This window comes from Vanellus vanellus, assembly GCF_965231255.1.
Source record: "Vanellus vanellus genome assembly, chromosome: 10".
Classification (NCBI taxonomy): Eukaryota; Metazoa; Chordata; class Aves; order Charadriiformes; family Charadriidae; genus Vanellus; species Vanellus vanellus.
Genome location: NC_138915.1, coordinates 21976443 through 22047284, shown reverse-complemented (window position 1 = coordinate 22047284; position 70842 = coordinate 21976443). Strand labels below are relative to the sequence as shown.

The window sequence follows — 70842 nt, the reverse complement described above, 5'->3', positions numbered from 1 at the left end:
AAGAACAGGATCTTGCACTTAGAAGGGACCAGGAACCTCCAGAGCAGGCTGTGCTACCAACTCTGCCTCTAATAATATCTGCCAACTTTGTGAGCATTGTACATTGTTTAAAGAACCTAATCAAGTTATATATTCCTTTTGAAGTCAGACAGCTTTGATTTAACAATGGCTTCAGAGCTTTGAAACCCCCAAAGCTTTTCTAGTTTGTCTTCCATGATGGTTCCTTACCTGTCTCCCATCATTGAATAAATCATTATAAACATAAACCAGATGCCTGATGCTAACAATAACTTTAGAGAGCCCTGCTTCCCCTAAGACGTATGGGCAATGACTAACACACTTTTAGCCTCAAGACTTAATTTAAAGCATTCTGAAATTGTGCACTGGTGAGACGAAGGCTGCCCGAGACAATAACTTTTACATTAAAAATAATCTTCGTCTTTAGCAACCGCAAAGTCGAGCTTGTCCTCCTTCATCCCTGGTGTCTCAGCCTGCCACGGGCGCTCTGCACGCCCTGGGTTGGGCTTACATGAATTCATGCCTGAAGACGTTGGAAAAGGAAGACGTTGGAAAAGGAAGACGTTGGAAAAGGAAGACGTTGGAAAAGGAAGACGTTGGAAAAGGAAGACGTTGGAAAAGGAAGACGTTGGAAAAGGAAGACGTTGGAAAAGGAAGACGTTGGAAAAGGAAGACGTTGGAAAAGGAAGACGTTGGAAAAGGAAGACGTTGGAAAAGGAAGACGTTGGAAAAGGAAGACGTTGGAAAAGGAAGACGTTGGAAAAGGAAGACGTTGCACAACCTTAAAAAGATAAAGGTGTCTGTGTCCAAATGCATGGGAGCAGTGGCTTATGGCAGCTCGGGGTGAGCGTGCAGCAGCCAAGCGTAGAGATCCTCGCTGCAAAGCCAGCATTATTTTTGGCTGAGATGCGACGTGGGGCAGCGCTGAGCCTCCAGACACGATGGCTCTCTCCTGCAGGAGCAGCGAGCGGTTGACCTGACCTCAGCCTGTGCATCCCCACCTGAGCTAACAGCGCTTTGAAACCCGGCACTCGCCCTGCCTGAAGACAGGTCACCGACGTGTGGAGCAGTTCAGGGGGACGCGCTGGTGGAAGATGGAGCGTTGCTGACCCAGAGACCTGCGCCTGTAGCTAACAGCTGCTCCAGAGCCGCTCCGGAGGGAGTATATTGCCTAACAGAGGAACACGCTTAAATGCATTACTAGTACAGCTAAATTAGTGTCTGGAGATCGATCTCTGGCAAAGAAACAAAGTTTTGAAAGCTCCGCTCAATATTCTTGCGCTTTCCTATGCCTGCCCACACTGAGCCCACAGTTGGGTTAATCTTGCCATTTTATTTGCATATTTTTGTCATCCCTTATTTACGAGGTTTGCTGTCTTATCCATTTGAAGCAATAACCAAAAAGGAGAGAGAAGAAGGAAGGGTGAGAGGGAATCTTGGGATCTGCCGGAGTTAGGGAAATTCACACTAGGTAAACTCTTCCACGCAGAGGTGCTTTGCCCTCGTGATGTACCGGCACAGCGGGAAGCTCAGTGCAGAATTTCCTGCCACAGAATGAACTAAAAAGGGTCACCGCTACAAACATACCAGCAGGGAGGCTCACGGGGAGCTCAGGAGGGATCATTTCTCCTCCCTGAACTTCCTGGCAGCACCTCTGTGATGTTAAGAGACCTTTGTGCGACAGCTTCCCAAGCAACTGGGTCACAGGTAAGCCCAGCGCTGTGTTCGAAGCCACTGCAAAGACACCGTGTGAGAAATAAAACCACATCAAGACAACCAGGGGGAGATTTTCCAGGAGCTCACCCTTGGTGTGAAGCTTGTGTTACCTTGGCATCACAGCCTGGCTTCTCCTCACCTCCAGCTGCCCGGTGAAGCTTCAGCACTGGACTTTTTTTCTTTTTCATTCTGATTTTCAAATGAAAACTCACCGAATTACTCGACGCAAAGCACAGAGTGGCTTGAGGGCAGTAAGGACAGACTCGGGACCCGACCTCTCCTGGGAAGCTTTTGCCACCTGCTGCACCTCCGTCCTCTTGTAGGACAACAGGAGAACTCCTTGCCAAGCCAGACCCCGCCGGCTATCCAGCCACGCTCACGGCAGCGCCAAATCCATCGCCAGAGAAAGTTACCAGAGCACTAGAATATAGAAGACCATAATTTATGCATTTTAAGCCATGTTTTTGATTACGTCGAAGGGCGAGCAAAACCTGAAAAGCATCTTTTATCGAAAACGTTAATTCTGTATGAGGTTTTTTCCTTATAAAGAATGATTTACCTGCCTCTGGGGTTGTGGTCTTTGTACAACAGAGCGCACGTCTGTTCTGGTTCTGAGATACAGATCCCAGGCAAACAGCTGTCCCACGGCATTGTGGGCTTTTCATGACAAATGGGAATCCTTTACAGGCAGCTTTCATTTTTTCATCTGAAAGCCTCAATGCATTAGCAGTTGCCAGAGTCCTGTGAACTTTCATATCTATTATGCCATCACCGCTACAAACGCTTTCAAATTAACAACCAGCCAGATTTCCTTTCTGTGACCAAGCAGGAAAATAAAGAGAAAAGACAGAAATGACTACGTTACAGAATACCTTCTCTTCCGTCCCACTCAGCAATCGCTTTGTAAAGTGATATGAAAGGTTATTTACATTGGGATACCTCTAAAGGGATGAATAGGAGCAAACGCTCCAAAAAGGGATCCCAGCTGTTTCCTTTCTTGCCCTTGCCTGTCTCCGCCGCTGAGCTATCACCCACGCGCCGGCGAGCGAGCCGGGGCCGCCGCGCTCCGGGCCGTGCTCAGACGGGATCCTGACACAGTCCAGTAAAGACTGGTGAGAAATAAGCATTGAAGCGATCTCACAAACTCATTAGCAATGCCATTTCCTTTATAGTTCGTTACTGGGTTTTTTTTTGATTCGTCTCTGGTTTTGGAAAGGGGCATCTTCAGTCGATGGATGAGGGCAGGCACGCAGAGAACGGCCCTTCCTTTAGGAGCAGATCCGCTGGTGCGTTGGCAGTCGGAGTTTCCAGAGAGAATAGAATAAAAAGCAAGACAACGGTGCAAGAGGAATGTTTTATAGCAGTATATTGCACAGCTGTCCTGCTGTTACCAACACAGGCTTCCAAACACGCAGCCATGGTGGGATGCACAGCAGAAGGCTGGAGTCGCAGCCCCACGCCTTTTCAGAGTAAGATGTCAGGATCCCACGCGTCCATTTGGCGCATCTGGCAAAAAAAATCATAGAATGGTTTAGATTGGAATGGACCTTAAAGACCATCCAGTTCCACCCCCCACCCCCCAGCCCAGGATGCTCCAAGCCCCGTCCAACCTGGCCTTGAACACCTCCAGGGATGGGGCAGCCACAGCTTCTCGGGGCAACCTGTTCCAGATTATATATCTAAAAATAATGAGAGCGATATTAAAAAAAAAAAAAAAAATCAAGGAAATTCACTTTATACCTCTTCTCACAACCCTGAATTCTTCCTGTTAATTGCTCCGTCTTTTGACTGTGCCTTTTCAAACCCTTACCAACGGCCCCATCTGCTTGGCAACAAGAAGGGGACGCGCAGCCTTTGATGAGGTCTTGCAGGGCTCCGAGGCCTTAGATGGTCACTGGTGGGAGATCCCACTCAGGCAAGCCCCAGGATCCCCTTAGTCTGCCTGTCTATGGGTAAAATCCGGCTGAGTACCTTGGTATCTTCAAAAATTGCCGTTCCTCTGAGCTTTGGTGTTGCTCTTATAAACACAGGCTTGACAAATGCTATCTTTTAGACATCAAAGGATCACATCTGCTTTTAAAGTGATGTTTAGTCATAATATTCTGTTCCTACAGGTCAGTTGCATTGTGAGGAGGACACAGTCCTTTCTAAATGATGCAGGATCTGTTCTGCTGACTGATACGCTTGAAAAATGGTACGTACAACAGACTCCCATGCACCAGACACCACTGATGTAGAGAATGCTCTATCCTGGAAACGCGCACACACGTTTTATTTCTACCTTCGCTGAGAAGAGGATAGAGTTTTGCATTCCTGTACTTTTTATAACTCTTCCCTCACCCTGCTATAGCTTGTGGCAAAACTTTAGCCTTGAAGAACAGTGCTGGGAAAGCTTTCATCAAGGGCTCTCCAGGGGCTGCTTCTGTCTCCTTTATGCCATAGGTTCAACCAAAAGGGACCTCCAGGGAGTGGGTTCAACCCCGATTAAACAGATAAATGGTGATGCAAAAATCAGAAAAGTAGCAAATTTTATTATCCCTGTACTTCTGGGGCAGACTGAGGACCTTTGGCCTCTTGATGCCTTGGGGACAAGTCTGTCAGGGCTGTTTCTTCTCATCCATACTTCTTACATAGGTTTTAGCCTTGCATGTGAGGAGATCACAGCAGAGAGAGAGAGAGACAGGAAGATACAAACCCTCTTTTCTTCGCCTTTTGGCTAAACCCCAAATATTTTAAACATTTCTGCTAGGGGTCAGTTCCCCCAGCGAGCCTCAGAGCTCTCATCTCTGACTTCTACAAACCAAAGACTGTTTACATGAGATCAGCACGTGCCCGTATCGCTTTATACTTTACAGCGTGTGCACTTCATATATCGACAGCCACGGGCAGCCCAGCCCTGCAAGCCCTTTAGCGATCTCTTGATTGGTGTTTTATTTAGGGGACAGGGGAGGAAAGCATGATGGAAGTCACGCGAACGGTTAAATGCAAAGATCTGTTGACGCTGTGAGACCACTGGTAAATAATTTAACAAAGATCTTTAACAAGGCTCACTCTAAAGGAAAAAATAGGTCCGCTTTAAAGCCTGCTTTTCCAATTTGGACGTCTAAATCAGTACCGCAGTCCTTTAAAACAGCCAAACTCTGTAGGAATTGCAGTAGAGAGTCAGACACGGAGTTCTGGCTGCCAAGCGTAAAAGAGAAAAATACGAGAAACTCCGTAACAGGCGAATATGGGGTAATCTCCCTTCCCCCAGAAGAGCTCATCCCAGCCCTGGGGACCAGCTAAAACATTAAAGCAAGAGGTTTTGCCCTACCCTACCACGCTTCACGTGAACTCTCCAGTGATGGCTCTTCTCCGCAGGAAGACTCTGCAAAGCTTTTGATAATTTTATGGAAACAGCTCATCGCATATTTTAAGCATTCCCTTTACTGTCTCCCTCCCAGAAGCATTTTAACCTCCCCAATAAAATACAACTCGAGACATAACGTCTCGTGGCCTTTGGGTCCCTGACCGTATGGAGAAGCCTTCACTGGCGCGGCCGCCGCAAAGGCTCGTGCGAGGAGCGTGGGTTCCTCACCAGGAGACACCTGATTCTCAGGGAAGGGAGCGCAGGGCAATTAGTCACTGTAAAACAGTCTAACGAGGCTAAAGAATTAGGAATTGCCTAGGCCCCAATAAAACCCGGTGCTTTATGTGACTCAAGATGCAGTTGGAGGAATCTGGCTAATCTTTTACTCTCCTAGTAAATCATTCATTGAGGCCATCTGTGAAACATGAGAAGAGCAGCCTCAACCCAAGATTCCCGCTTAGCAAAGCTCTTACTAGCTTGGCCGGAAAGAAGCTTTCCTGATAAAGTCGATAGTTAGTCCAAGCCCTCACGATTTCCAGCAGCAGTAATCCTTCTGGAGAGATTAGAGAAGCAGCCCTTGAAGGTCCTGGAGCACAGCCCTGCGTTTCAGCAAAGTTCAAGGAGGGAAAAAAAAAAAAAATAAAAAAAAATAAAACCACAGCACTTGCCAGGGGAGGGCCTGGCCCAGAGGTGCATCTCTCAACGCTCTGTTTTCCAGCGGCCTCCGCAGACAGGTCTGCACAAACAGCCCCCAAACCGGCAGTCACAGCTCCTCGGGGACAGGGAGCAACCGTGGGGCTCAGGGAGAGCATCAAGGAAGAAATCCGGAGCCTCGACGGGCAAGGCTGAACCCTGGTTTTGCTCAAGGAGGGGCATGGACCCCCATCTGGGAAGTGATCTTCGGCTCTCACCGCTGAACCCAGAAGCCACCCTTCCCTCTTTAAGGAAAGTTCGTGCCTGAATCAAACGAGTGCAGTGTGGGATCACGGCACTCGAAGAGGAATAAGTCATCCAAAACACCCCCACCAAACTCTCCACGCCAGGCGGCTTATCTACGTCCTCGACCCAGATTTGATTCAGTTTTTTTTAAGAAGTAGTCAGTTTTTCTCCACAGGCGTTACTGCTAACCTGGGAACAGAAGACAGACCTTCGGCAAATACTTCACAGGGCAAAACAAATAAAGATCTTAGCTTACAGGAGAAATGGGCTGAACTAACCACAGCGTTCAGGAACAGGAGTTACAATCCGCCTCCTCGGGGAATTAAGACAATACGGGTTTTGATGACTTTTTTTTTTTTTTTTAAATCTTCTAGTTTCCAAACTCTGAGGGTCTGCCTTTCCCAGGTGGCTCAATAGCTAGAAGGAACAGAGAGTTTCAAAGTGAAAGATGAGATGCCCAAACTCCTGGAGCCAAATACTTAAAGAGAAGTGAAGCAAAAACCCAAATAGGAGACAAAATAAGAGTTTAACAGGACTGGAGGCACAAGCCTCCGGTTTGACCTGGTGCTGGGCCCTCAGAGAAGGCAAAGCTTACAGACTGGGAGGCTGAGAAGATCCCGCCTTTGAACTCTGCCAACCCCACGTCGTGTAAATCCAGACATTTATATCGTATATACCTTGCAGAAATACAGCCACAGAAAGGAAAAATACACCCCCTCCTCCCCTGTGCTTAAGCTGGAAATAACATGCTTGGTTTAGCGTTGAGGTCTTCTAAAAGTCTTGGTCCAAATTACAGCACTCTTAATGACCAAATAAAGTTGGAGAAGTGATCGTGTCTTGGACTGGTAGGAGCTGCAGCTCCGAGAAAGACAGAGATCCTCTTTGCTATGTGAACTTTAACCGAAGTTTGGTGTGATAATCCCTCCGCGCTGTGGTCTGTAAGATTTTAACTATTCTTCCTCTTTTCCTTGGCTATCTGGCGTGTGCTCCACTGAGCCTTGAGTAACTGCATGGAATGCATCAAGTTTTCTACCTTTCTCCCTAAAACCTCCTCAGATCTAAGCAAAGCAACACCTCACTGGCCGTTACGCTGCCAAGGTTATTAGCGATGCATTTTCTGTTGCGGAGAGGAATAAGCCAAGGCAAGTAACATTGGAAGTTGCTTTGATTTGTTTTTAAAAATCAAAGGGTTCTTCCTCCCCACTTACAGAGTATATAACCGTTGAAGAAAGTACTTCACCCTGTGCGTCAGCTAAGGCGTCAGGGGAGTGCTGCTGCCGTTATTGGTGTAATAATAAACACTATAGATGCCCCTTCCCCTAACGCTGTAATTCTTAGCGTGTTCTGTACCATCCTTGGTAGCCAGGACAGCCAGCGGTGGTCCCAACTGCAGCTCGGGTGGGTGCAAATGGAGAGGGTCCGGAAGGAGGAGCAGCAGGGAGAGCAGCCAGCGCCCACTCCCTGGGTCAGCAGCGAAGCCGAGAAAGAGGAAGATGATATCCAAAGGGTAACGGAGGAGTGCTCGGCCTCAGCAGCACCAAGGAAGTACCGCGGTTGTGGCACTACAAACCGCCCCAGCAGAGCCGCTGAGGAGGTCCGCCCCGACGCAGCAGAGCTGACAGGAGAAGGGGATCTCCTGCCTAAGCGCCACCTGAGCTCTGGGACGGAGAGATTTTCTGTTGGTGGGACAGCACTCACGTCGCTCAGCAGAAAACTACTCCGGCCTCCCAAGCACATCAAGTGTGGCGGATCCTCCACCCTCCAAATCCCACGCAGCGAAGACTGCAGGAGCATCTGTTATAAATCCTCTTCTCCGGGCAGGAGCAGGAAGCACAACTTTCACAAGACTCTCTTAAACGGAGAAAATCTTCCGGGCCTTTTCTTTGCAAGATGCTGCACCCCTCCTGGAGCCCTTTGGCATCCGAGTTGTTTAGAAAGTAAATGAAATGGAGTGAGCCAGAGAGACGGCAAAGGTTATTTCTCCAAGAAAGAAAAGCTTAATTTTACCATGGGGACCTCGTGTCTGCCATGACCCCTCCGCCGGCTCACAGGAAGGCAGGAGGAATTAACCAGCAGCGAGGACTGGTTCATTCTTGCAGAGCTGTGAAGAGTTTCATCTTGGTTCTTAACAGAAATATCCCCCCTCACGCAAAAAACCAAACCCAAACCACCACCACCACCACCGCCTAGTCCTCAGATGGTAACGGGCAGCTTCTCCGGAGCTTAGAGCACTCTCCTTTTTCCATCTAACCAAAGCTTGTAACCACTGTGGAGACTTTCCTGGGCCGCAGAGGAGATGGTCGATGCATGAAGGGCAGGCGACATTTCACGAGTGACAACCGCGGAGGAGCGGATTCTGGAAAAGGCGAGAGGAAAGGGAAGCGGAAGGAGGGTCGCCAGGCTCGGAACCCTCTCTCCTTCGCTGGCGGTTAGTATCTGTTTAGCCTACTGGCAACTGAGGTCAACAGCCAGGATTTTTCCATCCGATCTAAGCGAGCTAGCGGTTGGGTTTCATTCAAGTAATTGTTCTAATGGATAATAATGTATTATTATGACTAGAGGGCTTATTACTAGAATGTCGTACTAAATTCAATAACCCGAACTCACCATATACCGTCCCTCTTGCGGGAGCTCCAGTTGTTGGAGAAGGAGCCTCAGAGTTGCGTGATCATCCCTAAAACCTTCTCGCCTAAGTTCCAACTTTGGAGAACAAGTTGTTCATCATCTGCTGAATTCAGCCTTGGAGTAACTCCAGTGAAAACAAAAGGAGTAACAACAGGAATGGATTAGGCCCAATTGCTTTCACATTTCTCCAACTTGAATTTCCAATTCCAATACTAAAGGAGGAGTAAAAACAGAGAAAAAAAAAAAAAAAAAAAGAAACCCAACATATGGCTCAGTGACAAATACACTTCAAAACCTGAGTCTGCCTACGCTGTGACCTCGTGCCCTTTGGAAAGTGCACCGAGGTGAACTTCCACAACATTACCCATAAGAAAAGCCCTGCTGGCAGGAGCAGTATATATTCCTACTTTTGCCACTGTACCGTAGCAATTTTTGCTCAGAACGGTCAAACCCATCCCGCGATTCCAGGCTGCTATGCTTGAGACCTTACCCGCATCTGAAAAAAACCTAGTATCTGCGAGCTGAGATAGAAAGTCATGAGGATTTCATTTCATAAAAACACACTGAGTAAGATTAAGCACTGCGTGTTCTGTAGTGACCCCGTTTTCCAGGGAGAGCTGTGCACAGATCGGGAGAGGGCACAGCCTCACCCACGGGTCCGTATCTGATAGAGCATCACTTTGGCATCTCTCTGGTTAAACAGATGTGAACCAAGAGAGCAAGCGGAGTACGGACCCAGCCGGAGAGCCCCAGGCTCCCCTGCCGGCTGTCGAACCATGCTTTCTCTCGATGTTTCCCGCACCACTCGCTCATTAGCTTTTAAGAAAGTTCCTTCTAACTTTGACCTGCTGTTTCCTGGTGGGGCTGATGAGCCACAAGCGCAGAGTCGCTTCCTCTGGGCCAGTTCCTCCGCGGGTGCGTTCAGTGGCTGCCACATGAAGTTAGCCTAAGGAAAAAAAAAAAAAAAAAAAAAAAAAAATGCTGCTCTTGTTTTCACTGGAGTTATTCCCAGGCTATTCCGGTGTGTTACAAAGTGGGTAACAGAATTATCCAGTGATCAAAGAACTAAACTGCAAGTCAGAAGTCCTGCGTTCAATTCCTAGCTCATATTAAACCAACACTAACCATATGCCCTCTTTGTGCCTCCATGCGCTCATTTGAGACTTTTTTAGTAGCAATCACGATGCTCACTTAAAGACAGTCTGAAACAAATAAGAAATTCACGAAACACCACAGCAGCACAGAAAGTTAAGACCAGATTTGACCCACGAGCTTCCCAAAGTACACATACAGCTTCATTCAGCTGCCAGGCTGGAGACGGAGGAGCTCAGCGCAGCCGCTATCTAGCTCAGAAATCACTGCACATTGTTTGCAAACTTATCGGGAGTGACTTGAATTGTGAATTAGGTTCGGCGAGGCAGCTGGCAGGCTGCTGAGGCACACAATGCCTGCTGAATCTGCACTTCCTGCGGGAGACGTGCGAAGGAGAAGGCAAACTATGAAAGAGCAGAGAAACCGCTCCCAAACTCAAGTCGAAACTACGTGCGGCACAGGCACAGCAGGGCCAGTCGCCGGTCCGGGGGGCCAAACCAGAACGCCCAGCGACGGCGGTGCTGGGAGCACGCCAGCCCATGCACAGCACGTGCCGTGGACAGATCTCAAAGGGCTTCGTCGAGAAGATGGGGGTCCTCCATCTTCCCCCAGCTCCTTCCTAGGCTGGGTCAGACCGCAGAGCTGGAAGAGCAGCGGTCAGACGTCCCCATCCCCACGCTGTCACCCCGCAGGCAGCTCTCCAGCGCACAGCCCCAGGCTGGTGCTGGCTTATTTTTGCATCTCGGTTTGCGGAGTAAACCCATTCCACATCAAAAGCAGCAGCGGACAGCACGAGATGTTCTAGCCAGCCTTGCCCAAGCGCTCCCCTGGACACGACAGCGGGGCAGAGCTACGTGGTGCCGTGATCGCTCTGCGCAGGCAGACGTTCCCCTCCTGCTGCAGGTTACGAACCTGGAGCCGCCGTAAATTCTCCCAGATCCAGGTCGGTGTGTCCCCACCCAGAGAAATAACAGAGAGATGCTTCCTGTGTGCATTAATTTTTATCAGTTTGAAGGTTATTAGTACATGAAGTCCAAACCTCACGCTGGAAAGTCAGCATTTACTCTGAAACGAAGAGGGTGCATTGCAAGCAAAAAGAAGGAAAACATTAGAGGGGATGGAAGTTGCAGGATGAAGGCGGTTTAGAGGCACTCCAGCCAGGATCACCGCTGCTCTTTAAACACGGCTCTGTGCTTTGCAAGCCACGATACGCCATCCTGTGGTCATCCACATCACCATTAACTTCTCCCCTCCGGTCCAAAGCACCCAACGCGGTTCGAGGGGCGTTGTGCGCGCTGGCTCTTACGCTCATCGTGAAGCCCTATATGCGCTAGGTTCCCTGCTGCTAATGCAAAGCAAGGCTGAAAAGCTTCAGATACTCTCCAAAACATACCTGATAAAACCCCGATAAGCGCAAGTTGTAAGCGGTGGCTGTGGCACGGCCGGCTTGCTGTCTGCATACGGTTGTACCACCACTCCTCTTCCTCAGCATGAGCCTTCTGCTGGCAACAAGGTTAACCGTGATGCTGCAGAGGACAGCCATCCCTCTCTCCGCACCAAGCGGACATACCAGCCCTGTTCTCTCCTCTCCTTCCTGCTGGAGGACATTCCTCCTCCCTCTCTGCTACGGTGCTCTTTCTACAGTTCCTTGTCCCACCAGGTCCCTCGTGCTCTCCCACTGCACCCGCAGCTTTTTGGACATCTCCGTCCCGCTCCTGCACCCCCTCTCACTTCCCCTCTCCCCCCACTGATGTTGGGACATACTCTGATGTTCGATGGAAGCTGGCGATCCCCTTCAGTAGCAACGCTGCTGAAGACAAGAAGTTGAGCAGCCAGCCTTGCTTTGGTTGGCCAACAAAAACCGCTATAACCCTCGAGGCTGATGCAAACTCAGCGAAAAAGGGGGCAGGAGGGAAGCTGTGACAGTACTCGCGAGTCCAGCTAGCCCTCCACACCCCTCCTCGTTGCCCACCCGGCCCACCCCTACCCATGCTGCCTCACCATCGCTCACGCTGCCGGGCTGTAATACAAGGGAGGAAAATAAATCATGAAAAAAGAGAGGGGAGAAAAAAAAAAAAAAAAAAAAAAAAAAAAAAAGAAGTGACCAGCAGCAACAACAGTCCTCAAAAGGCGAATGTTTCCTATTACTGTGCTAGTTCTTTCAGGCGCTTTGATGTCGCTTCTCCCACACAAAGCTGTTTCTTTCACAGTCTGTTCTTGCACACGAACAAGATGTTACACGTACTATACGTCGCACATCCTCGACTCTTATTTAAAGCACATTTGCCCCAGCTCACTGTACTTTGTTCTCTGTATCATTTTTCAAACAGTGCTCATACATCATAGGCGCAGAGGCATTTTTATTCTAGCTCCCCCTTTCACATTTATTTTTCTTCCAAATTCTTGGAGGCTCTGGGCATAAGTAGAGAAGTGCTGACACTTAACGAGGCTTGAGACTGAGCTGCTAAGTTCATGGCAGTAGCTGAATTTTTCTGGAATTTTAGGGGCTTGTAGAGCAAAGGGTTTGCTTTGTCAGGAGTCAGACACAACATTTCGATTCAGATTCTGGACTGGTTAACTTTAGTTATTTAATTACAACTTTCAATACCACCTGATTCCTACCTGTGTGCTACAGAACCTGACTTCTTCATACCGAAAAAGATTGTTGACCATCCATTGCATTGACAAACCGTGACAGCTCTCATGACAAATTTAAATTACAAATTATTTAGGGCAAGGAAAGTCTTTTTGTTCCTGCACAATAGGGTTTTCATAATCCGCATTACAAACTCCCCCAATACAAATAATGGCCTGGCACTTCTGCCAGCTTACTTAACTCCCAGGAAAGTTCAAAAGCGGACGGGACCGCGGCAGAATGCAGGAGGTTTCTTTCAGTGATGCAAGGGTTAATCCCGTTAACTTCTGCAAAAACAAACGCATGTCATTGTCTCCAAGATTCATTTGACTCATGTTTTTAAATACGAGTTACTTCTGCATAAACTATATCCAAATGCCTTGCAGAATTAAAACACAATGGGTAATTCTTCAAGCAGGCGCACATTGCATTATCTGAAAAATAATCAAAAATCCCCAAACTCTTGTCATACCCCAAAATGAGAGACACACAGAAGTCCACCAGGAATTTCACCACAGCTATTTAGCAAGACAGTCAACCTACGGTAATTAACAGCTAATAATAATTGCGTTTGTATAAAAGGCAGAAATCTCATGGCCCTCAGGAATAAGCTAAGGGACACCAAAGGTGTTAAGAGTTATCGTACAGTGTGAGACGATGCTTTTTGGACAAAAAGGATCTGCCGGACAGCCGGGTGTCACTAACGGTCACAGCCCGTTGAATCACAGGGCATCAGTACCGCAAACCGGTCTTCAGAGACCCGAGGCGGGTCGTGCCCTCTATTTGCTAGAGACGAACAAAACTGGGGGTCTTTCAGTAATAAGTTCTTGCTTTACAGTAAGGAGAAGTGTTTGGGGGTGGAGGCATACTAGATTTTGTTGCTGTTTCTAAGGATATGTTCAAGACTATTGCCTGCAATTAAAAAAAAAAAAAAAAAAAAAAAAAAAAAAGAGCCTGGTATCAAACCAGCCAAATTGGTTGGCTAAAAATAGGTATTTCTTTGTTCCGCATTTTCAGGTCTTCTTTCTTTTTAAAACCCCATGATCTTTTGCGATCACCAAAGCTAACGTGCATTCTCTTTTAACAGCAAGAACCTCCCTACTCTGCATTTCCGAACTTTATAATGCAAGACGAATAAAACAAATTGCCCCAGGTTTAAAAAGCCAACATTTGGCCCTGGCACGCTAACCAGAGGCACGACTCCAACCCAAGGCCCAACAGGCCCCGTATCAAAAGGCTTTAAGATCTAAAAAGCGCGTAATAAAAAGCAGCTTTTTAACGCAAAACGGTTCGGGTTGAAACAAGAGACTTCCGTTAAGTGCCCGGCGCGCTAATAAAAAGGATAGCCTTGAGGTACAGGCACAAGTGGAAAGTGGAAGTTGTGCGTGTTTGTATTTGCGGGAAGGGCAGCGCCGCGCCGGCAGCGCGGTCACCGTATCCCGCTTTCCTGAGGACTCTTCATCCGCAGCGGGAAGCAAACCCAGGTTACCGTGCTTAAACCAGCTCAGCAGCACACATACCCCACCTCAGAAAACACATCTGCCCTAATACTACATCTACTTTTGATTCTAGCCGGGTGACGGAGGTCCCAGCCACGACGTGGATAACCAGCCTTTAACAAAGGAGACCCAGCCACCGGCTCCCGGCCTTCCCCAAAGACAGCTAAACTCGAGACAACTGCGACTCCAATTTCGAGTGGTTAGCGTAGCTCGCTCTTTCGGGGGTGGACTGAGCAAAACAGTCCCAGACTTGCCAACAAGGAGCCTTTTTCTCTCAGTTCGAACAGCGCAGACCCTCACGGAAGTCTCAGTTGCTTGAAAAATGCATTTTTCATTTGAAAATCGGTTGGGTAAGCTAGGTCTACGCTCAGGGCTAAAACTCTGATTTAGTCCAAGGAGCTAAATACGACATCCTTCTCACTGGGTCATCTGGTACCTTCAGTGATCCATCTTACATCAAGCACCGAATTGGCTAAGGATTATTTAACAGATCTCAAGAGAGACAGAAATATTTAAGGGTAGGCAAAGGCCCTTTCCACTCGCCATGGACAGTTGCCATTTATCTAACAACCTTGGAATACAAGAGGCAGTTTGTACAGCTCCAAAAATATTTCTTGGCCTTTACTCCAAAAAAGCAAATGAAACAGTCCTATGATGACTTCATGAAATATTTGAACCCATATTAATGCAAAGCTTTTTTTATTATGAAGTTACCGGGAAGATTATACGCAGATGAAATTCCTCCAGGAAAAACAAGTTCTCGTCTTCGCTGTCACACAATGCATTAGCAGGGGCTGCAGATGAGAATGTGAATATTTGCAAAAAATAATTTCCCAAGACTACTCAATTAATTGTGTTTGTGCAGAGTACAAGAGTTCCAAACCCACCTAAGCCTGCTCAAGTTAACCTCTGCATACAGCCCCCAACGTGGTGCTGCCCAGCCAAGCCGAAGCCTTACATTTAAAATATTTTTAGCATTTTGAGTTGTTAAAATCGAGTACTCTATTTTTATCATGACTTTAAAAAAAAAGTCCCGCTTCACTGTTTTTATACAGGATAGCTTTCCTTGTGCATTTCAGGAATGAGTTTTCCAATAAAGTCTGCAGGACTCAGATTTACGTCCTCACCCACTGACAGTTTAATTACTTTCATTGTAGGAGAAAGTATTTAATCACATACAGTCAGAAAACCAGCCCCTTAAATACAGGCTTTTGGGCCCGTGATCCCCAATTTGAAATTCAATGAAGGCGAATGAAACATGCATACTGTGATCCATTTCCTGATTCAGAACACTTGATATTATCAAAACATAAAGAGTTCCACAGCTGACACACACATTTTTCTAAACCATTGGTAAAATCCTTCCAGCATTTTAAGCCCACGAAATGAGGATTCAGCGTGCTTCGGGTATGATCTAACGGCAGTGCTAGTCAATGAGCCATACAAAGACCAACACCGTAATGTGGTGCTAATTAACATAGTAAAAATAGTCCATCTGAAACGCTGCTTGAATTACGCTGGTATTTTAACTTTCTCCTCGACAGTTACAACATTCAAGGTAAGTCATCACTGGTGATTCTCAGCAACAGATATGCATTAACAGTTCCCTTATTTAAAAAAAAAGAGGAGGGAGAGGAAAGACAGGAATTTTCAGGCACCCATCATTGCAGTTCAGCACAAATAAGTCTGGTCAAGTCATAAAAACCAGTTTTTAAGTGCAAGTCCCAGTAGTTTATATATATTAAAGCTGACTACCAGCACCAGCTGGCCTTCTTCCCCAAACTGGTACCTAACTCATTACAGACAAGACAGTTAAATTCAGAAATGCAACTCTTAGTTTTAGTCGAAGTATGCTGCGCTAGCCTTTACACTGCAATAAAGATCGAGTCCGTAAGCAACAGCAACTCGCATGCAGTTAAGTGCAAATATCAGCTGTCAGAGTATTAGAAAACTTAGCTTTAAAATGAACAAGTGGGACCTATTACATTACACAATGCCATGAATTCCAAAACAGACACAGCGTGTGTGTGTATTATGTATATACTTTATAAAAGAGCAATGTCTTCTGAAGAGCGGAGAATAGCCAGAACACTAAAAAAAAAAAAAAAATGCTGTAACAAGAGTGAATATTTGTGCGTTTGCTTTATGAAGCTTACATTCTAATGTTTACAAAGGCCAGCACTTGTATAAGACTCTCCACTAACAAACAAATCTGGAATACATCAATTGTACAGGTAAGTCAGCCAAAAATAAGCAATAGCTACGCTCTTCTCAGTTTTAGGAAAGCATGCAGTAGGTTTCCCCCTTCTGCCACCCCTTGTTCAGGTTTCTAAATCACAGTACCAATAAAAGCACAGTATAATGAAACTGGGGCACAGGTAACAGGTTGAGTTTTATCACAGACTGTTTATCAATATTTTGCAAATGTAAAAGCAGCCTTCTTTTAGCATCAAGAAGGCAGAGAAGATAGAAGCACGAATAAAAAAAAATAATTAAGCGATTAAGACATTGAAAATTCAAGAAATAGCACTGTGCATATACAAATAAAATTAACATTCAATACTGTAGAGCTCATTTAAAAATGGCACCAATGGACAATATTTTACAATATGCACATTTATTTCAGGTGGGGAACTAATGCTCCACAGGTGAAAATGATAATACAAATAATAGTGCCACTGTTGGCCCATTACGGTAATTCTTACAATTTAATGGAAACACTTTTAAAAATAATCTGGTATGTACACATCTTCTGGAAACTCAACGGCTTCTTCGGAACAGAAAAAACTATGGTTCTCCCCCTCCCCTTTTTAGCCAGACAGTATTGCCAGAGATTGTGCCCTCTTTTAAAGCACATAATCTTACTTTAAATTCAGTGCTATTTTCTTTCAAAAAGATCAGAAGTTGTACTTTTAGGTAACAAAAGCATTTATGTTACAAACATTCAAAAATGGAAGCTTATGATTCTGGCAGACAACGTCGCGTATTAAATACAAACCAGCCAGCAATTACTGAACATAAAAAACTTATTCAATCATAAAAAAATACTATAATTCATCACCACAGACTTTTTACATAGTTATAAATAATAAATAGCATAACACAGTAGATTACAAACGGATTTATTTTGCCCCGTTAAAGTCTTTAAAAAGTGAAATATCTATTGTCTTACCTCAGACTGACCAAGGTACTGTATCAAGACGACTCATAGCTCAACTATATCTCCTTAGCCAAACACTTTGCGGAGCACGTATTCAATCCAAACTTTTAAGTCTTTCCTTAGGAATCAAACATTCGCTCAGCTGTTTACCCTGCTCACGACCAACAAAGGTATCGACGCTGTACGCAGCGGCTGCGGAGGGTATTACTTCAGCTGCCGTCTCACAGCAGAGCTGGGACTGCCCCACAGCACCTTGCGACGGAGCACACACCTCGGAAAGGAACACTATGGAAAGCAGCACACGGATGACAGATTCTGGTAAGCACTCTATAAAACAAGCTGTACACAAAGGACTTTTCCCACCCACCCCTCTGGTTTACATTCCGTAAATTTTGTAACAATGTCCCCTAAGGCACAAAAATACCTATGACCTCAATGCCACAGGAGACATCGACGGTGCCATACGTGGTTCTCCTACACAGTAGTTTAAATAGCTTAGTTATCTGCACTGTATATCTTAGATCGAGGCATGGATTAGTTTTCCTTAGCCAAATCTTGCTGAATATTGACCTTATTTCATACAATCTGTAGGATAAAGGATCTGGGGAGAGAACTATGCGGCTATTTTAATCATGTTCATAGAGTATTATTATTTCTTCACTGATGGCAAAAGTGCCAGTAATTAGTTTTGGGGTTTTTTTTTAATGTAATAGAGCAAATTTCTAGACCCACTGTGGTCTTCTGTAATAAAAACAACTAGCAGCACTAAGACTTTTTTCTTCTCCCTTCCGTAAGAGAATTTGAGGCTAGTGACTGAAAAAGTCCCAAGGAGAATAGTTTTACTCAATGGTAGAAGTGCCAGAGAATAAATTAGTATTTTCAAATCTTTACGAACCAAATTATTTCCCTCAACAGTGACCACGATAATGATAGAAGTATTTTCCTAAAAATTGCAACACTAATAGGTAGATACCTATTCTCGGAATCAAAAAGTGTACACAAGTTCCTGAAAGCAAAAAGTTAGTATAATCTGAGCAGACATCTTGTTTAAAAAATAAATTCGCAAAACCAGACATGAATGTGGTCTACAATGTCCATTAAATGGATAAATCAAAATCACTGGAAAGTCGCCAAGAATTACAGTTACAATAATTTTTCCTTTGAATAATCCACGTGTTAATGGTTCAAGGATCAGAGTTCATTTCTCTGTACAAGCGTACAGTAAGGGAACAGCACAGCCAGACACAGACTCAGAACTTAAGTCACTTCGGTGAGAGATCATCCATCAAAATGAATGAAGAGCACGAATTTGAGCACGTTACTGGAGACTCCGTGGTTATGCTGCCTTTAGTCAGTGAGTCAGAGGAAGAGCCGACACTGCTGCTACTCCCATCAAGAATATCTGAAGACAGGCTGGGGAAAAAGAAAAAGGTTATTTAGTAACACGGGCACGATGATGCTGTGCACAAAGCTAACGTACTTTCGCCTTTGTAGAAAAGATGTAGGAGACCTATACTACCACTCAGTCTTTACTGCAAGACTGGCAGCCCTGAAGACTCCTTGTTTTCTGTAGCATGTTATATATATATTCATGCTCCTTATGGGAATGAGGAGCAGAATTTTTTTTTTTTTTTTAACATGCAGAATAAATTATGACTCTTGATTTTAATCAGTTATAGAAAGGAGGTGGAAACTAACGAGAATAAAACCTTAAAAGGTTATAGGAAAGGAACAATAAGAATCTAATCAGCAATGCAGCAAAGATGTCATTAATTAGCTAGCATGTTCTTTAATGTTGCACTACACAAAGCAAGATTTTTCCCTTGTAAGCAAGGAATTCCTCTGCTTGGATTTCAAAGTCTTGATACGGGATTCCAGAGGGCACGTAAATTGATGCTTTTGCAATTTAGCTGGAAGCAACACGAAAAAAAGTATTTCTAGGCGCTTTCAAGTCTGTAGGTAAACTGAAATTATAGTAATACAGAGTTGATATTTTAGAATACTTAGTATCTGACTCTTGACACAAAAAAGAACTCGGCTTTTTCATTATCATAATACCAAAAGGAGATAGACACTAAAGATCATGAATGTATCAACATGAACTATGTAACTGCAGTAACTATTCACACACACATTTTCCAAGTCTTCTGGTAAGTACCACAGACACTGTGTGACCACTACCTACAACATACTAAAATAATGAAGCATCTTTGAGGCGAAGTAACTTTGCTTATGAACCAACAGGGATTTGTAACAATTATATTCAGGATAAAAGTTTTGATAGAGTCTGCTCAGGAATAACTGATCAAAGGAGCAGGAGCATTGTCACACTACACTACCACAGGAATAGTTCCCCGTAATATGCATACACAAGCTACACACAAAATATTTTTGTCTTAAAAAACACAAAACAAACCAAGAAAGCTTCTGATAAATGCACATTCCCTGTTTCGGCATTTCAGGGCACATGAAATATTTTACCATGAACTGAGATCTGTCAGATGTGTAACATCTGGAGAAAGCATGTTGGTTGTTCCTTGAAAAAGTCTCTTTGGCTGACTTTCAGTTTCCATTTCACCTAAGGAAAATAGTGCAAATAATCAAACTCACTTGAGTTTCTGGAACGTCCATTTAATATTTGTCTATTGCAAAAGTGAGGTTTGTCCCCCAGTAGAGCACAGTCGTGTCTGTAACACGGTGAGTCCTCTAATTCAGCCAACCAAGCACTTGGGTAAGACATTAATTTGATGCTAGCTGCTGTTTAACTATCCAGTCCACCCTTAATTTAACTAATGCTTCAGCAGTATCTGAGGGGCTACAACAATCTCAAAGACACAAAACCAGGCACTTGCTACTTCGACTACAATCAGAAAAAATAATCTAAGCAAACTAATTACTGTGACTTAATTTTAAGTAAGCAGTTGAGATAAGGCAACTGACGTAAGCCAAAATACAGACATTAAATTTCTTAGTGATTATAAAAATAGGAGCGCCAGCTTGGTTCAGTTTCACCCTTCTGCGTACAACAAATTCTGATGCATATGTACACTTTTACAAAAAAGCCCAAGAGAAAAAGATTTGCATATGTATGCATTTCCACTTAGTCATCGTGGATCAGGCTATCTTTGTACCTGTAATCATCTACTGACATTAAAAGATTAAACATGACGGGGAGAATTCATATAATCTGTTTAGTATAATCTGCCCTGAGAATGAGCTAGCTCATTAATAGCTTCTGTACAATAGACACATTAGAAATACCATGAACTTGCCAATAACAAGCTTAAAGGAAAAAAAACAACAAACCTCTCAGCTACAGTATATTTTAATTTTTAGTTTGGCAACAGAAACATATGAAATGGAAATAAATTTTCTGGTTTTTTACCTACATTTCACAGCAGTTGTGGTGTCAGTTTGAAGAGCTGGCAGAGGTTAAGCATTATACCAAACAAGTATACATTAATAATGTTATGCAAGAGAATTATACTACCACTCATTTTATAAAAGACTGGTAACATCCCCCCCCAAATTTCCTATTTCCTTTAGCCCACGGGGATACATTCCCTTCTTTAAAGGGAAGGAATAACAACTTCTATCAAGCAGAATAGGCAAAAACCATTTATAAAATACTTGGTCTTACACAAAAATGAAGAAAACCCAAACCACCAACTTAGGTAACTCTTTTGCCACTTGAAATTTCACAAAGACAATCTGCACCGCTACAGCACATTGCACAGTCTACCAGTATGAACTGCCTACAGCAGTGAAATGTTCTTCAATACATTGCTTTCTTCCCTCCACATATCATGGTGTCAATCTGTTACCACGTCATGTCCATAGAATACGAACCATGAAGCTACTGCTAAAATTCAGAAACAGGATTGCATATTTTGGAAAAGAAATTAGGATTAGATGTTTAAAATTAACATTTTGAGAATTCCTTGACATTGCAAGTAAAAAAAGGCAAATTCCTATCTCCGCTTCGTAAAAGATGCTCCACAAGAGCACATGGATAGGGTGAGGACAGTCTGCCCTTTACCTGCACTGTTTTTAATACAATCTGTGTAAAGTCTATTGTAAAATGTTTAAAGTAAAACAACACAGTATGAGTATCTACTTCTTTTTGACTACTGAGCTTGATCAACTTCTGTTCAATTTTAATGCCCCTAAAATTCATAGAAAGTAACAGCCATGATAGAATTGGCAGCTATGAGAAAACTCGGCTCTCTCCCCTGTCAATTCAATAACAGTTCGATAACATTCTTTATCTGATAGGAAAAGCCATCCTAAAAAAAAACCCGATAAACAGTAACTTTTCTCAAAGGCTAAATATAATTCTTGTAAAATAAAAGGACATGCTTTTGGTTCAGTTAAGAATGCTTAAGTTAAAAAAAAAAATGCAGAAAGGATAAGCATAGCTGGAGGCACACTTATAAATATCTCAATCTCACAGCTCTGCTATGGAGACTTGTTCTGGGATGTAATCTGAATATCCTTAACACAGAAAACTTCCAGGAAAGAATGCAGTTTTCCCCCTTCAGGAGGAAAAAGCACCAATCTATTCCATTTCTCTAAACACTCACCTTCTGAACTTTTGGAGTAAAAACAAACATTCAGTACTAAGTTTAGAAGATACTGCATGATAAGCAACATTCCTAAGATGATCTGAAGGGTGTGCACCGTACAGTGGTACTCTTAGGAATGTCAGGGCTTACGAATATTCATAATATTTAACTTGATGTGGAAGAAAGTTTGCCTCTTTCAAGCAGTAGCTGCTTTTAAAGTTTTTCATTCTTGTGTTTTAGTCTAGCTACTTTACCCTGTATTTTTAAGTTACAACTGCCAAATTCTAGTTCACCATGGATAGAAGTGCATTACATTTATAGAACAACAAAAAAAAAAATACGGAAGAGAAATGTATGCAGCTGTGAAACTACATCCATATTAAAATACCTGATAATGTAAATACACATACCTTTTCTTTTAATGGGGCCAAGAACACTGGGCCTGATACAGTTGATTGGACTTTGACTCCTCCTGCTAGAGAGGGAACACTGATAGTCAGGTCTGTAACAGTTCCAAGTCTGAACACCACCATAGCTAGCATCAAATCAATGCAACCACATCATACGAAGCATACTTTAAAACTATTCCTGCACACCTGGAATGCTTAGGGAATCTAAATACATAGATAACAAAGTGCTGCCTATTACAGCAGGTTAACTGCCACACAACATTGTAGTAAATTTTCTAGGGTCTTCTCCTTCCCTTAGTGCATCACACCCTCACTTCATTTCTAAATGGTGTGTAATATTTACATAAACTTGATATGCTGACAAAGTTAATATAGTTCACTTAAGTACCCAGGAATTTCCCCACAAGTTACCAAGTCCAGTTCACACAGGCTCCTATAAGAGCACCCACTTAAAGCTACCATTGGTAAAGGTTGAACTTTCAGAGCATTTTTATGTAGCAATATTTCAGCTATCGTAAAACTAAAGTCGCTTTTAATGCCTTAACATCAGTTTTAACTCATCTTTGTGCCAGCCTTGGCATTTAAGCCAATTTATACCTGTTACTTGCAGATGTTACTTACTTGGAGAATCGCCTTGTTGGACTGGGAATAGGACTTGGAGGTAATCCATTACTGCTCACAAACATTTGCAATGATGGTGAAAAACATTGCTGCAGAAAAATTCACATTAGGATGCTTCAGAATTTCCTTTTAAATACACAAGTGTTTCCCCCCACCCTCCAAAGAAAATGTCCCCAATTAAAGAAAAGCTAGTAACAGAATAATGCAGAGATGATCAAACACAATCTTAGAGGCATTAAAACTTAACTTGCAAAAACATACTGGCTAATGCAATGCCACTCAGATTAACCAAAAGTTCAAACCCACAAGAAATCTAAGAACGAAATAGACACTGTTTTATAAATAAGATGGTTGTTTCTGTTCTTCCTGTTACATTTAGAAGTAGCAGTACTGTGCTCAAGAACTACATCTTTCAAGGGGCTTGTTAAACAAACAAGTTGAGTTTACTCAAAATACATCTGACCTGAAAATTTAACACAATAGTCCAGAGCAGAACAGAGTATTTAGCTCTGTGGTTCTGCAGTGAATCTGAGCTTAGCCCTTGAATACCCATAGTTAAGCACAAAAACGTTTCTGTCAAGTTATCTACTACTGCTTTACAGTCGTGCCTCCAAAGGCACAGGACCAGCTGCCAGTGTAAGCGTTATACAAGGAACACATTTAGCCAGCTGCTCCATGCATCAATTCTGGTAGAGGGATGCAGTAAGAACAGCAGCAGTACAAAAGCAGAAGCACCAAAGAGGGTGAAAGCAAGGTCAAGCAGCCCATCTTTAAACACAGTTGCCACTTTCTCTGTGGTACGTTTCAGCTTTCCAGCCCTCACTGGAAAAAGCAGTTTATCTAAGATCCACCTCTTCCCTTTTTCCAGCACGTGCCATCAGTCTTCAGTGCAAATTCAGCATGCCCAAGTCCTCCTTCACAGTGAGTTTATGCCTTCCTTTCCATAACTGATGGACATATTTTCGTTCTCCTCACCTCACAGATTTGCAGCTTCTGGTCTTTGCCTACACCCTTACTCTACACATATGATACATTCCGATTTTGGTGCTTCTTCCCCAGCATCCCCCCACTTATGCAGCTGAAGATCGTGTCCAAATCTGATTAATGACTTCTTCCAGCTTCCCTAGAACATGAACCCTAACCTGTCCCAAACACCACACAAAGAGCAGCAACTGAAAACATTCAGTGTGACAGAACAGGCACACTGCTTAAAGTCTGCAGGCTAATATGGGAGGCATCCCATTCCTAGAAACCAATAAAACATGGATTTGGGTTGGAGGGTTTTTGTTGCTGTTTGGTTGTGGTTTTTTAAAATTTTATCAAACAATTTGTGAAGTTACACGTCTTCACAGTTCACCTTGGTCTAAAATTCTAAAATGTTCTTTCAGTTTGGTATTTCACTTATCCTACCTTTCCTATTCCTCTTGTAGGTGAAGGTGCAGGCGAAACTGGAATGAAGTCTATTCTCTTTGGGGAGGAAGATTTCTCAGACTTGTCCAAGTCATTGTCACTCTGTAAATACAAGGTTTCCAACTTAACACTAGCACAGGACATTGCCTTACAATCCAAGACTCAACCTTCTAATGGAAAGTCACTGGGCTAAATGCACAAAATAGCTAAAGCAGATGAACTTAATTTCTTCTTAAATTATTTTCACAGTTAATTCCTCTCTTTCCCTTAAATTCGTCAGTTGAGTGTAAAAGTAGAATTAAATAGGAAACATCTATAAAGAGATTACCAGGCTCAAGCTTTCCTCCCATGACTGGCTTATCTGCATTGCTGTTTGCACTTCCCTAGAATACAAAAGATCCCATCAGTAGCTACCAAGAGGATAAATCTGGCTATTTTATCATCTTGTTTCAGTAACACTCACCTTTCATGTGCTGTTTCTCTGTTCATTAAATCCACTCCTTCCTCCTGCAGGTGATAAATATCTTAAGTTACAGGTACTCGGGATAACACTCATGATTCAATAATTTGCTGTTCAAATTTAAATATGAACAGTAGGAGCACTCCAGAAAGAAGAGACTGCTACCAGGCCAGCTCACCGTTTCTCTTGAACGAAACAACACCTCAAAAATGCAAGCTAGTTTAAACATGACAACAATAACCCTTGCAAGGACACTTCCTTGTTGAAATTAAGTCTTAAAAGAGACTGTTTCCTCTATTATTTGAAAATCTCAATAGGAGAGAAACTCCCATTATGCAACTACTTCAACATCATATAATACTTTTCATTCGATTACTAAATATACAGATAAAACTACACTTACCCTTCTGATCTGATGAAGTCGGCTACTAGGAATACGAATAGGAGATGATGACAACAACTGAAAAAAAAAAAAAAAAAAAGCAACAGCCACAGTGATTAAATCACACATCAACAGCTTGCATACATCCTACTTACCACCACCTGCATTCTTAGTGAATTAAAAATGAGCTGTACAACTACATGTGGATGACTCAAATAATGTTGCAAAAAGAAAACACTGACCTTCATGAGAAAAGACTTGTTTTACCACTTACAAATTCATGCTATCACTCAGCAAGTGGCACAGACCTCAGACTTGCAAGCAGATACTGCTTAGCATCTCAAATACACAAATAGCTATATATGCCATTTAGACAAGTGAGGTATTATAAATGAAACTACAAACATTATACAATTCCCTATGACAAACTCCTGTACTAACTTACTCAACCAGTTGGCTATTATAAAGGAGAAATCTCAATGTTTCGGCTCAGTTTTGAACAACACTCAGTAAAACTTTACTTCTGCTATTTTTCAGTTGCACACAGTTTTATGCATCTAATTCCTCTGGAACTTTGGCTACCACCACATACAAATGGGCCAACAGTTCCCACTCAGGATGCCCACATATCTCCAGTAACACCTACTGATTTGAGTTCAAAAATTTTGGATTCTTACTTTTAAGAAACCTCATAAGATTTGAAACTAAAATGCCATCTTGCTTTTTCTGAATAGAACAGAAGACACAGAAGGAACATATTTCAAGACTTCAAGTTCCTTGGGCTTTGCGAAAAGCAATACTTAATACCCTCAGATGAGAAAGAAAAATTTTAGTGGAAAAGAGCATATAGATCCTCAAGTTGACATGGAAATAATGAAAGAAAAGAAATGTAACATCTCTGAAAAGTTAAACAACTGCAGTACTGTACACTACCAGACTTATATAATAGCAGCAGAATATCACCCAGCAAATGAATTACTCTTCTTTAAATGTTTTTCTGATGTCTAGTGTTCAGCCTTTGCAAAAAAAGAGCAGCTCTGTCAAAAAAAAAGTCAACAAGGACTTATGACTCTCTCTTCCATTTTTACAACAAATTAAAACACCCTTTCAAGACTTTTAATTGTGATAGCAGTTTTCTCTTCCAGCCTGCAGTCAGGTCCAAATTAACTTTGAGACTGTACTTAATACTGGGAATCACACATAGCTTCAACTACTGTTCTCTTCTTGGGACATACAGTTAATACACCACTACTGTTTCATTGCAGGTTGCAGTTATAGGTGAAAAAAATGCATATTCTGCAGCCTGGAAGCTTAGTGCAAACATAAATCAAGTCTAACCTCATTTCTCCAACCCAATTACTTCTCGTTAGGTATAAACAAAACATGCTTAAGATTCCTTACCATACTGTGACGGCTCATAACTGTTGTGCTGTTCCTGCGAGTTCGCAACACGTAAGGCTGAAAAACCTGTGAGTTGTCACTGGTGGGGGGGGTGGAAGGGGAGGAAAGTTTCGTGAGCAACTTTCTAAGGCATGCTTTAATTAAAACTAGACAGTGCTATCATGCACGCTCCCATCTCCACCGCACTGAAAACATCCATTTTGTCTCAACAGAACCACTTCTTTCAGTGAAGGAGCCCGGCGAGCGCTTTCCTCCTGCCGGCCCGTGCCGACCCAACCCCCGCTGCTGCACGAAATAACCCCGAAACAAGCGACGCCTTTGAGCAGCCTCCACCACGCACCGGCCGCGGGGCGAGCAGGGGGCCTGCAGCGAGGGCGGCCGGCAGCGGGGCTGGGCCTGCTCCCTGACCGCCGAGGCCCGGCTGGCGGCGGCCGGCGCTGCCGAGCCCACCCCCGGTCGTTCCCACCTCACCCCCACCGCCGTGCAGGGCGCTACCGGGGCGGGCCCAGCCGCCGCCGGGGCTGCGGGTGCCGCCGCGGGCCGGCCGGGCCGCGCTCACCTGAGCCCGTGGATGAGGGGGGCGCTGTTCGATCGCCTCAGGCCGCCCCCGTCGCTCGGGGCCGCGGCGCTCCCCGCCGGCAGCTCCAGGTCCAGCTCCATTTTCTCCTGAGCCATCGCGGCGGCGGTGCCTCCGGCTCCTCCCGCTCCGCCGCGACGCCCATTCACTGCCGACGCCCGCCGCGGCTCCTCATGCCGCCGTTCCCCCCGGACAGGCGCGGCGCCGCCGCCGCCACTACAGGCCCCGCGGGCGGCGCCGCAGGCAGAGTCCGGGGGCGCGCCCGGCCCGGCGAGGGGGGCGGCCCCAGCAGCGCCCCATGCCGGGGCCGGCCCCTTCCCCCAGCTGCTCTCGCCGGCGGACGAGCTTCCCGCTCGCAACTCCGCTGCTGCTGCCGCCGCCGGGGAGCGAGCGCCTCGGCCCGGACACCCCCCGCGCCCGCCGCCGCCGCACAGCGCGCATGCGCGGGAAGTAGGACGGAGGCAAAGCTACCCGCCTTTCACAGGGCATGCGTGCCGCCACCGCATTCCGCCACTGCGCATGCGCGAGAGACCGGCATCAGTAGGGCCTTCCCCTGCGGCGTCCCAGCTCCGGCGGCGAGGGGCTGCGGAAGTGGCGCGAGTGCTGACTGGCTGACGGGGCGGGGCGTGTGTTTGAAACGGGACAATGGGCGTCGAGACGCAGACACGCGTCAGGCGGGGGGCGGGGCCTGCATGGGGGCGTGGCGTCGCGTGGCCTGGCGGCGGCCCCGAATTCAAGTGCGACGGCGGCCGCAAGGCTCGGTGCGTTCTGAACCGGGTGACTCCCGGTCCCGGCTCGGGCCGTATTACCGGTGACAGGGCTTTGCAGCCCGGCTCAGGGTTCGAGCCTCTCTCTTCAACTTAAATCACGCAGCCCTTCCCCTGTGTTTTTCCGCCAAAGAATATACTGTGTTTTTAACGAGTAATGAGAAGGTGAGTCTCTGCGCCCTTCTCAGAAATCTGGCATAAGGTTCATTATAAGACACGTGACTCTAGTTCTTGGCTGTATTTAGGTTTTGGAATAACCTTTACAATTCCGTTCCAAGTGACCAAAGTATTTAAGTTTGTGCTTACTAGTTTTTATTTTCCAATTTTTTTTTATAATAACAAATGCAACATACACATTTGTCTCTTACATTCAGGGGACCTTCAGGGTCTTTACCAGCACCAAATTTAAAAAGGTTTTCATTTTCTTCTGGGAAACAGCAATTCGTTTTCCAGAGTGCTAGGTACAGAAACAGTTAAGATGGAAAAGTTAGGTTTTTTTGTAATTTCAGCTTCCTGAAACAGGAACATGGCTGCAACTTCAAAGCGATTGAAGGTAGATGTTCCTAGATAAACGAGTAGAACTATTGCTTATGTAGCCTTCTATTTATTATGGTACCTCCTTGCATTTTTTGTTAACCAAGACTGACTCGAATGCATTCCATTTTTCTGCCTTCAGAGGCAGTATAAATGTCTCATCAACTGCTTTTGTTGATGCTCACATTTCTTGCGTTATACCAATGCTATTAATGAAGAATGTTGTGCCTATTCAGTACCTGAGAGGTGTTAACAGCCCCAGGAGATTATATTTTAAATATTTTCAGGACTTTTCAGTATGTATTCATATGGAAAAAACTGGAGATAAAATTCCTTTTCATGTATTACTGAAGAAAACCATTCACAGTCCTGTGTCACTGCTTAACACAGTGATATATCGTAGCCAGAAATGACAACTGTCTGTGAGATGACAGAGAACTCCCATCTTCTCCAAAGATCAAGAAGGTAAACTCCTAAAACTTAATTTTGCTTAATTTCTAATAATTATGACCAGTCTGATTCACTAGAAAATTAGGATCTGCTGCTGCAAAATGAAAATGCTGTTAATCACCTCTTGCTGCCACCATTCACTAAAAGCAACACCGCACTTTTGGGCTTTAATACAGAACCTGCACCGTTCTCGCTGTCTCGCGCTGCAGCACAAGCGTTGCACAGGATAGCGGGTGAGTACCCAAAAGGCAAATCAAGTGACAGTATCTAGCAAAACACCAAGCCCTGAACAGAAATCTACTCAAACATATGTTGGCTCTGCTAATACAAAAGCCACCTGCAAAATCCGTCTACATCACCTATGTGGATTTTACTATTTATTATTATTGGGGGTTATTATATTATGCCCTTGCCACTGCAGACAGCAAAAACCTTCAAATGCTGTGTACCAGGATACTGTTAAGGAAAAAGTCAACAATATCCAAAATGTGGCTGAGAGCTCAAAGACATCTGCTTCACGTACTCAAATTTTTCAGTGCCAGGAACCAACACATCGACCTACTGCCCGGCCAGGGTTTACCACAGCCATAAGAACCTTAATGGACCATACATACAAGAGAAAGAGGGGACTGTCAAGGTAAACCTCAAAGGCCTAAGGAGGGTAATGAGGCATAGAAAAGGGGATGTGGTTGTGGGAGACCTGTGCTATGGAACAGAATGAGCTTAAAGATGGAAATGAGGAAATGACAACTGGCTGAGTTAAAGAAACAGCACAAATGAGCACAGCAACAGGGATTAAGAGAGGAGAGACCATGTTAAGCAGAGCCTTGGGAGGATACAGGTGAAGGATAGAGATTCAAAGTGGAGAAACAGAGACTGGGAGAATGAGATCAGTGAGTACGGTGATACTGAGGGACTGGTGGGCATGAAGTTATGGCGTGGGCAACAGTGTGGGAGATATTTGATAGTGTCAGGGAAATATCCCCGTGGGTCAAATAAATACAGCTACTCAGAGGTACAAAATGCCAACAGTCTTAAATAAATTAGTAAGCATGTGACCTGTTAAAAAAATGCTTTAGCTATCTATAATCTACCTTTCTTCTCTGGTTATTTTTGTTCTTAAAGACTGCCTGAAAATCTCACCTGGAATATATTAAGCTGATAAAGAGATGTCTGGGCCTGCAAAGAACCATCAACTGTATTTCTGAGAAGTGACAATAGTTAGGTATTAACTCAGATCCTTAGTTTTTGATATTTAAAGGTCAGCATTGTAGCACTTAGCTAGAGAGTACCAATGAACATGTTAGACACCTAAAATATTTACATCTGTGTTGTAAATATCTAGCCACAGTTAGATAAAATTAACAACAGTTAAATGGATGGGTAGATGGCAACAGGTAAGTATTGTTATTGACATGTAACACAGTTGACAAGGGCAAAATTACGCTCTACACAGATTGGGGTTGACAGAAACTGCAGCGGCACGGAAAAATAAGGATACGGATGTCTCCTAGAGCACTGAGTAGAGGTCTCTCAGACCTCGGAGTCCAGACCGCCGCATGCGGCCTCAGCGGGGGGAGCAGGCCAAGCCGCTGGCCCGGCGTCTCCCACAGGCCGCTGCCGGGCCAGCCACTCCCGGGGGAGGCGGCAGGTACGTTTTTAAGCTTTCTCACGGCCCGGGGCTGCGGCTGTATTATCTCCAGGCACACGGCAGCCCCGGCCGCTGAGGGCACCCCGCCGCCGGCGGGCTAGGCCGCGCCCGCCCCTCGGTCACCTCACCTCACCGGCGGCGGCTGTGCCCTTCCATCCCCGCCTCCCAATGATTTTTGGTTGTCTTCGTCTGAAGGGCTGGGCGGGAAGAGCAGCAGCAAGGTCACACCGCCCCGCACGCACCCAATTAGCCGCAAGCCCGGCGACAAAGAGCCCCGGGCAACCGGGCCGACCCCCGCCGGCGCGGGGATGCTCTGCGCATGCGCCCCGCTGCCGCGGGCCCACCGGCTCGGGCCCGCCGTGCGGGGGTGGGCCTGCGGCGCATGCGCGGTGGGTGGCGGCGGGCGCTGGAGGGGGGTGGTGTCCGGGCAGAGGCGCTCGTTCCCCGCCAGTGGCGGGACCTCGGAGCTCGTCTGTTGGCGAGAGCTGCTGGGGGAAGGGGCCGGCCCCGGCATGGGGCGCTGCTGGGGCCGCCCCCCTCGCCGGGCCGGGCGCGCCCCCGGACTCTGCCTGCGGCGCCGCCCGCGGGGCCTGTAGTGGCGGCGGCGGCGCCGCGCCTGTCCGGGGGGAGCGGCGGCATGAGGAGCCGCGGCGGGCGTCGGCAGTGAATGGGCGTCGCGGCGGAGCGGGAGGAGCCGGAGGCACCGCCGCCGCGATGGCTCAGGAGAAAATGGAGCTGGACCTGGAGCTGCCGGCGGGGAGCGCCGCGGCCCCGAGCGACGGGGGCGGCCTGAGGCGATCGAACAGCGCCCCCCTCATCCACGGGCTCAGGTGAGCGCGGCCCGGCCGGCCCGCGGCGGCACCCGCAGCCCCGGCGGCGGCTGGGCCCGCCCCGGTAGCGCCCTGCACGGCGGCGGGGGTGAGGGGGGAACGACCGGGGGTGGGCTCGGCCGCCGCTGTGGGGGGAGCGGGGTCGGTGGGCGCGGGGGCCTGAGCGGCGGGGGGGGGGGTGGTTCAGGCAGGACCCAGGTAGACGCGCTGTAGCTTTATTAAAGCGCTTTATTTGTTTTTATACAGGTTTCGCTGCGTGTTGTATAGCCGGGAAACGTACAGCACGCAGCGTCACGGCTGTGGCCGTTATTGTAGATAAAGTAGCGGTCTCTGTGATTTCTGTACTCGTTCACGTTTGGTTAAAAAAAAAAAAAAGTCACTGCACTGTGGTCACAATTCAATCACAATTACAACAGTAAATGCTTTCAGAACAATTGGGTGAATTCGGTGAACAACTTAATTTCACGGGACCTTGAAAGATACATCAAGTTTTAAACTTAGTGTAAAAACAATATAACGGTTGTCCTGGCCTTTTTGCTGGAGGATATTAATTTTGCTAGTATGGGAATTGCCATCAGACTGTGGCAGGTGGAGTTTGCAAGGGGAGGTGGACATTTTCCCTGTGTTGCAGGTCTGACAGGGCAGAGACAGTGGTGGTCCCAGGCAAGGGCTGGGAGGAAAACTCGCAGATGTGCGTGGTCCTTTGTGTGGTTTTAAAGTATCTGGGTGAGTTTATAGCTCAGAGGGCTATTTCTTGCCTCCTCTGGGCTGTCATGAAGTTGGGAGATGCCCCCATCTGCTGCGTAGTGTGGCTACCGTCTAACTTCAGGGTGGTCCATGTGCTGCTACTAGTAGTGTGTCTGCAGTTTGGGAGAACATACTGACAATAAACTGTAAAAAAGTTAGTATAATACAGGATAAGTACTTCAAGGTTGTTTTTTTCTTAAACTTCATGTTTCTGTAAGGAACTAGATGTCAAGTGATGAACAAATCTCATAAGCCTTCTGTACCAAAATGGTTAACAGTGCATTACAGTGCAGAGGAAATACTAATTCTTGCCCATTCAGTCATGATTTCATGTTAAGTGAACATAATTGTGATTCTTTTACATAATCATCATGAAAGAACTATCAGTTTACGTTTCCATGCAGTACAGAAGTATTGTGAAGGGCAGCTGTTCCTCAGGGAGATTTCTGAGCAGGTAAACTAATCATGTAACTGAAACGAGGTGTTTGTATAACCTCAGCCTTTTGTAATCTGTTTCTTACAAACTGAGGCCCTTGACTCTTAAAAAAACCCCAACCAATTAATGTCCCTTAACTATGCTGTAAACAAATTATTTATTTCAGGGCCTGGGCAGGTAGAAGGGTAAGCCTGAGCTCTTGCCTTGAAACTGTGCAAACATTAGGTGTTTATGCAAATTAAACTGCAATGCCAGTGAACTAATTTGAGGTGAATGCAGTGGTTTGCCTGTTAGTTAGGAATTTTCCAGCAGAAAACTGTTTTTGCAAGATTGCAGCTCTTGGCAAGAAACTTCAGTTTTTCCCATTATGGCTTTGTTGGGTAAATTGAAACAAAAGCTCTTGCTCTTGAACAGCTTGCTTTTTCTGCTCTGCCTCCTGTTTTGACTTTTTTATTAACAGATTTAGTAAGGAGCTTGGACAATGAGTTACCGTAGAGCCAGAGAACGTTTTTAAGTGGAGTATTTTAGATCACAGAAGTTACCTTTCATAGAACTTTTTATCTGGCATGAAAACAAGAATCAAATTGATTTTTAATGACAGCTGTAAGAATTTTCTGTGAAAGGTAAGTCTGAGATCTGACCAGCTCTGCTGTTTTTGCAAGGGATGGTAAAGGTAAGGATATTGTAGGCGCTTTTTTTTTTCCTCTCTCCCCCTCTTCTCTTCTAGTTAACACTGAATATTGGACTCAGCCTATGGTAATGTGTTACAGAATCATTCCAACTTGTTTTCTTCATTCAAACCCTGCGTTTCAGGATGTACTGTTTGTGTTGGGTTTGCATACCAACCAGTACACTTACACTAAAAAGGAGTTGTAGCTGTTGGCCTCAGCCAGTAAATCTCGTCTCTAAACATCACATCATGGGTCTCTTAAATTTCTCCTGTTCCACCGCCTATGAAATGGCAACTGTTTGATCTCTTGTGGGTGTAAACTGAGTGAAACTTCATGGAAAATTGTAAATTATGTCTGGTCATTTGTACTTGATGTTTTAGAGAGAAGGAGTCAATGCATTCTTTTTGGTGAAAAGCACAGTGCTTATGCCAATTCCTTTTGGCTTTTATTTCACAGTATAAGCTTTTATTTTATATTTACAGCTAGATAAAAAACTACTTAAAACTTACATGTCTCACTGATGCATTTCAAACTGGAGGATTCTGTTAGTGATGTGTCTTTAAAGTGCATTGTGATTATCAGTCTTTAGAACAAGGTAATACTATCGGTCAGATTAGTTTCAAGAAATTGTATTTGTGTAGTGCTTTCGTTCATCCCAGGTTAGCAGCTGAGACAAAAAGATACAACCCAGTGACTTCTTGTAATTTGGATCTAACGGCAATCTTACATTTGGATCTGTTTGCCTGTGCAGTTCCTCAGTGATTTTTTACGCATGGGGATTGCAGGATTGGGGCTCAAAATTTTTATTCTAGTGACCATAAAACTTACATAACTTCTGCAGTCTCATTCATTAAGTTCTGATCAACGGCTGTTGACAACACTAGTGATGACCACTGAAACTTGCTTTAGGAATCAATAGAACTAAAGTTGCGTTGCGAAAGGAGCTCTTTTTATATTAAATAGCTAATCCTGCGTTACTAAATGGTTGTGCTGCTTCCTGGTTAGAAGGGTGACTGTGGTTAAAAGTCTTAGGGCTTTAAAAACTGGTTTTACTGTATGTTTAATTTAACCTCTCCTGGAAAAGAGTTCAGAACTTATTAAATGTTCGTAGTGATAAGATTTGTCAAGATACTGTATTTATTTTACTCTGTTTTATCTATGACATTGAAGCTGGTTTCAGTTACTGGTTATGTGTCATTTATAAACTTGTTCTATTGAATGACGTTTGAAGCAATATGCAAGCTGCAGCCATTCCAAACATCATAAATTCCCACAGAAATGATCAGCTTTAATGATTTTTTTTTTCAGTTATTTTGAAGACTCAATGTGATTAATTAAGAGTCATTAATTGAAGTAACTGGAACTTGGGGGAAGATCAATTTGGTTTCCACTCTCTGTCAGCAATCTAAAAGAGTTATTACATACCTGTCTCTTGAGTGCTTTGTCTTGAAACAATAGCTGTCATAGCATTTGAAACTGAGCTTATATTAAGAGGTACTTTTTGATAGGAAGAAAATGGCTTTTGTGTTTGACAAGTGTTTCTTTTCACAGTGATAATTCACAGGTGTTCCAGGCTAACGTTTTGCGAACCCGCAGGAACAGCACCACGGTTATGAATCGTCATAGTCTGGTAAGAAAACTATTAGACCAACTGCATTACGTCCAAAGCAGAAATGTGCAAGCAGGATTAAAGAAGAAAATTAGGCTGTAGTCTGTGAAATTAATACCACATGTTTTCAGAAACAGGGCTCTAGACTGTGACATTAATACGCTGTAGCTATAGTGAAAGGTTATTTATAGACCATTTGGCCTTGGACAGTACTTATATTTCGTTGTGATCATAACTTTGTTTATAAAATGCAAGCAGACATTCTAAGACGGAGTAAGAAAGGTAGTTCACAAGGAGAACTAATCACATGTATGTGTTGTTCAGTAACCAGCATGCTAATCATTTCTAATTAAAAAAAAAAAGTGCGGGGATGTTCTGATCTTAAATTGTCCTTTTGATAGTAATGACAGAATAGACTTATAATCAAAGCCAACGTAACAAGATAAACTGGCTGATAGAACATGAATCTTGAGACTTCCAGGATGAAGAGTTCTGTATCTCCTAGAGACATTCATTTGTGATTTCAGCTTTTGTCACACTTCTGTTATTGCAGCTCCCCAAATCTGAATTTATAAAATATTTATCTAAACCCAGGAAAATATTGCGCATCTTGTGTTTTAGGATCATACAAGTTATGGTAGAAGGGTGTGATTTTGAGTGATTTAGGACACCTGCACAGGACCACATAGACAGCATGATTTGCTAACCCTTAAAGGGTTGGGGTGCATGGGGTAGTTATTTCATCTAACCAAAAGGAATTTTTGGTCAGACTTCCATGTATAACCAGAAATGTAACTTTTCCCTTAAGAAAGCCTTAAGAAACAGGTAAACACAGGATAACATTCTGCTGATTATTAACGTTTTGGCAAAATAAAGATAGGTTGAGGTGGGAGGCGAGTAGTATCAATTTTCTGTTAAGTATGGGAAACAAAGTCCTTGTAATGCTAACAACAATTATTCTGTTTTTCTTAGTTACCTTTTGAAGATGCTTTAGAAATAATTTGTTAGCCCCATGTTAATGGTTGAAGAATACTGCTCTCCTGTTTTGTTGACTGATGCCCCTTAGCTAAAATTCTGTTTTAAAATCAGGACAGACAACTACTTCAGCAAAAGTTTGCATCTGTAACAGGACTAGCATACTTATGTACAAGTCTAAAAAGTTTGGTGGAAAAGCCTTTCTCCTGCTAGGATATAAAACCTGATAGAATGCATTATGGTAAAGATTTCTTTAAACAACAGTCTCTTTCTTCATATATATTTTTAGGGTGGCAGCTTAGGGTAAATTTGTTTGTGCTTGTGGTCAGACAAAAGGAGAAACAAACAAAGGCAAAAGCTCAGTTTATTGTGTTTATTTTTTGAAGATCTTCAATTGTTGAGCAAAAAAGATGCTAATTTAGGGCGCTTTGCCCAGAACTTGCTGGGAAGCAGGAGCTAGTTCACTGATGGGCTAGCTCTTCTGGCTGCCCCTAATGCATGTTGCAGTCTTCTGGGCTGAGCCAGTGTTCCTGTCTGCATGAGATGATGTTCTTAACCCTCCACCTCACTTGAAGGTTGCTAAAAAAACCCTCTTCTTCACCCCCAGCTGACCAGGTGCTGACAAAATATAGTGAAATTTTACTTATGCTAAAAATCAAGTGCTCTATTGGCAGCTAGATCGGTGCCTTGACCATTTTGAGATATTTCTTTGAATTATGGTCTGGGTTTTGGTTCTGTTGAAGATGGCAGGGAAGATGAAATTGGAAAGGAATGTAGACACTATCTCATCCTTCTGTGATCTTAAACCAGGATCATCCATAGATGAATGATATTGTGAAAATAATTAAACTTTCAGCATTAAGGATCCTAAGCAACCTCACCTGGTATTCTTGCTATAGTGAAGTAGTAAGTGTAGTTTTATGATGTTAGAGATATTCTAAGAAGCTAGATGACATCTTCTTTGGTAAATTAAAATTTACAATAAGTAGGTGATAAAGTGTACTTCAAAAAACACAGTTTGCATTTAGGAAAACTAATCCAAGTTTTATTGTAGCGTAAGCTCTAATAAAGAGGGTGAAAAGATTCAATAAGTGACTGAAACTTTAAGTTAGTATTGTAAGTACAGCTAAAATTTGTGGTTTGTTGAACTTTGTGGAAAAAAGTTGATTAGTATTTATCTAATCTGTGTTCACTGTCATGAGAACGATGGGAGTTGCTAAAATGCTCTGATAACTGAAGGTTGTACTCTATCTAGCTCCATCTTCAGGGCTGTTGGGGTTGTCCCAGTTGCTCAGCTGAATTCTGATATCTTTTCTGAGTAGCTTCTTCAAGTCTCGGACTCCAGCTCTTTTGTAATGATGACTACAGGGGCAGCTGTGCCATTTTGGCTGGCGCTTAATCTGCAGTTTCCTGACGCCGCATGTAATTGCCAAGGAAGGGTCAGCTAGGCTCAGTATCCGCTCTTTATTTCCTTCCAGACCATATCGGTGGCATCTAGTGAGTAAATGTTTTGGTGGGTTTTGTTTTATTTGTGTAGTTGGGGGTTGAGTGTTGTTGTTTAGGCAAAGCGGTTTAGTCTGTGGTTAGATGTTTAGGTACTATTTCAGCAAAAGTTGATTTTTTTTGTTTGTTTGGTTTTTTTTAATCTTTATTTTTTTCAAGCTAGGTAAGTTCCCTGTTTGGTTCAGCGTGGCCCCACAAGCGCTCGTGTTGGCAGCGGACAGGGGGCACTGCAGGGACAGCAATGGAAGGGCAGAGGCAGCAGGGGCAGGTGACTGCGGGCTTGGGCTGTGCTGCCTGCCAAACTGGCGCTGCTGAAACTTTACCTGCAGTGAAAAGATTATCTGACAGAGTGCAGAAGGGAGGAAGGGGAAGGTGTTTCTCTTCCATGTAGTGTAATGGTTTCTAATGTTTTTTATTAAGCTTTGTGCTTTCTTAAAACGTTGGGGATTTAAATAGTATAATTTTAACAAATGCGTTGTCTGCTTTAGCAAGTGTCCTTTAAAAGTGACTGACGCTTCTTATAGTTTTTTTTTTTTCACGATAATTAAATCAAAGGACTACGAACAGGGGAAAAAGTGAGTTCTAAGCATTGTCAAAGCAAGGGTCATGACTTGTTAGAGTTGGGATGTAGGATCCTCAGAGTTAATTAATTTAGTTAGTGCATTAGATCCTGCAGAGGAACACTTTACTGTCTTTTTATAATTTTGATTTTACAATGCGAGCCACTGGTTTCGTATATATTCTATTAATGTCAACCCTTAAAGAATGTGGATCGCAGTCGTAAAATTAGAATATAATGAGTGGAACAAATGCATTTCTACTGTGGAGTGACAGGGTGAATAGACAGGAATGTACTATTGTCCAGATCCTTTTCTCTGTGTGAGAATCAAGGTAAGCTTAAGGTCCCCACTGGCTGGTACAGCTTGGGGGGATTTTTGTTAGTTGCATAGGATTTTTGGGAACCCAATATAATAGTAAAGCTGACCTAAAGTGGAATTCAGAGGTAGCAAATTGAGACATTATAGCCGTTAGGTTTCAGTAGTATATATTATGATGACTAAATTCTGGCCCAGACATTAGACATCCTCTGTGTGAGTCTGATAGGTTAAGGTTAAGATTGGTGAGAAACAGGGTGTGATGTTTGGGGTTGTTTTTGGTTTTTTTTAGAGGGAGGATTCTGGATATATGAAGCATTAATAGTCCGTGATAACTTGCCATAACCTCTTATGTAAGAAAACAAAACCTTTGTCTTCTCCTTGGCACTGTTTAGAAGATGGTACAGTAAATGGTTAACTAAGTGTTTGTTAGTGCCCCAACTTTAGCATTATGAAGAGCTCTACTAATGTTTTGTGAAGCCTCATACTGCATAAAGTATATTAAACACTCACTAATTATACAAACCTTACTTGCTGAACACACGTCTATTTTAAAAAGACACCTTGGTTTTTTGGAATGGTTGTCAGTTTACAGAGAAGAAGTTAAAACTCTGTTGAAAGCTTTAGCTTTGAATTTTTCATCCCTGAATGGGTTATGACAAAAGTCAACTGAGGGTCAAACATTTGAGGGTTGGGAAGTATATGAAAGGAAATTATATTTTGAGAAAATAATAACTTTTAAATACTTGGTTTTGAGGATGCAGTTTTAGATCATAGCATTCCAGTGAGATCTTGATGCAAAACTGACAAAATTAGCAGAAGACCTTTTTTAGTTAAATCCTCTTTGATTTTACCCAAATTGGTGAAGCTCTTGAGAAACCATAAGGAAGGTATTTAACTCTTTATTAGACTTCTAATAGCTGATTTATTTTTTTTTCTCCTGTCAAAGTACTCGGTTGTAGGCACACAACAATCCAGGAACCCTTTTGGACAATGTGTTGTTTTGGCTTTGTATTTTTGAAGGATCTATTGGGGAGCCTTCTGTATCACATAAATGAAAACATTTATGCAACCGTATATGTTAAGGGTGGCAGTGTGCTAGTTAAAAGCAGCTTCATTGTGCAGAGAAGACTGTGAGTTCTAGTTGCTTGGAAATGAAGTGAAAGCCAGGCTGATACCAATTAGCATCTGTGAGCAGACAAAGCAGTATAAAATGGAAATACATAGTATCGTGTTCTTGCAAGCAATTAATGTAGCTTGTGTATACTGAGATTGTTATGAATGTTGTTTTTTTTTTTAAATTAGAAAGAAAACAGATATTTTTTAGTTTGGGATACCGCTGTAAAGTGGTTACTAACATAACTGCACCTTTCTCTCCCTTCTCCTGTAGTTTCTAAGCATGTTTCAGTTGCATATGGCTTTGTTTTGCAGTTTGTGCCCTCATCTCCTATCCGTATTCCTAGCAGCCGTCTTCATCAAATCAAACAGGTAAGTACAGATTCTATTTTTTTTAATTTTTTTATAAGTGGTTGGGTTTTTTGCTGTTCCTGTTTAATGTCCTTCAAATGCCTATAGATTTTACTTTGGAACTGTAGTCTGCTGCAGTCAGTCACTTCAAAGGGTTTTCAAAAGTAAAAGCTGTATCTTGTCTGCAGAGTTCTAAATTTCATAGAGTGCGTCTTTCAGTGAGAAGATTTGAGCAGAAAGCAAGATCTTAACGTGGACTTTTTAGAAAGGAAACCTTTAATATAAACCCTTAGGATAAAGTTTCACCAAGTTTTTGGCAGTAATGCCAGCATAAATATTCAGGGCCAATAACAAAGTATTCTTTAACTTGTGTTGGCACAAGACACTTGTGCAGCCAGAAAATGAACTGGATAAGGAAGCACTCTGGCTAAAAAATAGTTTGGACTCTTCTGGCTGGGCTATTTTTCATCTGTGTAATTTTCTTCTCCAGATCGCTGTACTTGTGCTGTCACAGCATGAGTGGAGGGGGAAGGGCACCCGAGCAAACACTTAGGAAGGGAGGGGGGGTGACAAATAGCTGAGTAGGCTTAAATAGCACTGCTACCAGACAACAGACCACAGTCAAAAGGCTTGAGTTTTAAAATCAACAAGCTGAAACTCTTGCGGCTCCTCCATTTTATATGTTGACTTTTTGATGGTAGAATCGTTAGAAAATTTGCTTGAAGATGCTTGATTATTTTTTTTATATGTATATATATACACACATATATATACACACATATATATAATTTTTTTTTTTAGCTTCCTCTCAATAGATAGGCTTGATTTCTACAGGGTGAAAAGTTAAGAAAACAATTTAATGTTTTGGACAGTATTTTCAGTGTATGATGTCTGGAGTGATGGAAGGTACTTCTTCCTATCTCAGATATTTAAGGTGCATGCATAGTAATCCTGAAGAAAATAACCACTTGCTCTCATTATGTAAATAATTTACTGGCTTAAAGAGACTCCGAAGCACTCAGGTCAGTTGTAAAGCTGTTTTTATCAACATAAAAAAGCTTACGATTAATATGTAAATGTGCTGAGAGTAAGGGAATGAACTGCTGGGGCTCTGCTATATTACATGTAGTAAAGTTTGGTAATTCAATTTTTTTGAAAATGCTGATGTATTCATACTTGTTCCATGCATTTATTAAAGCTACCAATGACATTTCCTAATTTGTGTTTGATCCACGTCCCATGTACTTACTGGCACAGATGGGAACCTGTGTGATTTATTTCTGATCTTTCAAACCTTAGCAAATAACGACACAGTTGAACAATGTTAATAAGATGCTTCCTACATACAATGAAGATTGTGAAGAAGTTTAGTTGAACTTTTTTATTTTTGAACTGGACTGAATTAAGGAATCTACTAATTCACTCAACTTTTAAGGAAAGGTGCATACCTAAGAGGGGATCAAGTCAAGTTTGTACTTTAACTTGGTGTTAACGTTTAGTTTAATTTTACACCTTTGATCCATTGTAATAATGTTTTTATGGATGTTTTAGAAAAAAAGCGACTGCGTTGCTAATGAGATGCTGACAGAGTCTAGTTAGTTGCTAATACATAGAACAAGGTAAAGAATCCTCAAAAGCATGACTGGATATCTCTACTGGTTTCCAGTATCTGTATTTTCTGGTATCTGTACTAGACTGCATAAAGATACTCTAGCATGTGCAAAATGTTTGGTTTGTATTATCATTGCTGAGTTTTGTAGCTACCTCTTGGATAGTAATGAAAATAAAAAAGCTGTTTGAGAAACAACCAGCTCCATAGGCACTTCTCATGTGACAGTCTCTGTTGCTACATCTCTTTCCCACCCTTTCCATGTAGTGAGAGTTAAAGGTTATTGTTGCTTAACTGAGTTGAATTAAATTTTCCGCATACCACAGTGAAATGAAATGAGCTTTCCTGATTTGCTGTAGCAAAGCTTTTTTTTCTTTTTTTGTCTTAATTTTTCATCTTCTAATCTTTTAGGAAGAAGGAATGAATTTGATGAACAGAGAAACAGTACGTGAAAGGTAAGCATTAAGGCAAATTGGAATACTTAATGCAGTCTTCTGTGGGCCTAGGACAATACATTTCTTTTCTTCTTTATAGAGAAGTGCAAGTAGCAATGCAGATGAGCCACTCATGGGAGGAGAGCTTGAGCCTGGTAATGCATTCATGCTTTAATTTGTGTTTCTATTATCAGTATCAGGACACTAGAGACTCTCTCATGTCAACATTTTCTTTTATAGTTTGACCTACAGTTAAGGTGTTAGTAGATCACTGCTTTTGATCAGCAATTTTTCACACTAACAAGGCATAGAATTATCAGTTGTTCAAGGATACACATGGGTTCCTTGGGCTGCTGTGTCAAAAGAAAATTGCATGGATGTCTGCCTGTTCAAATTTTCGATTTCCTTCCATGTTCTTATACGCAGCATGTAATGATGAAGGCTTTTTGTTTGTTCTGTTTTGGTTTTTTTTTTTTTTTTTGTTAAGCATAAGCTTATAAATGGCTACCTAAAAATGATTAATATGATGAAGGATAACTTTGGAATCGTACTTAATTCCACACCAGTCAGTCCTTTTCATGTGAAGGTACTAGCTCGTAACATTATTGATGTGTACTATTTACAGAGTGACAATGATTTTGAAAAATCATCATCACCAAAGCAAGTAGACTTTGTCCCAGTTTCTCCAGCTCCTTCACCTACCAGAGGAATAGGGAAGGTGAGCAAAATGTGGTAGTAATGATTTTTATCTTGAGTAGTGCTAAATAAACTCAACCAAATTAGTAGCAAGATGTTAAGCCACCTGCTCCTTTCTACCTCAGCTGCAAACAAGAAACTAGAAAGTAAACAAAAATAACTTAAAACCCCAAACCAGAAAATATCAGCTAGCAGTTTCACATCTTGTGGATGTGCATTTCTGTGGAGCGTTCAACTGTTAATCTGTGGTTAATAATCCGTATTCTTTATTTACCTTCCTCTTGGAATAAGATGAAGGGGCATACATTCTTATTTTATGAACCATAGTCTCTTTAACCAGACTATGGTGAAATAAATCCTTGTCAGTTTCCATGTATTCTGCATGAAAATGAAATCTGTCTGCTTTTTTAATTTTTTTTTTTAATCCATAACAAAAAGTGGGGTCTCGGTATACCCAGCTGTATTCACTGGTTACATAAATTGATAGTAGGTTGCTTATTTACCTGCGATAAGGATCAGTTATTACCATATGAGTGTGATACAGTGTTTATACGTAAATAACAGAAACTCTCTTGCTCTCAGCAATGTTTCTCACCATCTTTGCAAAGTTTGGTGAGTAGCAGTGGACTACCTCCAAGTCCTAGCCCAAGTCCAACAAGGCGATTTTCAAGGTAAGTACTGGATCATATCACTAATAGAAAACTGGCAGAGCTTGTTCACAGTAGGCTTTTGAAATACCAGACTTTGTTATATACATAATTGATTTCTGATCTCAAATACAACTTTATGTATTCATATAAACTTTAGATTTTTACAGTGTTCTAAAATATTTGTTAAAATCCCCATGTCATAATGTTGGGGGAGCGGGCTGCATTGTGGCAGTTGTCTTCTCAGTGTACTTTCTATTGTTCTTAATGACATCTTAAGTAATCGATTTGAATTCTAAGGGGAAAAAAGCCCAAACAAGCAGATTTAGGGTTTGTTACTGATTCTGGGTTTAGTTGCGTTGGGTGGTGTTTTGCATGATACGGGCATACAATTACATTTTATTAGGCCCTAACAGTTCATCAAAGCACTGCCTGTCAACTGAGGTGTAGTCAGTGCCTGGGTGTGAGCTTTTAGACTGTCCCAGCTGTGAAATAATGTTTTAAACTTTTTCTGTTAAGGTCTTTTTTCAGGAGAAATTAAAAAAAAAAAAAAAAAAAAAGGACTGACTTTGGATAAGCTGTTTCAGTGCTTGTTTTCTTAGTGCTTTCCACTCAGTAGTTTATTATCTGAATATCTTTTGATTGTTTACGTGTTTTCAAGCTTCCTTTATTAATGGTGGTATCAGTATAGCATATGCCTTCTTTTAGCAGGAGAAGCCAAAGTCCAATTAACTGCATTCGACCAAGTGTTCTTGGGTCAATAAAAAGAAAAGGTACAGTATTTGGTTTTGGCTAATATGCCGACGTGTTAATTTTATAATAAATCATATAGCTTTCCTCATCATTCTGCTTAATTGGCTGATGCTTCAAAGGGTGACTAGAAATACATGGTATTATGGATAACTAAATAAATGGAACTGTTTGTAGGGATAAAACAGACAAATAGATAAATTAGCTTTTACTGTTCTGTAAAACTAATAGTTATTCTGTTCTAATGCCTCTCCATTGCTGTAGTCTTATAGATCTGATAAGAAACTAATGTCAATTGCTTAACAAAACAAGAAATACAACTATTGGTGTATTTCACAAATAAAAGATGTTGCAAGTTCTGGCTAACTGAAGCACACAGGTACTTAGATTTAGAATCACCCTTCAAAACCAAAAACTGATGCCGAAACCTGGTAGACACCTTAGAGCTTTGTTGGGAAATGTTTCTCTATCTTCCTATATTTTTCTTCAAGTTTAACTCCTGGTTATTTTACTGTATCTGTTTTATATCTTCATGCATCACCATTGTAACAGAACACTTCTGGCTCTGAGACAACTTTTAAAACACTTTTATCTGAGTTCTGTTGTAGCCTATATCTGTCCTGCCTTCTTCTAAAGTATTTGGAAATCAAAGTCGAGATATAAGTTTAGTAATAATCCTGGACCTTGTTTTTGTGAATTGCAAGAGGAAAACAAGCTTTCCTTTTTCTCAGATTCTCTGTTTTGGTGGAGTTTGTCAGTGAAGGGATAGCGGAATAAACTGGAACAAAAACATTATTCTTCACTACTGAAGAATAAATACCTGATATCTAAACCTCGGTTCATAGCTCACTAAACTTTACTGAAGCTCGGGCTAAAATGTTTCCAAGAAATAAAGTCTTTAAAATTTCAGCATCAAACTCTTATGTTTTACAATAGATTATTTTACATGTAACAAGTTTGAACCTCTGTTCTGTTTGCTCTGTAGAAGTACGTTGAAAGCAGGTTTTAGTTGTAATAAGTAGTAATTTTTATCACTCCTTATTTCTTACCAAAGGTGTAACAGAGATAGAAGACCATCCAAAAAGATTATTCCAAGGATCCACCCACATGCTTACCCCTGAAGTTGCACATCAGGCAGACCTTGGGGGATGGTAAATGCTGTGCTATTTATTATTTCCATTTCATCAGAAGCACTACAGGTTTTTTTTTCATCTAGTAATGATCATGCTTGAAGTTGGATTTGTTTGGGTTTGTTTTTTTTTATTAATAGAGACCTCCCGTAATTTTGCAGCACTGAAATTATCACAGTAAACGGGCAATTTTACAATTTCTAGGACTGACTGTTAACATTCACGTGTATGGGAGTCGAGCATGTTAGGAAAAGATACCTCATGGCTGGCAATTTTTAGAATCTAGTTTCAAGTTGCAATCAAATGTGAATGCTAATGCTTGTGGGTGGCTTGGTTGTTTTTTTTTTTTTCTTCTTTTTTTCCCCTTGTTCTTAGTCACATAGGAAATTTAGTCTGTCTGACCCTCCCTCCCTGCTGGGAGGAAATCAAAAGTACTACGTTAAAAATTGGAACCACTTGAAATAGCAAGGGATTTTGATTTAGTATTTTAGTCAGGAGGTTAATAATACACAGGGTGTGCCCACACAGCTATCAAGACAGGGGTGTTCACAGTACATTTGTCCTTTTTGCGTCTCAACTGATGTACATAGCTGTGCACAAGCTTTGAGCCCATTGCAGTGGCAATAATAAAATAGATGTTTTGAAGGTACTTTAAAAACATACCTCTTTTGCACACCCTGTTCACAGTAGACATAGCAGTGCAGGTTCAGTTGCTGCATCTTGGTTTAGGAGATGGTCATTTTTAAAAATACTTTGATGCTATCACTGATGATAGATCACCTACAGTTATAATTTTGTGTCCTGTGAAATCTGGAGTGAATGCTACAACTGCAGTATGTGCAGTTTGTTATTGGCTCTCCCAACGAGAGGCCTGTGGATATATGCTAGCCAGGACCTTGTGGGAGATGGGGTAAAGCTTGCTGTGAATTGCTCAGCCCCATCCTTCTAACGTGCACATCATTTCTGGGTGAGCAGGAGGAGGAAATTGGGAGGAGGAAATTGGCAGAATGTTATCTGCTTGTTTGGAAGTCACTGCAAGGTGTGTAGTTGCAGATTTATTTCAAATCATAGGACTTACCGTTTCTTCAAAGATGTACCTTTGTTTTTAAAATGGCTTTATAATGAATGGAAGGTAGTATGTGAAACTTACCGGAAAGAGTACCTAATTTCTCATACCTTGATGTTCCTCTGGTTTCAGTCTGTCGTCACATGCTCTTGATGACAACAGAAGCAGTGCGGGCTCTTCCTGTGACTCACCAGCTGAAGCCGGCACCAACACAGACTCTCCAGTCCCACTTTCTGACTCCAGATCTCCTTTTTTACCAGTAGATCTTACGGCTAAGTTACCTATTAATTGAGAAGCAGAAGTCTGCTCGTGGACACCAAGAAACAGGCTGGATATCAATAAGACTTTTTGTTGCGTGTAACTGATTCTGTTCCTCATAGGAACTTCCAGAAATGTCATTATTTCTAGAAAACTTCCAGAATAGTTCCTTGAGGAGGAATTCAGGTTTCTAGTGATGTGTATGACATTTACTAAAATACAGTAAGCATTTGAATTGCAAACATATTTGATGCTAACATCGGTAAGCAAGCTGTTGACTTACAATGGATATCATCTCGTTGGCATAAGTTACAAATCCTGTATGTGCGTTCCGCTTGCGGAAGACTTGGCTTTCCGTTAGCCAACAGGCAGCGTCCTCACTGATATAAAGTGGTGCTTCTGCAGCAGCAGCAGCTAACTTTCACGTTTGTCCTCAGTCTGAAACCAATGAAGCAGCTTACTAATTCGTTTTTATTCCCCAAGCGTTCGATATTTATATTTTTTGTTCTTCATATGAAAGGGGGAATATTAGGGCATGGGAACCGATCCTTGTGTTCTCTTATGATTGGCTGTTAATCAATTCTGTGTTCTAATAGATGTCAAAAGGTGAATTGTCAACTTAAATGTATATGTTGGATTTTATTCATGATCATGACTGCTGTTGTGACTAAAACCAAATTAGGTGTGGAACATTTTTCTGGGGGTTTTGTATTATTTTTTTTTTTCCCCATTTAGATGATGTATTAGAGTGGTAGGTGCTCTGCTAAAGGTCTTCTAATAGGGAAAGATAGTAATAATGTTTGGAACAAACATTAAATCCTGAGGTTTTAGTATTTAGTACTTCAGAAGTACATTATTTTAAAAGGCAGTATTCATCCTCATATGTGACTTTTTTGGACAAATACAGTGAGGAATTTCGAATGCCTTTTTACAGGCTGAGGCAATCAAACATGTTTAATCTCCTCATGTCACTTCCTTAAACAATGGCATCAAGTTATTTCTGCTGTTGAAAACTTCAGATGCCGATTGGAAGTCTAGAATTTGGTAATCCGAGACATTTCAGGATTCTTATACTATATTTGAAAAGTCAGTGGGTTGAGGCATCCCGATCTCAACTCTGAAATTCCCCAAACATGAGGAAAAATCTGCAAAGCCCACCATAGACAGCTGTTTCTGATTTTCCAGTGGCAACCTCATGTTGGTTGTTGATTCCTGTTGTGCAATTGATCTTCCCCAGCTGGGTCCCCATTTGTACGTGTGTGGGTGTCTGTACTATATGGGCTCAAGCCTTCTCTCCAGAGGTTGTTAATGAAGCAAAATGGTTTATTTTGAAACACTGAGTCTTTGTAATGTGTGACAAAGCAAGAAAAGTATGGAGACTTCCTCAAGTAGGAGAAAAGCCCACAGTGAACTCTGCTGTGGAAGAACCACATGGATGAAGCTTTCAATGACCACAGCCATCAAAAGTATGAACGGACGACTTGGAGTGCGAAGACCTGGTGACCTGAGGACCAACAACCAGCTTTCATATGTCCTTACTGTAGAAAGAAAATAGAATGTATTTAATAGTTTTACTGGGTTCAAGTAAGATACGACATGGTTTACTTCTGATTTCATTCCTCTTAAATTATTGTAACAGTCAGCTTCCTGATTACAGTTCCTTTTTTTGTTTGTTTGTTTTTTTTTTTAATTCAGGCTGCCCTTCATCCCTGTGGCACACAAGCTTGTGTGTAATGTCTGTTTGCTCTCTTGTCTAATATGGCATAGTTTTGTTTCGCAATTTCAGGTATGTGCCAAAGAGTTGCTGTGTGCTCACTCTTGTGGTGAGGGCAGGATTTTTTTTTATTTTTTATTTTTTTTTAAATCTTGCTTATTTCTTAACAATTAACCTCCTGGTGTCTCTTCCAGTCTTTTTGAAAAGACACCTCAGTAAAGGGGTTTAATAGTTGCGTGTGGGTCAACTTGTCTCTCTTCTGTTGAATATTTATGCTATTTTTCAAGTAAGTGCCAATAAATGGAAAACTAAGTGTGTGTTGTTGTTTCTGCACTTTGTTAGAGATGTAACCGTATTCTTGTTTTCATCTGTGATCAAATGTGTTTTTTAAATCAGAATATCTGTTGTAACCCTCTTCTACCCAGTCTAGCTTACATTTAAGTTGGCCTTAAAATCTGCAGCAGACTTCTGTTTTTGTAGAGCAACGCTGTCTTAAAGGGCTGTGACGACTCTAGGAAAACTGAAGAATAAACCCAAATGTTTTCAAAAGGGATGTGTTTAGCTATTAAAGTCTAGTTTATACCTAGAGGAAGCCGTGGTGAAATAGTTCGGAAGATAGATGCTGCAGCGGGCTGAGGCTTTTACCTCTTGGGAAGAAGTGGGGAGTCTTTGTGGTTTGCCTTAGGAGGGCAATTAACGCAGTGGGAGGAGAGAGAGGAATAGTTATATATCTGCAGTCGTTCCTTTCCTGCTTTTGCAAAACAGAAATCACTTTGAACTCGTGGAAAAAGGCATCTCAATTTCTTGTCCGTCCATGTCATCAAGGAGCTGCAGGTTTGTGCCCTGGAGTCAGGAGATGTGTATAGTTGTTTGGTTTGTTTGTTTTTTTTTTTTCCACTGAAATGAAATATTACATTTTGGAACAAAATCATTCTGCAAAAGATGTATCTGGATTCAGGGAATTAGGGTGTTCCACAATGCGCGTAATCAACCCTGTACTCGCATAGTAACTCATGCTGTTAGTGTTGCCTCTATTTTACTAATTCCACGTTTACTTGCGAACAATGAATATTGCAGCTTTGCTTGATTAATTGTTGTGGTTACAGGACTATCACGTACAACGTTCCTGCACTGATCCGAGTTTGTTACAAGTGTCTCTGCCTTTGTCTTCCTCCGAGACGAAATGGGCAGCTTTCTTGTCTCAGGCTGTGTTGGAAGTATTATGATCATATATATATTTTAAAATATAATATATAAGTATATATTATTATATATAAACTTTATTTATTCTGCAACTCTCTTGGGACATACAGCTGTTTCTTTCCGGGATTCTGCCACTCCTCTCGAATGTCACTGTTGTGATCGGCGCTTGATTGGTCTGGTTGAAAACTATCCTGTAGGATTTGTTGGCCGTTAAGTCGGGTGTGGGGCCAGCGTGTCTTCCTTGACAGCTGATAGGTGTTTTTCTTCCTTCCACCTTCTCCAGAATGACACAGTTGCCGAGGGAACATCCATAACCGTGCCAGTGCTCGGGGGGACTGTATTTTTGGAATGAGCGCTGCGGTGGTTACTGCATTTAGCAGAGGAACAGATACTTCACGCTAGAAGAGAGGTACAAATGCCAGGACAAATGAGCCCGTGCATCGGCCAGATAAACTTGCTGGGGTCTTCCATGTGTTGTCGGCATGGCAGTTGATCTGATAAGCGACTGAGCAGCTGCCCACCGCCCTCCTGACATCACTATAACCTCATCCTAAATTGGTTCTTTTTGCCTTCAAAAAAAAAAAAATCGAGTGTAAATGATCACCAACCTGTAGACACAAAGCAGATCTCTGAAGTCTCGTATTGGTGAGACTAAGATAATTCCGTTTACGAAGGTTTATTGTGGTTCTGAGATTAGCGGTGTACTTGCAGGTCCAGCCCAGCTACTGTGTGGTTATTCGCCGGTGCGGGGACTGGAGGCAGCAGTGACCCCTGGAGCTGCCAGCTCGAGAACAGCTTGTGCGTTTCTTAGCAGTAATCGCTGCAGAAATGTTCACTTTATGCTGTTGTGTTCTTGCATATGTTGGAGTCATAACTCATTTACTTAAAATAGAGAGCTTCAGGAGCTGTAATTAAAATGTGAGAGCTCTTCATATCCTGTTTTCAGCAACCTTTCTCACCACCAACTGGCAGATGGAGTTTAAGTTGATCCCTCTTCTCCTGGAAAGCACCAAGTTAAAATATTTGTAAATGTAATTGAATGTTTACAGCTACAGTACAATAATTAAAACCTTACCAATCGGAAGAGGAGCGCTTGGCTTGCGAGAGTCCTTTTCGATAGCCGGATGTAAAAATCGTCACCTGGCGTTGTGATTTGGTGGCTGATTCCTAAAGGTATGCCTTGGGGGATTGATCGATTGATTGTTTGATGGACCTGTGACAGAGGCTTCCCCTTTCTCTCTCCGTGGTGCGCGCATCCTTGTTTGACAGGCTCGAGCCCAGTTGAGAGGAGATGCAGGAGATGCCGTTCCTCTGGCGGGGGGGGGGGGGGCTGCGAGCAGGCAGTGACCCCGCGTCTGTGCTGGAAGGGAGGGGTTGCTGCCCCTGGGGGGGTTCTGTGGGAGAAGCATGAGCAAGGAGGGGAAGAAAAAAGAAAAAAAATAAATAAGCTGAAGGAGAATGAACCTTGTTTGACTTTCAGTAGCCGGCCGGGGAACAGAAACTTCAGAGCAGGGAGGAGTTGGGTGCGTTCAAACCAAAACCAAACACAGCCTCTTCGTGCCAACGCGCCGGGTCCCGCGTGTCTCTCGGGGAGCCGGTGAGACTTCCCCATTCCTGGGAAGGTTCCTCAGACAAGTCTGGCACTTGCCGATTTTAAAATTCTTCTAATGGTTTAGTTTCTTCTACTTGCTTCATGAGAGCCTTGTAAAATGCTCGAAGGCTTCCTTCTGTGATTAATAACAGCGTGTAAATGTTTACATTTTGATGGCTGTCGGGCAGCAAGAGCTGCTCAAGTGGGAGAAGGTGTTGCCGAAGGTACTGATCTTTGGTTCTCAGGTGGTTCTCATCATCCCTCTTTCCCCCTCGTGTGGCAAAAAATCCAAACCGTGATGTGCGTATCATGCATTGGTTTTTTTGGGGCACAGAAGCAGTGTACTCTCTTGTCTTTCAAGCCAGCTGAAATCGGGCTGGGTGGCACTGAAATCACTGCCGGAACCTTCCTGCTGAAAATAAATCGAGATCCTTTCACTTTAAGTGCGTTCACACCAGCAGTAGGTTTTGATGTTGGAGATTCCTAGCAGGTTCCCGAGGAAAAGGCACTAATGGGTTCGGTGGTGTCAATGGAACATGGGATTCCGGAGTGTTACTGCTGAGTTTTATCTGTCTCCTGATGGTGGTTTGTTGTTTGTCAGAGCATAGGCTCATCTGATGCCCTGACCTTCGTACCTCAGGCCGCGTACAGCATCTGCGCTTTCCTGGAGAAGAATGCTCTCGTGTTGTTATTGTAAATTGCATTTTGTTATTGTAAATTGCATTGTTAATTCCTCTTTTTTTTTTTTTTTAACTGTCAACATGGATTTAAGTTCCATTATGGACTCTCAGTTCTTTTATCCCATGTCTTTGATAGGCGTTTTATCAGTCGTCTTTGTTCCTTCTTGGTATCTCTTGTCCTGCGGGGATGAGGAAGGCTGCGGTTAAGTGTGTCTCAACCGCTATTCCCCCACCGAGGCGTTACTGGGAGCCCATTCCTCAGCTGGGCCACCGTCCTCGCGGTGAGGAGATGGTCCACTGCTTTAATGGTGCTGCTGGAATCACGGTTGTGCTCTTGCTTAAATCATCGCGGAATCTCTGCTGTTTCAAAGAGCAGCTCTTGTTACTTCACCTCACGTAATTCCGCGTTCTGTTGTCGGCCTGGTTATAGAGCTTTGCAGATTTTCAAGGGCTGATCTGCATAAACTCCAGTTGATTAAAGTAAACAGCTCGTTAGCGCACAGCAGAGAGCTTCTGCAAGGTTGTGTTCTATAGAAGACAAAAATAGACCAAAAAGCGAGCGTATCCCCTTGGCTTTAGCTGTTACACCGTGAGCATCGCCTGCCTGTGTTTGTACCTCCAGTACTTATTTTTTGAGGATATGCAGCTTCTCCAGACTCCTTTCGCGTACGCGTCCGTTATCTTTAAATGGCTCTGCCGGGCTGTGCAGCAATGGATTCCCATTTCTTCAGTGGTTTATGTGGAGCAGTACTAAGCAAGCGATACGCTGCTGCCAACAGCACACGTTTCACTCTTTAATTTCCTCAGGCCACCGCTATGCGTACGAGGAAGATCTCCTCCGTCGCCAGCGCCGTTACCTTTGGCCGTGTCTCCTCCAGCTCTCCTGAGAGCTGTGCCTTCTCCCGCACTGCCGTCAGGAGGTGAGCGAGAGCCCCGTGGCACGGGGACAGAGGAGACAACCTGTTTTTCCACGGCCGCTCGGCCCCTCTCTCCCCGCGCGGGTGGGCAGGAGGGTCACCTACCGGGTGGATTACTCACTTTGTACTGCGGTCTGTTCCCTTGTGGCTGCTTTTTTTTTTTTGGGGGGGGGGGGGCGGGAAAGTCTCGTACAAGGACAGAGGGCAAAGTACCTGAGCAAGAACACACACACACACGCACACACCCCCGGCAGAGAAGGCGATTTAAGGTTTGGTGGTTGTTGGTTGTGGTTTTTTGTTTGTTTGTTTGTTTCTTTCTTTCTTTCTTTTTTTTTTTTTTAAGACCTCCTGTACAGCTTGGTCCCTGAATTTTGAGGTTGCCCTGGACCAGCACAGACCCCGTGAAGCAAATGTCACTCGGCACCTGAGAATCTTCTTGCCTGTAAACAAAGGGTTCCTGGATCTGGTTTAGGGGCTCGGGCAAGTTCCCTTCTGTAGTCTCGCCTGACCGGTGGGATGGATTACCAGCGCACCTAAGCCTTAGCTACGAGATTCATACTCCTGACAAAGGGGAGCTGGAGCTTGCCATTTGGAAGGGAAGGCAGGTATCTTAAATACACATTGACAAACGAGGGCTAAAATACGGTGATAACATATTTGGCAATTTCTTTCCAGTTTGGGCTTGTTGGTCGTCAGCTACTTGCTCCACAGGAACGTAAAATGACATGATGTACGATTGGCATCGCCAATTCTCAGCTCGTGGATTCCAGGAAGGATTTCTCTGCTTCGCTGTTGAAGGCACGCGCGGTTCTGTGCACGAGAGACGGGCTTCTCTCCGAGCTGCCGCAAATGCCACCATTAAGCTGTTTAAGTAAGAGCAGTGAGTGCGGCCATCTGACAGCACGCTTGGGGCGGGCTTTGAGAAATGCCAGCGGTAACTCCGCGTTGCCCTTGGCAGGGACGGGATCTGCTTCCAGGTGATCTCGACCCCCTCTCCGGGCTCGGGGGGGCTCCATCAGCTGCGATCCCGGGTGAAAGGAACGGGTGAACTGAACACTCCGCGCATCCCTGGAGCTCTGAAACAGTTCCGTTGCATCTATTGTATGTTTAAGCATTTGGGGATTCGCTCCTTCAGGGGAAACGGGGATGTCTCAGCATTTGCTGATCCGGATGAGCACAGACACCCAGAGGAGACCACGCACCAAGCCTACAGCTGCGAGGAGTGACGCTCGTGGAAGCGATCTTGGGAGCGCTGGCGTTTCCTCCTGCCAGCATTGCTCCTTTGAGATACGGGTGCCACAGCCCGCGCCGGGTAAACAAGAGGATTGCTTCTGCTGGGGGATCTTAAAGGCCTCCTCACTGTCTGCTGAAAATACTTTTCCATTTCAAGGAAATGACTGGTTTGTTTGTGTTAAGAGTCAGGAATGGGAAGTGACGTGAACACTTAACTGTTTTTCCTGGTGTTTTTAAGAGGAGGCATATGCACTGCCTCGGGTCTTTCAGTGTTTTCCATAACCCTATTAAGTAAGCACTAGAAGTGTGTGCACGCAGAGATATATTTATATCTATGCATCAGAAAATATAAATCTTGCATACCCAGCTGGTACAATTTTCCTAGTGTCTCCCCGTGACCGTGCCGTGCCGCGATTTGATATATTCCCCCTCACAGTGCTGAACCACAACTGTCCTCAGGTCTTGTTTTCCGACACTGGAATAAATCTGTGAGGATGGTGCATGCTGGAATCTCCCTGGAGCAGAAAGAAGCCAAAACTCCCATTTGTCATGCTGATTTTGCCCAAGCACCAGTTTTATCTGCATCTGCTGAGTTACACCGCACATTTAATCTCTTTTATCTGTGTATTGCTCCTCGTTTGCCCTTGAAAAAGAAATGGTCGAATGTTTTAGTTGCTGATAACTTTTTGTTACTGGTTTCTTTGGTCAAGGTGTTTTTCTAAACCGATTGCTGCTCTTTAAATTCCTTGAAAACTTAAGGCTGGTGGGCTGGGTCTCTGCTGCCCTGTAATCGCGCCTCCCGAGCCCCGCGCCTGCCCTGGCCTGCCGGGACTGAGGTGTCGAGGCGTGGGCTGTCGTGCCTCGCCTCCTGGGTGGATGTGGGATTCTCTTGCTTCTGTATATATGGGATACGATACGGGAGGGAAAAAAGCTTGGTTTGTTTTTTTAAATCAGCTTCAGCCTTTAAGATGTTGTCTCTGCGCATGCAAATGTAAGTATCGTGACCCGTAAGAGTCAGCGGTAGGAAAGTACTGCGACACAGCCGCCACCGTGGGGTCTGTCGTCGGAGGCAAGCGCCATGCCGGCAGCACCCAGTTCCCAAAAGAGTAACATTCAACTTTTTTTACAAATGTTAATGTTTGACTGTTTCTTTATCATCTGACGCTGATAGATGACGCAATCTCAGTCCTTCTGAGAATCAAACTAAAGTAACATTTTACTGCCCTGTAGTTGTATTTTACATATAAGAAATGTAGTGATTAACAACTTAAATTCAACCTTTCTCTCCCCCACCCCTCCCTTTTTGTTCCCCACGCTAATTTCTACATGGTTTCTTTGTACTTCCATGCATAAACAGAAAAGTGACCCATAATATGCAGGGGGAAAGAAAGTTTAATTTCCAAAATGTTTTTATTATAGATCAGAGCCCATTATAGAGGCTTCTTTATAAAGACTTGTGTGTATGACTCAAATGCAGTAACAGCGGTCCTTCAGTAGAAATATTTTTAAACTTAACATCTCGACAATGAAATGTCAAATGAAGGGAAATCACTGTTATAAGAAACAAGATAACTTCCAATATAAAACTGGCATTTGAGCGGGAGTTTCTGATACAAAAGAAATGCCCTCTCTTAGCTGGGGGGATGGGAAGGTGTGGGGGAATGCCTTTGTTGCTATACTTAAGTTTGGTCTTTAAAACAGAAAAAATGCAGAATGTTATATTAGTGTGCAGTGTGAGTTCAGCTTTGGTTAAAGCCACTTGGTTCACATATTGCATGCAGCCCTAAGAAACGAAAGGATCTCGTTACAGAACTTGGTTTTATTGTCTACAATTGTGATACAAAATGGCTGTTGCAGAAATTATTTCCCCAGGTAAGAAAACGAGCGCTCAACAGTATATTTGAAATGAAGTAAGGAATTTGCAAATTACTTCTTCACCTGAAATTCATGGTTTATTTCATAGTTGCACTGATGGAATTTTTTCATTTTCTTCAATGGTTAGTCACGACTCTCCTCCTTCTGGTACGTATACAGAAGTGTTATGCACCAACCTCAGCATGTACATCCACAAACTGACCAAACGTTTTACATAAGACAGTTTGCTTTTATAGTGATCACACACTGATGTGAACATAGACTAAAAATAACAAATGTTGCTTTAATAAGGATTTTTTTTTTTTTTTTACAGTAGGCGTAGATATAAAAGTTTTTCAAATTATTTTCACAGGTATCACTGAACATTTCATAGCTGTCTGTTACAGAAGCACCGAAAAGTGCTTTGAGTCTTTCATTTATTATACATAGTTAAAATATATTACACTTCTGAAGGTATCTTAAATCACTGAACAGTTTTGCTAGCGTCTTAATGAGCCAAATGGGAGTAAAAGGCAGTCCACATTCTTGATGTGAATATACAGTAAGGTGTTTGACATCCTATTAACTCATTGCTCATGTTCTCAAAATAACCATGGTGATGAGACCTGAAAGACAAGAATTAAGAACTAAATGCTTTCATTTTACCAAATAAAGCATTTAAAATAAAGAAAAGACAGTTTATCCTGTCACAGGCCAGAAAATAAAGTAGAAGTGCATGAATACACGCAGAATGAATTTATATATACACTTATCTTCAGTATTGGACGTACTGCTCTGAATTTTGATGTAGTCAAAACCTGTGTAAAAATGAGACTGAAGTGCAGTGTATCCAATAACCAAACTTCAAAGAAGCCAGAAACACTCCAAACAGTTACCGATCTCACTCCTGGAAAATCTCAACATTGAGATTTTGACTTGGGTAAGCGTAACACCAGTTTGGGCAGCGTAATTCAACTGCTGCGTCGTCAGTAAGGCAGATGAGCTGAAGGCTCCGGGACACTTTCGTTTCTGCTCTGTGCAGAGTAACTGATCGAAGACTAGTTTTTAGACAAAGATGTTAAGCTTCCTTGTCAGTCTGTGTAGGGAGCTTTCTACAGATTCTTTGTTGTGACCTCTGAAGAGGGAGGAAAAGAAACCCAAAGAGAACTGCTCCAATAGAAATTAAAAACAATTAAAAACAGATGAAAGCAGGGAATATGGGGCTAATAAACCTACTCATGGCACACTGAAAAATTCACTTTAATTACGTGCAGATACCAGAAAAAATACAAATCTGCAAGTTCTTAGCTGTGAGTTACATTGCACAAGGCAAAGAGGCATATGGAAAGACATTAGGGCTCCTTGAATTCCAACCTTACGTAATATCAAAATAGTAATTTATCAGTTCTTGGGCAATCTTACTTTCTTGCAGGCTCAGATGATGTTAATGTAACAGCCTTTCACTGCAGAGAGCTCAGCTAAAGCCTACAGATCTCACCACGGATAAAGAAATTTCTGAGACTATTTTACTATCCTGCCATTACGCACTGATTTCACTTATGTATTGTATAAAGATTTTGAAGATAGCAGCATGACAGAAGAGAGCTGTAATGCTGCCTTTCCATTAGATAAGCAATTTATCCATTACAGAGGAATTATGGTTCAGGTCTGTATTAGCTTAGACAATCAGTACTACCACAACTGCTGTGGGCCTTAGCTTGGATTATCTAAATCATTGCAGAGTAATGACAGAAGCTTCTGGAAGGTGCTACAGGACGGCCTACACCACTTGTACAGGGACTTTCAGGCAATAATAAATAAATACTAATACAGGAAATACTTCTCAAATGTCGTACAGCCCAGTTGGTGTGATATTAACCTCCCTTTTCAGGTAAATGCTACGCGATCCAGCTGTACGTCGTTGTAGAAGAAAGTGGTTTCATCTTCTCAAGGGTAATCAACTCTACATGAGCAAGAGTTACATACAGAAGACTACTCTCTCCATGAATGCTAAAAACACTGCTACCAAAGGAATCTAAGCCTGCAAGACCTTCACAGTGAATCTAGAAACAGGTAAGTTGTTGCAAATGTATGAAGTCAAATGGTTTAATACTATAGTTGGCACCAGCAGACACCTGAGTAATTTTCAAAACTAGAGATAAAAATGAAGCGAGGATTACTGCAAGGTCCTGATCTGGAAACACACCACCATGGGCTCGGGCAAAGCTGTAGGCTTCTAGTTAGCAAAAAGGGAGTTTTCAAACCATTCCAGCAAACTGACTTGTGTGAGTCACTCGGTCAACTGAGCGTGTGCGTTAACTATCAAGAACTTGCATCTTTTCCCATCACTACCTCACCTCTAGCTATCAGTGTGAAGCTGCCTAGCTCGTTTCCTTTAAATCCTCACTTCTGCCAGGTAGTGGGACGGGAGAACCGAGTTTAGAGTGACTGTTCTTCAAATCTGAAATAGTTATAGAAAAATAGTCATACCAAGTGAAACGTGCAACTTCTCTGTGCTTGCTAATTTAGGAGCAAGTTACAAATCAGGAAGAATTGTGGATGGTAGTGGTTTTTTAGGAGGGTTTACAACTTATCTCTATGCATTTCAACTGCTTATCAACAAGGTAGCGAATGGAGCCTTTCAGACCAGCTCATTTGGGTTGGAGGGAGAAATAAAATAAAAGATCTAGGTTCTGCAATGGAATAACTCTATTTCAATATAAGAAGAAAAAACAGCACATTCCATTCAGTTCTATTGTCAGATGACTACAGTTGGCCAGTCAGCAAAGGAAGGTGAAATGAACCTGTAGGGGCCTGTATATAATAAATATTGACTGTATCTGGTCTAAAAGATACTTACAGAAACTAATTTACCCTGATGTCACTATGGCTGCAAGCTAAAATATAAGTGGAGATGAAAAACAATGTAATGTGGTGCTTTTTTTCCATCAAATTTCCTGAAGCCGCTGGCAAACACAGAAGTCTCCCAAACCACAGGAGTTGCAAGAAAATATTTACAAAATCCAAAATACTTACCTAAAACATAAGCAGCTACTAGCTTTTGATTCACACTTAAGTGGAGGTAGAGAGGCACCAGGGATTCCATTTCCCCCAATGTAGGTAGCATTAGTGCTGCAATACACACTATTCCTAGGAAGACTGTTAGTAAACTAGGTCCCGACGAGGCAGTTCTGTTTTCTGAAAAAACAAGATGGTACTGATTGTAAGGAATATCTACTCGATGCAACTGTTGCATATTCTGCAAAAAATGTTTGTGGTATGTTGGAGCTGCAATATCCTGAGATTTTATTTTCCCTTTGGAGTTTGGAAGGGGTGGAAAACACCTCTTAAACCCACCTTCCTAAACCTCGTGTGTTTTGCAGCGAAGGCTGCTCCCTGTTCTGATGCTGGAACTTGTTTGCACATGACTTCCCAAACCCCTCCCTCCTGGAGGAACAGAGCCTGCCAGGCCCAGTAGCTATATATACACGCTCGTGACAGCTGGATGTTTCAGCAACACTTGAGGTTTCACCACGCATCCTGACTCCATTCCTTCATATGTTACTTCAGTGATGAGTAATCAACTAGGAAAAAGCACCTAAAGGAGCTGCACAGGCAGGTAACTCTCCTTGCATCTCCAGAACAAAACTTGGCTACAGCAAGAGCACAGGTTCTTGGGCCAGATGCATTCTCCTTCTTTCTTTAGAGGATTCAAGGGTCGCACCTGCCAGAACCAGTTTATGTGCCACAAATTAGAAATGTTTGAATCTTACTTTAAAAACTGTGAGAGTGAACCATTCTGACAGTCCAATATCGCCAGAATAAGGAAATGCAAACTACAGATGAACTGACCTTTGTACTCTCTATTGCGCTGCGGTTTAACAGCTGGAACCTGCTCAAAGGCACACTGTGACATCTTGGAAAAGAGCTGTTAACATGTTAGTCTGAATACCTCTAACCGAGTCCTTTAGACCTGTTGGAAATCAGCCAATGTTTTTATCAAGTTTTTCTATCCTCAGTGACAGCAACGTGTGTCCTATTTTAATTCCATAATCCTGTTATTTCTAGGTTACAGGTTATATGCAAAGTCCGTAGTTGCTTTGTTTACTGTTTTTCTGTAAACAAGCAATACAATGTAGTCAATAAGGTTTTTAAACAGAGAAATAGCATTTGGATTAAGACCAGCATCAGATTGTTCAGGATGGTTCAAACCCTCTGTACTGGAACAACTATCGTAATAACATTGTGTTCTGTGAGCCCAGAGATCTTGTAGGTTTGCTTTAACCATGTATCCTACTAAGACCTATCTTGAGTTTTTTTTTTAGTAAAAGGTGTTTCACTAGCTAACAAACTGTGCGTAAACAGTGAAACAGTTTGGGTTTAACGAGAGGAACGTCCTCAAGCAGGTTTACTTATTTTCTGGAATTACTATTTGTTCTTGTAATGAAAAATAGAACAGTGACAAGAATATTACAACATAAATCAGTAAAAGTAACAAGAAGGTAGACCGTGAAGAATCAGTTTAGATTCGGTTCTGGTAAAACTTGATACTTTTTACATCTCCCTGTATCACTTCAATTTAACTGTTCAGCCCAGGTTTTGCCCAAGACTGCTGATTTGCTTCCTTGCATATGAAACGTGCAAAGAGTTTTCAGCTAGAAACTGTGCTTTTCTGCACTTGTGAGACAGACAAATCAGATGGCGCAGAACAAGGAGCACTTTAGAAGATGTTTTGGCAATATTTCCTGCTCATCAGGAAATGGAGGATTAAGGGTTTGGAACGAACTCAGAAGGGGCATATGTTCTGAAAGAGCCCAAGGGAGAAAATAACTGCCATCCTTTTGCAGATGACTTCCCATTAGCCGTGACAGAACTTCTGCACCAGAGGAACTGTACTCTCCAAGGTATGACATGCAAAGCTGGGGCAGCAGAGGGTCTCAATTAATCCAGACAGCGTAAGCGGAGTAGCCATAGTTTGGGTTCTTGGGCACTACTGTTCCCCAGTGATAAAGACAGCAGTCTTACAGGTAAATAAAAAGAATTATTTTAAAATTTACTTTAGTCTAGGCTTTCTAGTCACTTGAGCTATTCATAACTGACTCAGAAGACAGGAGGGGTAAAAGATTTCAGCTACCTGGTTGACACAAAGTCTGCTCAAAAAAGACACTTTCAGCCAGGTGTTCTTTTATTCGTTTTTCCTCCTCTTCCTTTTGTTGTTGTTGTTCCTTTGCAGATGGAAGTAGAGTAGCAATAATCTCCTTTTTCCCTAATGCTTTCCTCTGGCTCTGCTCAGACACTTGTAGACGGAATTTATCTATCACACCATAGTAAGATGACCGAACATCTCTGTGACGAATCACACTGCAGAGGAAAACAACATGTTCAAACACAGGAACTAATAAAAAGTATGTCTCCTGTGGAATTATGCCCTACATCCTGATGTTTCCCGTCTGTCCCCCATACAGACACACTGCAATAGTACAGATCCCCATTCCCTCCTCCATATGTAAAGGGGTTTTCAAAATCAGAAGCCCACCATTAAAAGCATGTAGCAGTGCAGTAAAAATGACAACTACGTATCTACATAAGCATTTCTCACCTGTCTTTCAGTGAGTAAATCTGGATATCAATAGGAGAGCTCTGTGCTGTCAGAACTTTGCTCATCAATCTAGCTACCTTGAGCACGTTTCGTAGCCTGCACTGAAACGTGTGATGCTGCAGATACTCCACTAACTCCCAAGAGCTAGGGTGGGTGTAGCTACACAAGCTGCAATCACACCTCAGACCATGGTGTAAACACATTCTCTGAATTATAGCTAGAGAGAGTCAGTTATTTTCTTGGTAAGCCTTTTCACTGTCCAGAAACCACTCTCTACTGTCTCTACTGTCGCTCTACTGTTTTGAATACATTGACCAAGATGGCTTCAACAGTAAGACAGGGTGATAGTTGTTGCTTTCCTTCTATTTATATGGCATTTAATGGGAAAAATTGTATGTGGGACCTACAAAAGCACTTTTAAAATAACACTGATCAAAGGCGATATGGACCTCTGAGCAGCGCTCTGCTCAACTGCTCCCCTCTGCATTTATGATTCATTATGAAAATATGGATCTAGCATTAAAAAGCTATAACATTTTGGTTTTGAAGTTGTATCAGCTCTTGGTAATAATATGGATTTTAATTATTTTTCCAAAGTGGAAACATTTTTTGTGAAAGGCTATTCTGAATTTCAAAGATAACAATAGCTAATCTGAAAAAAAACTACACGTAAGTGATCTGGCTTCAAAGTTTCTATTTTCTGAGGGGAAAATAACTATTCTACCCTTAGTAACACAGGATAGCAGTCTTAAAATTGCTTCAAGAAACCTATCTTTGTGATAATACGTATACTAAACTGCTGCAAGAAACAGATTTTTGTGTTTCAGTCTTCATTTAAACGAACTATATCACATCAAGGTATCTACAACCATTAACAGATAGCCAGTGCTTGTAACTGGTATCTAGTTTGAACAGACTATTCAACAAGGAAACAGAAACTAAGTCATCGCCCAAGCGAGAGGGCTGCAGGCACATACATACTTTTACATCACATCGGAGGCAAAAGAGTGTGCTTATGACAGGCTTTCAGCAAGCCGAGTCTTGGCTGGGCAACTGCCTTCAATAGAAAAAAAAAAAAGGCTTTTTCGCCCCCTGACAATCCTAATTCATATAACCCTTAGCATATCAGAACAGCAGATCCAACTCTTATTTCTTCCTTTAACACTTCCTTTTAAATTTTTGTTTCTACTCTTAGTACCATGGTACCAACAACCAACCTAAACAGAATCTTTACATAACACTGTGCTATGAGAACACGCGTCTGCTGCCAAGCAAAGAGATGTTTTCTGCAGACCCTTATAAACAGATACATTCTCCTGTTTCTTTTTCGAGACCATTGCATAATTGGAAGCTCTGTAGAATATCTGTTTATCTGGCACACGGCCATACTTGCATAGTACTGCTCATATCCTAGCAGTAAACACTGCCCTTAGACAGCAATCATTGGAAGGGAATGGGGGTTTTGCTGCACAAAAAATTCCCTTGGAAACATGCATATGTCTTATTTTCCTTTACTTAAACAAATGTCTTTTATTAAGATGAACCAAACATAATCAAGCTTGTGTAAATGTCTGCTGAAGGCTGGAATAGCTCACTGATACACTGGTATATCCTGATCGGTTTTGTTCCATTTTTAGGAGTGTTGCCCCTGCCCACTGAAGATTCTAGTTCCATGTTTTAAACTTCCTTTGTACTTGGTGAGCCCTTGGAATTTTCCAAATTACACCCAAGGAAAACAGTCTACAGGAAAGAGTCATTCCCCAAGCACAGTACGATTTATCTGACAAAAGACAGATCATTCAATAGCAGGGGTTTTTGTATATGGCCATTTGTTAGCCAGAGATTCCAGAAGGTGGTTTACAGTTTGCAAATTTCTAGTCAGAAAGCTCAGTCTGCTCTTTCAGGTACTTCATACTTTCTTTAGCTGTATCTGTACATTAGCACAGAAATAGTGTGGCAAATGGAAGACGAAAAAGATTAGGGTATTTTAGCTTATATACCTACTCTACTTTGAATTATAGCAGTCTACAGACCGTATACATTGTTGTGATCATTTAACTGGCGTTCATCTTTTCTCTGTTACTAGGTTGGGACCTGACAGGAGAAACAAGTAAAGGGGAGACAGAGATCTGAAAACGAGAGAGGCAGTTGGGGTGAAAGGTAGGCAAAAGTACCTTTATGAAACATGGCCCAGGAAAGTGTGCTCAGTAGAACTGCATTCATTTTCATTTTGCCCATCTGCAAACAAATATTTCTCACAAAGAAATCCCAACCCTGGGGGTCTTGCTTTTCTTGTTAGAAATAACAAATAAGTACTCAGAGGAGGCTCATATTACTCTCACTGTTGGTTTACAAACTATACTACAGGATGCATTTACTACCATTTTATTTATGCCTCTAGATAAAATTAAAGAAGGAAATATCTCCAATATTGTAATATCTCTGCCATAGAATGAAAGAATAGCAAAGACCAGATGGTCACAAGCATATAAGAGATTAGGAAAATATTGTAACTTTATCCAACTTAGTTTATACTATGCATGCTGCCATTTACTACATCTTAAATAATAAAAGAAATTAAGGTGATCAAATATCATATATTAGAAAAATAAACAAACAAACAACTTTTACTTACATATCAACACAGCACTGAGGCTTCACAGCACCAGTAGCATCAACCACCGCATATTTATTTGGAGTTGTACAAAGAACTGCAAGGAAAAGGACAGCAGTGGTAACAAATCATGAATTAATACCTTGCCAACTTGATCAACAGATGCATGTAAAGACACGAGTTTGGTTTTGTCACAAATATGATTTGTTACATGAATTATTATTGGACTGTTCAAGATCACCAACTAACCCTTAAATAGAACTTAACCTAAGAAACCCACCTTTGAATTTTAAGGCAAACTCATAGGGGTTATATAGAGTCAACACCTGCTTGTGTGTTGACTGGTCATCTGCATAAAATATAAGTTCTGTAGGAAAAACAAAAACAGGAAGATTTCCTTCCACTAACTCTGGCTGTCTTTTTTGTTGCTGCATTGGCACTGAATCCTCCTTGCTGCTTCTTGTGTTCTTATGATTTTGTATCCTCAGAGACTTCAGTTTTTGAATCGTTTAAGAATTCCAAAGCATTTTGGCAATTCTAAAGGAAAAAAGGGGAAGAAAAAAAAAAAAGAGAAAAGGCAAGAAGATTATTTCCATAAGTCTATACTAAACTAAGGCAGTCAACAAAGGTGTAAAAATACAGAACTTGATGCTTGGTTATGAATCTACCTTTACTTAAATTCCATCAAAAAATACAGAAATAGAGAAAATATTTGCACCAGGTTTCCCTCCATTTAACAAAATGCTATAAAATAAACGGGCAAGCACTTCTTCAGTGTATCACAGCAGCATTTTGGGGTCCCAGTCCATGACAAGCGCTGCTTATGCTGGGTCTTTGCAACACAAACCAAACAACAGCAAAAAAAGATATCCCATCCCTTCCTCAGAACACTCACACTAGAGAAAAACCAGAGCAGAAATGAGGAAACACAAAGACGTAAGGCAGTAGTAGTCACCATTTAGGCAGGAATCTCTCTGCAGTGGTGACCTTCCCGGATGAGGTAAACGACTGAGGTATCTGCTCGCATAGGCGCTGAGGTATGTCAAATCCCAGAGATTCAGAACGAAAGAATGGGGAACAGCTTCATGCCTTGTTTAAACCAAACTCTCATTACAATCGCATGGTAGTTACAGGCAACGAATTGAAAAATAACCGGGATGAATAATACCGAACAGATTTGGGATTTACTATTTGATGAAAAAATAAAGACAGGTTTTCTACCACCACTGTCTCTAACCAAAGTATAACCATTGTAATTCTCCCTCTGCCACCCCCACTGTTTTGTTTTATTTTGAATGACATTCCAGAACTAAAACCAGAACCCATGACCCGATCAAGCAACAATCCCAAACGTACTTCATAAAACAAAATTAAGGCCAGACTCCTCAGCACACATACCATTGACTTTACACACTACAGAGAGAACAAAGTGAAACAGCTACATACATTTTCCCCACAAGAACATCATATTTTACTGTAGCTCCTACAGGTTAATTATTAAACTGGAGGTCTCCTTTGAGGCTTAACTTTAGTCTATAGTACAAAATATTAAAAGAACAGAAAGTTTCTACTGATTCATTAGCTGTAATTTCTACTTCCAATGAAGCTTTATAAAACAACGTCCATTTCAGCTGTTCTCCAGTTGCAGCTTGGTTGCACCTTAAGAATTTTAGTTTCTGAACTTTCTAGCAGCAGATAGCCCTAGCATTATGAACAATCAAATCCAAATATCATGACATCATGATGCTCACATTTCCGAGCACCAGAAACATGTTTCATACTTGAAACATGACACAAGTTTAGGTGTTTGCTAGAGTATATCTGTCACACCTTCAGAGTTACAGGCTCAGATTCTTATTCACAAGCTAAGCTTTTAAATGTATTTATTTTTTAAAAGAGCAAATCACCCTTATAGAATTTAAATTCATGGCTCTTACTGAAATGTCCTTCCCCGAGATCCAGTTTCTTTTCAGCACAGGTTTGTTTCCACTTCACTGAAATGCTACTAATAATATTCTGAAAACAAATCCCCAATGATAGTGTTCCAAGTTGATGTTCTGCTACCTTATTAAGAAGAGTCTAGAAAAAGAAATAGCTCTGTAAGTGGCAATTTGGGTTCCAAGAACTTCTTAGAATTTTGGTAAATCTCTTTTGTTTCATAAGAATTAACAAACTCTGGAATCACTTTGTGCAGCAAGTGTAAGCATTATTTTTTCAACGACTTTATGTACTATTGCAAAGTGAGATTCACTGCTCCATACAAATATATAAAGTCTATATGAAGATCTAATGTGGAAAAACTGCCAGCTCACAGGAATGCAAAATAACTTATTTTGAAACTTCTCATAGGCAGAAGATTAAGAATATATATGTATGTATATTTTATTTTATTTTTTTTTTTACAAAAGATAGCTCAATGCAATATACAGGAAACATATGAGAATCTTTGGTTCTTGTATATATCTGTACTGCATACATTATGTGCACCAGAAATATGGGCAATCTTTGAAATTAACAAAAGGGTTTTTTTTCCTAATAAATGTTTTAAACTACCATACAACCAATAGCCAACTACTGCTAGATATGTTAAGTGACTATATTTAATAATTTTTTAAAATATTATTTATAATCATTCATATTATTTTGATTTTTTTTTCTTAAACACTGCATGTTTCATTCTAATTCTGGGTGTCATACCACAACTCCAGTTTCTCCAGCTCAGCCAACAGCACAATCACAACATCAGTGGAGGTATGGACCACTAAGCCTACTAATAGGCTCCTTTTTCTTACGCATCCATTGAAAACACAGCGTGCAAACCTCCCAGGATTCCACAACTTGCAGGTGGAAAGCCACCAATCTTGAAAAAGTATACCCCGTTATTGCTTCCTTTTCCGATTTAACTTGGCTGGATAAGAAGTTACCGCTCAGACTGGCAGAAGTTAAAATCTGGCAAACCCAGGCCTACAGTAGACATGTTTGCTGACACAGCAGTGTCATTCAGGATACGAATTTCTGGATTTCTAAGCAAGCAATCAGCATCCTTTTGGAGACATTTTGGCATAAAAGTCACCCTGCTTGGATATTTCACCAAGTAATACCAGTAAAAGTACTTTTCCCCAAAACCCCATTATAAACTATACATACGCTGGGGAGATTCGATGGTTTAGCATCAATAACAGCACACCTTTCACACAGAACTCATCAACAAGAAACTGTAAAGACTTTTACAGTGAAATTCTGTATGATCAGAACTTCTCTGCACAGATTAACCCTCAAGCAGTGCTCCTGTAAATGTTCAGAAAAAGGCTACGCAGCTTTTGGCACCCCAGCCAGTTCATTTAAAAGAAAGCTGGCTGCTGCTCTTCTCCTGTAGCACAGCAGGTTCTCACCACCATCACTAAATTTTGTAGTCAATAGTCACCACGATTACCTGCAGAACGTAAAGGTCAGCACAAACAAATCTGCACAAACCTGAGATCTGTGGTCTTGAGTCTGTGACCTACACTGTGCAGATGGGCTTCTTCTGGTAACGCCAACGAAATTCCCGCAGGTGCAGGAATCTGTCAAATGTAACGCTCGCTACAGGACACAGGACAAAGCCTAGCACCTGAACAATCCCAGCTTGCTTTCCAATGCTCTTTGAAGTCCAGACAAACAATTGCCACTGCTATTTTTTTTTTTTTAGCACAATAAGGATCTTTCCCCCCTGAAGTTACTAAATATATACTGCTGGTGTCACAATAGCACACGCAGATCTGCCAGCGTTTCCTTTGAAATCCCTTCCTTCATAAATTTAACTCGACAGAGAAAAACATGAAGTGAAGCTTAACTTCTCTCTAGGGTCAGAAATAACACCGATCGTGATTTGTTTTTACCTAACAAGTATCTGCTGAAAAAATAAATCAAGCAAGGAAGTTTTTTGTTCCCATTTCAACTTCCAACAGCCTCATCACCATGGCTTCTGAATGCATTTGTTGGTTGCTTTTTTTTCCCTAACTGCAAAGAACTCTACAGAATGTCATCTGGTAAACAGTATTCAGAAGATAACCTCTTTACAGTCATAGTCTCCACATTCTCCTTTTAAAAAATGTCTAATTACAGCATAATCTATTTTTGTTGTATCTCATGATCTACCCTTTAAAACTACACAATAAGCCTTGCTACACTATATACTCAATAAAATTAATGCCTTTTGAACACATATTTACAAAATAAGCCACAAAGTCTTCTTCTAAATTCTCTCCTCCTACATCAAGCAGTGCAATTACTTTAAGCTACACGCAAATACAGCAGAAGATCTGAAGCAGATCTATTAACATTTTGCTTCTCCCAAAATTTTTGAAGGCCTTAACGTGCACTTACGCAAACCAATGTTTAAACTACCTGCAATTATTTGGGAGGGTCATCCCATGACTAGAGCACAGACCCAGCAGCCAGGATGGCTGGATTCCATTATTGCTAACTCTGTCACTGACACTCAATGACCTTGAGCAAGTTGGTTAACCTCACCTCAATTTGCTAATCTATGAAGGCACATATTCTGCAAAGTATTTAAGTAGGCGGATAGTCACATTCAAACTGGCAGAACTACTCTGACACTTTGCGAAGCCTGGGCCGAAAAATGCTACTGTTTACCTCTTTACAGGGTGATGAGAAATGTAATTAGTAACTGTCTCCAGGATGCTTTAAAATGAAACAGTCTCAGAGCGTTACCTATTTAGCATGGCTGACTACAACATGCATAAATTGTGCTGATACTGACAACAAAATTTATTAGCACCACATTCTTTTTTTCCTTTATTTTTCCAAATGATGAAAAGGTGACAGTGTAACAAAAAAAAAAAAAAGTTATTAGAGTGCAACTGAGACATGCAAAAGCAGGGCAAAACGAACTAACAGCTGTGCGTGGTTTCTGATCCATGCTACTGTAACGCTCAGAAGAATCCTATAGAAGACTTTCAAGGGCACATCTGCTTTCATCTATTTTCTCACTTCCAGGTTGTGTTGAATACACTAAGCTGGCCGGGTTTTAAACACGTATTGTGCTCCTTAGTGCTGCGGGGCCTCTCTGCCCCGTCTCAGAGCAGGTTCAAACCCTCCGGGCTCAAGTGCCAAGATGCCACCGATTAACCGAGGAAAACCCTCTTTCCTCACAGAACGGCGGGAGGAAAGGCAATTCCGATTTTGACCCTCAAAGCCCACCTACGGAAGGCAGAGAAACACCAATAATTGCACCCGCTTAATTGATCCTCTTTGTTCTCCGCCAGCGAGCGGCGGAGATAAAGGCTGAGGCATCTGCGCTCGAAGGGCCTCTCCCCTCAGCCCTCGCCCGGCCCTGCCCGTGGCCACAACGCCGCCCGCACACCCCCCCCCCCCCCCCCCCCGCACCGCTTCCCCACCGGCTTCTCCCGGCACGTTTCCTTCTAGCCAGCCCCGGGCCGCCCCGCCGGCCGCCCCACACTCACCCCCGGCGGGGGACACAAGCCCGGGCCGCCCCGCTCCCCGCGGCCGAAGAGGGGCCAGGCCGGGCCAGGCGCCGCCGGGGCCTGGCAGCGCGGCCGCCGCCCCGCTCCTCCTCACGGCCCTGCTGAGGGAAAGGCCGGCGGGCACCGCCAGCGCTCCCGCCGCCGGGGGAAGGCCCCACGCTCCCCGCCGGAGGGGAGGCCCAGCCCGGCCTGTCAGGGCCCCTCGCTGCCCGGTCCGGTAACCGGGAGGAAGAAGGTGGGGGTGTCGCTCGGCGGTCTCCCCCTCTCTTCCCCGCCCCGGACTCACCCCCTCCGGAGCCGCTGGGTGCGGGATCGCGCGGCGCCGCCTTTGTCCGCCTCCCCCCCGCCCCCCCGCCGGCTCCCCTCGCCGCAGGTAGCGTCGTCGCTATGGCTGCCGGGATGGCGGTGAACCCCCTCCCTCCCGCCCGCCATCACTACACGTCACCGCGCCCCGCCCCTCGCCCGCCGCCACACCCCGCCCTCCCCGCCGCCATGTTGGCCCGTGTCGCCGGTGAGGTGCTGGGGACGGCGATAGGGGTAGCGGGGCCTTCTTCCTCGGTTGTTGTCCCGTTCTCTGCCGGGAGGCGGCACACGGGGCCTTCCCCAGCCGGCAGCCCGCGGCCGGGCCGGGGGGACGCCCGGCGCCCCGGGGAGAGGGTGAGGAGCGCCGCCGGCCTGCGCCCCCCGACCCCGGCCGGGGGCAGCGAGGGGAAGCGAGGCCTAGTGGTGGGAAGCGGGGGATTCTGCGGCCGGCTCGCTCCCCTCTTCTGTGGGAAATTGTTTTTTTTTTTTTAAGGTATTTTGCCTTATCTAATCGTTTCTGAAACCAAAAGGGTTGGGGGGCCCTTTCATTGCTGTTGACCTTGGGGCCGCGGCGGCTCCGGGCCTGCTGGGGGTAGGCCTGGCGTCGGGCCTGTAGGTGCGGCCCCTGTTGTCTCTGTAAACGGTTTCTCTTGCTCTTACCCTTGTTCTGTATTCCTCTTTATCTACTGAATGTGTTTTTATTAAATTAATCTACTTGTGGATTTCAGCTCATTTTATGCGGTGTCCACTATCTGTCCAGAGGGCTGGAGCCCCTCTGCTGGGAGGACAGGCTGGGAGAGTTGGGGGGGGGGGGGGGGGGATCAGCCTGGAGAAGGCTCCGGGGAGACATTCGAGCCCCTTCCAGTCCCTGAAGGGGCTCCAGGAGAGCTGGGGAGGGACTCTTGATCAGGGAGGGGAGCGATGGGACAAGGGGGAACAGTTTTACACTGAAAGGGGACATTTTGATGAGGCATGAGGAAGAAATTCTTTCCTGTGCAGGTAGTGGGCCCCTGGTGCAGGTTGCCCAGAGAAGCTGTGGCAACCTGCACCTGGAGGTGCTCAAGGCCAGGTTGGACGGGGCTTGGAGCAACCTGGGCTGGGGGGAGGCATCCCTGCCCAGGGCAGGGGGGGTGGAATGAGATGATCTTTAAGGTTCTTCCCAATCTAAACCATTCTGTGATCATCTTTCTTTGTTTTTCTGCTCTTTTTTTTTTTTTTTTTTTTTTTTTGTGATTTGGGTTCTTAAGCCCTGTATAAAAATGCAGCAGCATAATCACCACCTAAAATCATTCCTGATTTTATGATTATTAATGCAGCAAAATATTTTTGTTGCAAGTCAGGTGAATAATTAAGATTTATATTAAGCCATCCAGTCAGCAGGATTGCAAAACCTTTATCCACCAGTGAAATGAACACACTTCTATGGTGAAATAAACACAGCAGCCATTAGCATTTCACAATAACATCATGAAACGATCCAGGACAGGAAGTAACATATTTTGTCTATTTAAAATCATGGAAGATGTTAAATAATGAAAAAAAATCCTTCATTTTGTAACTTAGCCAAGATGTGTGTGTTAACACTCATCTTTTTCCAAATCCTTCCTTCTGCAGGTCTCATAGTTGCTAGTAGTTCGTCAACAGTTTCAGTCTTACAGCCATAAATTACATAATATTACAG

General features: G+C 42.9%; 3 protein-coding genes across 7 annotated transcripts; 1 reads left to right on the top strand and 2 right to left on the bottom strand.

Annotated features, from left to right (window-relative positions):
- Positions 1-16259: 16259 nt before the first annotated feature.
- On the bottom strand, positions 16260-26972 carry PABIR2 (PABIR family member 2). The gene is made up of 10 exons (XM_082488139.1): positions 26842-26972; positions 26283-26361; positions 24903-24959; positions 24503-24546; positions 24368-24422; positions 24040-24141; positions 22630-22718; positions 22009-22073; positions 19515-19611; positions 16260-18446 (listed from the first exon to the last, which is right to left on the bottom strand). Exons 1-10 carry the CDS (start codon positions 26955-26957, stop codon positions 18296-18298), a joined length of 855 nt encoding a protein of 284 aa, XP_082344265.1. The 5' UTR covers positions 26958-26972; the 3' UTR covers positions 16260-18295.
- A 3898-nt stretch (positions 26973-30870) lies between these two features.
- LOC309675895 (P2R1A-PPP2R2A-interacting phosphatase regulator 1) lies at positions 30871-46891 on the top strand. Its single transcript, XM_082488318.1, has 10 exons — positions 30871-31091; positions 34497-34575; positions 39339-39395; positions 41395-41438; positions 41518-41572; positions 42043-42135; positions 42696-42784; positions 43469-43533; positions 44565-44661; positions 45839-46891. The coding sequence occupies exons 1-10, from the start codon at positions 30976-30978 to the stop codon at positions 45996-45998; spliced, it is 855 nt and encodes a 284-aa protein (XP_082344444.1). The 5' UTR covers positions 30871-30975; the 3' UTR covers positions 45999-46891.
- An 8212-nt stretch (positions 46892-55103) lies between these two features.
- On the bottom strand, positions 55104-69237 carry MOSPD1 (motile sperm domain containing 1). 5 transcript variants are annotated; one of them, XM_082488030.1, is made up of 7 exons: positions 69145-69237; positions 63650-63906; positions 63391-63466; positions 60291-60517; positions 58193-58354; positions 57514-57617; positions 55104-55782 (listed from the first exon to the last, which is right to left on the bottom strand). In XM_082488030.1, the coding sequence occupies exons 2-6, from the start codon at positions 63801-63803 to the stop codon at positions 57538-57540; spliced, it is 699 nt and encodes a 232-aa protein (XP_082344156.1). In that variant the 5' UTR covers positions 63804-63906; positions 69145-69237; the 3' UTR covers positions 55104-55782; positions 57514-57537. The 5 variants fall into 5 exon arrangements, with proteins under 5 accessions (XP_082344156.1, XP_082344157.1, XP_082344158.1 ...); XM_082488031.1 differs by lacking the exon at positions 69145-69237 and adding an exon at positions 68838-69083; XM_082488032.1 differs by lacking the exon at positions 69145-69237 and adding an exon at positions 66844-66929.
- Positions 69238-70842: the final 1605 nt, after the last annotated feature.

Bases quoted from the DNA above. Each gene is read 5' to 3' on its own strand.
- PABIR2 (XM_082488139.1), bottom strand. From the start codon at position 26,957: ATGGCTCAGGAGAAAATGGAGCTGGACCTGGAGCTGCCGGCGGGGAGC. The intron at 24,423-24,502 runs GTGAGTGTTACT...TTTGTATTCTAG, and splicing joins AGAGAAACAGCACATGAAAG to GGAAGTGCAAACAGCAATGC. The intron at 22,719-24,039 runs GTAGGATAAGTG...ATTTTTCTGCAG, and splicing joins CTACAAGAGGAATAGGAAAG to CAATGTTTTTCACCATCATT.
- MOSPD1 (XM_082488030.1), bottom strand. From the start codon at position 63,803: ATGCAGCAACAAAAAAGACAGCCAGAGTTAGTGGAAGGAAATCTTCCT. The intron at 63,467-63,649 runs GTGGGTTTCTTA...TTTTCCTTGCAG, and splicing joins GTTTGCCTTAAAATTCAAAG to TTCTTTGTACAACTCCAAAT. The intron at 60,518-63,390 runs GTAAGTAAAAGT...TTTCCTCTGCAG, and splicing joins CCTCAGTGCTGTGTTGATAT to TGTGATTCGTCACAGAGATG.
- LOC309675895 (XM_082488318.1), top strand. From the start codon at position 30,976: ATGGCTCAGGAGAAAATGGAGCTGGACCTGGAGCTGCCGGCGGGGAGC. The intron at 39,396-41,394 runs GTAAGTACAGAT...CTAATCTTTTAG, and splicing joins GTCTTCATCAAATCAAACAG to GAAGAAGGAATGAATTTGAT. The intron at 41,439-41,517 runs GTAAGCATTAAG...TCTTCTTTATAG, and splicing joins AGAGAAACAGTACGTGAAAG to AGAAGTGCAAGTAGCAATGC.